Source organism: Hemicordylus capensis, chromosome 2 (assembly GCF_027244095.1).
Source record: "Hemicordylus capensis ecotype Gifberg chromosome 2, rHemCap1.1.pri, whole genome shotgun sequence".
Classification (NCBI taxonomy): domain Eukaryota; kingdom Metazoa; phylum Chordata; class Lepidosauria; order Squamata; family Cordylidae; genus Hemicordylus; species Hemicordylus capensis.
This window is the reverse complement of record NC_069658.1, coordinates 123,693,466-123,765,554: the sequence shown is the minus strand read 5'-3', so window position 1 is coordinate 123,765,554 and position 72,089 is coordinate 123,693,466.

Sequence of the window (72,089 nt, the reverse complement as noted above, 5' to 3'; positions counted from 1 at the left end):
GCATGTTACTGCCCCATGATCTGTACTCACCAGGTGGTTCCACATCCTCATTCTGTGCATTCGGGCGGGGCTCCTCTTCAGGTTCAGGTTTGGTGGGCGTGGGCACCATCCCATCATCAGGGTCTTCTAACACTGCCAAGTGTGCTTTCATGGCCTTCAACAAAGTAGACCTAGCTTTATACCTTGTCCCATGATCATGTTTCTTTGGGAGCCTTTTGCTTCTGCTTTTCCAATGCCTGAATCCTTGATTACATTGCAGCTAGTGCCAATTCACCACCATCCTCAGAAGAGGAAGACTCCACTGGGATAGGGGTTGTGCGGTGGGGCCTTTTAAGAGCAGATTCCTTGCCACACCTTTCTTAGATGGCATAATGGCCCAGTACTATACCCCACAACACCAGCAACTAGCCCTGTAAGGCCTGATCAGTTGTGGGGCAGGGGGCAAACAGCCAGCCACTGCCACACCAGGTAATACCCCCCCGTCAGTTTATACCAAAGACATGGGGGGGGACACCTATGAGCATAGCTGCCTCCCACCACCACTGAAAACGCTGCCCCAATCCCCACCAGGATCTCTCCCCCCACACACTGCCAGGATCTCTGCAGCAGCCGACACAGAGGCACCAAGCCTCCTCCAAACAGGGCCGAATGCAGCCCGACTGCCCACAACACTTCCAGCTGAACTCTGGACATGTTGTGAGGAGAGGGAAGGAGCTGGGCCGGCATGCATGTGACCATGCCTGGCTCCCCACCCAAAAAGGCCGAGGCAAGCAGGAAGAAATGTCTGTCCTGCCCTCCTTCAGCCCAGGCACAAACCCCACCCAACAGCTTCGCAGCACCTGGCAGAGTGGCATCCCATTCACTTCTAAAGGAAATCCGGGGACAGGCAAGTGGGGGCAAGCCTGTTCATCATCCCAGCACTGCTTGGCTCAGCCACCCAGAACCCAAAGTGGAGGGAGGCTACACTTACTGTGCACAGACACTAGGCAGGCCCTTTTTTTCTAAGTTTCTGAAAGGTAGAGAGTTGGTTTGAGAGCCCCTTCTTGATCTTGTCTTGATGTCATTTTTTTCTTTGTTGTGGGAAAAGTTAGATATGCATACAATCCTTTTTGAACCTATTTATTGACATCAGAATTTATTGACATTCGCAGAATTTCATAAACTAATCTAATTATCAAATACCAAGTTTACACATCAGGACAAATGATATTCAATGTATTGTAAAAGTTTTATATCTTCCTCTTCCTTCTTTTCTTAGCAGCAAATTCAGATGTGTGATAATCAAAAGCCATGTCTGTGAGAAGATCCCATCCTACAGAGAGAACAGATAATGATGACAGGCTTGGCTGCAGCATTGTTGACTGTGGTTTATTTTTAATCAAGAAAACTTTGGAGAAAGCTCTTTCTCCTTCACATTTTGAATGGACAGAGTTATATAAAGGAAGAAAGTTACAGTAACAGTTAGAAGAGTTACCGCCAACTCCTTATGGTAAATTGGCTTCGAAATATTATGTGCAGTCTTAGGTCAATCCTATCCATCTGTATTATTGAAGAAACAAATGAAACGCTTTAGTCTGGAGGAGAGGAGAAAAGTGAAGATCTCTGGGGTAGGCTCTTGCTAAAGCTTCTGCATCCCTTTCCAGAGTAGTCTGAGTTTCAGGAGCCTGGTCTAGTCTTGCCAACCACAAATTGGTTTTTTAAGTTTTATTTTAATAATTGCATGGCATAAGGACATTGCCACTCCATGGCAGAGTGAGTTTGGTGATTTCTTCCATTGTTTAATGATGTTTGAACATTAAGTCAACACGATTTTGAAGGGGGGGGAACCCACATTGAATACACTGCCCAGGCCCGACCTTATGGCGGGGCGACTGGGGTGATAGCCCTGGGCCCCACATTTTGAGGGGCCCTGCTGTGCCAGCAAGTGGTGGGCAGCCTTGCAGACTGCCCGCACATTCGGCTCCTGGCGATGGCATGCCCGCCACCACCATATGTGCTTGCCTGGGGGAGGTGGATAAGCAAGCCATGCATCCCTGTGCCTGACGCAGAGGGTGCGGCTTCACTCTGAAACGAGGCAGTGCTGTGTTCACAGTGTGGCTGTGAGCTGCTCTCCTGGCAGGATACGCAGTGCTGGCCGGCATTTGCTCTGAAACGGGGCATGAGACTCGTTTCAGAGCGAGGCCACACCCCCTGCTGCATCTGACATCAGGCGCTGCTGATGTCAGATGCAGGGGGCGGGCCCCTTTGCCACAAGCCCTGCACCCCCCAAGGGACGGCACTGACACTGTCTATCAGGAACTTGAGCTGAGCCAGTGAGTATTCCTTGATCCCATTGGCTAGGACCATTACCACATTCTCTAGCTAGGCTAGCAGCCAAGCTATTGATCTGCCTTGCGGTATGGGGGGTGAGGAAAGGACTCAATGGGCTGTAAGTTGGTTACATGTGCAGGTCAAACCATTAAGAACAGATTCCACCACTGGGGTCAGTTGTTCAATGAATGAAGTATGGGGAGGTCACAAATTATTGAAATCACTCTTGGTTCTGAGTTATGCTTTCTGACTAGTGTTAGTTTCTTGCAGAAATAATTTGAAACAGTAAAACACAGTTTGTCAATTAATTGTCCCCTTTGCTAAGCAGGGTCCACCCTGGTTTGCATTTGAATGGGAGACTACATGTGTGAGCACTGTAAAGTATTCCCTTTAGGAGATGGGTTCTCTCTGTGAAGAGCATCTGCATGCTTGCATGCAGAATGTTCCAAGTTCCTTCCCTGGCATCTCCAAGAGGTTGCAGGTTGAGAGAGACTCCTGCCTGCAACTTTGGAGAAGCTGCTGCCAGTCTGTGTAGACAGTCCTGAGCTAGATGAACCAATGGCTAGATGAACTAATCTAGCTAACTAATCAATGAGCTAGATGAACCAATGGTCTGACTCAGTATAAGACAGCTTCCTATGTTCCTGTGATGAGAGCCCACTATGTGTGAGCCCCAGAGCAATGGCTTCCCTTAAAATCCTGGCTCCAGTGGCCTCTGAAAATATATAGATTCATCCTGCCCAATATTGGCATTTTTTTAGATACTACCTTGACTCAGGCCCATCAAGTCACATTGTAAAATCAGAGGTGGTCTGATTTTCATGCCTCTTCTGGAAGGCATTTGGGTATTTTGGGCTCACCGATTTCTTACAATAAGCCAATCCACTTAGCATGATGACATCTTTTAATTATGCAGAGTACAGATGTTTAATAAAATACAATGTGTGTGGATGGTATTCAGTAAATAGCAACACAAAGCAGGACAAGTTTCACACAGTTTGATTTAATTCCAAAGTTTACAATGACTTGCTTTGAAAATCCTCGTCTTGATGGGATGTGCAGAGTAACAGTGTAGCGAGCAGTGATGCTTATGATAATGTGCAAATTGAAGCTACTTTGTAACTAGATCAAAAATCAGCTTTACTTCTGGCCAAAAAGTTCAGAAGATTTTCAGAATGCAAATTATATGGCACTCACAAGGCATATTTGATGAGCTCAGAATCTTAACCAGATGCTGGCTTTTGTTAATTAGGTGCCTTGATTTTATGCAAAGAGAACACCATTTCACACAGGCAGACAATGTAAGAGATGCATATGCCAGTTGAGAAGGTCCTGTCAAACTGAAAAGGAGTTCAATTCAGCTCATTCCAGCAGAACTAAATTCTGTGAATTTAAACTCCACTTCCAAATCTGTTCAGCAATTTCAATTGGCAGAATATACATGTCAATAAATAAATATGGATGTGTTATGACAGTTCATTAATTTGGGGTGGGGGAGGCCTGTGAAATTTCCCACTTTCACTTGCACAATAAAAAGCAACTGATAACAGCTGTGTTCCAAAGTCATGAGATGAAAGGTAACGAATTTGCAGAAATCATTTTTATTTAATGTTAGTTTCTGCTGTGAAATTAGGTTAATGTGCATGTGGGAATAAAGCAGAGCTGAAACAAACAGGTTATCTTCAGTTTGCAAATGTTCTGCTTTTTGGATAACTCTTTGGGTTTGTATTTAAGCTCATTGAGCATCTTGATTTCATTTTTGCTTGCTTTGATTGCTTTTCAGGATCAATTGAGAAGCATACCAGGTGTCCTAACCGTAGATTGATATCAATACCATAGTTATCCCTATCAGATTTCATATTCTGAATTAGAATATTAGAATTAATATTTTAGTGTGCTGATTTCTGTAGCTATTTGGTAAAAGCCACCGAGAAAAATTTGGAGATCAGAGTACTTTGGAATCAAGATTTACAGATTGTCTCCATCATGTTTTTATGTTCAGTGTTTTCTTCTGCTCTAGGTTAAAGGAAAGCAATTTGAGGGTTCTGTCTCTTGACTACAGGACTATGAAGAGATTACATGCAAACATAGGAAGCAACCTTATACTGAGTCAGACCATTGGTCTAACTAGCTAAGCACTGTCGACCCTGACTGGCTCTCCATGCTTCCAGGCAAGAGTCTTTCTCAGCCCTAGCTGGAGGGATTGAACCTGGGACCTTCTACATGCAAAGCTACTGTTCTACCACTGAGCTATGGAGACAATAGAGAGGAAGAGACTAGGAAGTGCCAGAAAGGAGGTTTCATGTGTGCCTAACTCTATTACCTTGAACTCTTGTCTAGTGTTGGCTGCCTTCCGAAAGCAAACTCTCTTGTGGCATGATGGCATTCACATTCCAGATCTTTCAGCCAAGTGGAGGGGTGGGGGGGGAAGGTTAATACTACCTACACTGAGAGATAGTGGAGTAAAAAATCATGCTATGGCTTTCTGTGTGTTGAGCAACAAACCAGTAGAACAGCAATATTTTCCTACTTACATACCCTACGATTATTTTCAAGTTTTACTACTGCTGGGCAAATCAAAACAGTTTCCCCTTTAGCCCTGTTTTTATTAATGAATTTAAAATTAAAAGCTGTTCATTCTGCACCCATCTGTGCCCATTTTTTTTTCATGGCAACATGTCCTCAAACCAAACTGCTCATTAGTGCATCAAGAGTGCACAGGTACATTGAGTTGAGTGTTGGTCCACCAAAGGATAATCCTGACCCATGAGAACAATTGTTAGATCTCATTTATCTCTAATAGCATCCCATTCATCCATTCCATTCAGACTATCTCCTCATTTTTAGCCTACTTTCCAGTAGGCTTATGAGATCACCCGGCTTTCTCTCTCTGTGTCCATGTATCCGTCCGTGTGTCCCCCACCCCCTATCAACTTCACAATGTCTGGACCAAATCGGATACAGTTGTAGGGACACATAGGGACACCTCAATGCCGTAGTTTGTGATGATGTCATCCACCCCAACCCAAGATGGTGTCAGCGTGAACTTTTGAGGCGCAAATGGGCTAACATGTGAACTGCTTAACCAATTTGAACCAAACTTACTACAGCTTTAGGGACACATACGGATGCCCTAATGGCATAGTGTATGATGATGTCATGCACTCCAATTCAAAATGGAGGTCATGTGAACATCTGAGGTTCAAGCGGGCTAATTTGTGGACTGCCTAACCCATTTAAACCAAATTGCATACAGTTGCAGTGAGTGACACACAGGGACACCTCAGTGCTGCAGCTGTAGGGACAAATAGGGACACTTCAATGGCATAGTTTGTGATGATGTCATCCACCACAATTCAAGATGGTGGTCACGTGAACATCTGAGGCACAAGCTGGCTAATTTGTGAACTGTCTAACCCATTTAAACCAAATTGGGCATAGTTGCAGTGAGTGATACACAGGGACACCTCAATGGTTTAGTTTGTTATGATGTCATCCACACCAATTCAAGATGGCAGAAGTGTAAACTTTGGAGGCACATGTGGGCTAACTTGTGAACTGCTTAACCAACTTGAACCAAATATCCTACAGCTGTAGGGACACATAGGGATACCTCAGCAGTGTAGATTGCAGACATGTAAACTTTTGAGGTGCAAGTGCACTAATTTGTGGACAGTGTAACTGATTTGAACCAACTTTTTTACAGCTGTGTGGACACATAGGGATTCCCCAATGGTGTAGTTTGTGATGATGTCATCCACCTTGATAAAGATGGTGGACATGTGAACTTTTGAGGCATAAAGTGCACTAACTTGAAGACTGCCTAACCGATTTGAACCAAATTTGATACAGTTGCAGTGAGTGACACAAAGGGACACCTCAGTGGTGTAGTTTCTAATGATGTCATCCACCCCGATCAAAGATGGTGGACACATGAACATTTGAGGTGCAAGAGATCTAACTTGTGGACCTAGTTTTGAACCAAATTTAGTCCAGTTGCAGAGACAGTGAAATGAAAGTAGGCTGATTAGTTCTTAGTAGAACAACTTATTTAATATGAATCAGTCCCTTAATATGTAACAATGAAAATAGGTTCTGTTCTCTTCAAAACTTTGATAATTCTTCACTTCAGAAAGGGTATGATCAAACTCTAAACGAATGCTTCAAAATCCTATATATAGAAGTTAATGGTAAATGAAACTTCAAGTGTAAGCCAACCCAACATTTTTTATGTAGAAGCAACACCAAGTAAAATTGCTGTGAAGGTGACTGAACATTGCATTTCCAGATTTGTCCTGTTTTGACTATCTATGGTAGCAAATTAAGCAGTGTTGTATTTGTTTCCCTGGGACATTAATTCTCACTTTTGCTATTCATACAAAGTACAGCTAATAGGACTGGTTCACTTTGAAGTTTGATAGGAAATATATGTGCCAGGTAAGAGATCTGAAATATTGAAACTGACAGGTTATTTACAGTTGACCTTGTGATAAGATATATCAGGATCTGCTATATATTTCCTTTTTCATGCTGATGATAATAGAATGTTTAAAGTTGTTTGAAGAGTGTTCTATTAGACTGGTACATGAAGGATCCTGTTCCTTCAGCTTTGTACAACCCTGCTGAAACGGAGAGACTTTTAGAGAAAGGACCAAAGGATTGCCAAGGCTACTCAACACCAGCTAACAGCCTTCATCAGAAGTGTAATGATAAGGTGGCGGTGGGGGGATAGAAAGAACTTGAGACAGTGAGGCGGTTCCCACGATCAGTGGGAGCCGCCTGGAAAGGGTTAGCGGGGAGAGTGGGCTTAGCCCACTCTTCCGTCAGATGACCCAGCAGTCTGCTCTGGGCAGCCAGTCGCTCACATGATTGCCAGCTCCGTAACGGAGCCGGTGGGTGCTGTGGGGAGCGGGGTCCGATTGGCCCCTGGAAGCTCCAGCATGCCCTGTGTGAGCGCACAAAGCATACTGGAGAGACCCCCAAGCTGGGAGGTGGCTTTTCGCCTCCCCTCCGGGGGACTCTTCGTGAGTTGCTGCGGCGTGGAGCTGTACCGTAGCAACTCACAATCAGAAAAACTGGGTTTGCTGGGTGCTCGCTCCGCAAACCCGGTTTAAGTGCTGGGCTACTTAAGCGGGTGACCCGCTTAAGAACCACCAGGCTCACAGCCGAGCCTGGTGGTTCTTATGATGGGAGGAAATTGGGCTAGCCTACGCTAGCCCGATTTTCTCCCATCGTGTAAATAGCCTCAGTATCTCATAAGGCTTTCCTGAAGGCCAGTCTTATGACACAAACTGACAAAAGGAGCAATTAATGGACCATGCACAATGGTTTTGTAATTCCTGGGGATAGGGTATGATGAACTGTGGGTAGCAGGTGCACAGTGAAGAATGGTAGTTTGGGTGCTTTATCTGAATATGTGTTAAACTTCTCATTGTAATTTTACATTTTATAAACTACAACAATATAACAAATAGAAAAATAAAAACAGCTCCATAGCTCATAAATTACAGAGATTAATTTACAGAGGAAGCTAAGGCACTAGAGAGAATATAACCACATTGTTGGGGAATCCAAATGCCCCTAAAGAACCTAGGAGGATTAATGGAATCAGAAACTGATGGCAAATACTCATACATCAAAGGATAAAGATGATGCTAATCTTTTCTGCCAAAGCTTGGAATAGGGAGGAGGAAGGAAGGAAGACAAAGAAATTCCAGAAACTGCAATCAAAATACTTAAACATAGGCATGGAACATGGAACAACATTCCATGATCACCCCCAGGGCAGAATGATAAAAGATCCTGAATCAATATCTGGAGATTCTCCGTGATTAGACCTTGGAATGAAAGAAAGGTTTCAAACTTAGGAAGTGGCAGTCGAGAGCCTCTCTCCACACAGTGTGGCTCATCAGATTTGTTGTACAGAAGGCATCAGAGTATATATTCTGTATCTATGTAGAGATCATAAGATTATCTCTCTCAAAATCTCTGCTTTCCTGTACATCAGAAGTCTCATTAAGATGACACATGGATGCCACCGTTGGTTCCTTCTGATGATGGCGTAGGAGCCACCACAGCAGGGCTGCTCAACTTTGGTCCTCCTACAGATGTTGGCCTACAACTCCCATAATCCTTGACTATAGGCCACTGTGGTTGTGGATTATGGGAGTTGTAGTCCAAAAACAGCTGGAGGGCCAAAATTGAGCAGCCCTGCGGTACAGCATTCTGTTCTGATAAAACTGCATGTTTTTGGCCATGAAAAGGGGAAGCCCTGACGCAGCACTGTCTCATGCCAGCACTACTTATCTGGAGAACTGGCTCATTGCTTATGTGGGAAGGAGTCGTGTTCTGAACTTGTCCCATGAAGCCTAAATCTAATCCAGCAGTGGCAGAGAAGAGATGCATGCTGATGTAGCTCCTGTATCCCAAAGGCTGTATGATAAGAGGTCATTATTAATGGCCAAGGTGTCTTTGCTCTTCCACCATTTAGCCAGGTATGCAATGAAGCCATCACATGACCAATTTATCATGAGAATTGGCCCTAACTTCTTTCTTATGAAGAAATGAATCATGTTGACAGAAAATACTATTACCCCATTTCTTAGGGAAAAACCTGACATTTTAACGAGAGCCTTCATTTCTGTTAATTGCCATTACTGTTTCTCCCCAGACTGTTCTCACACTCAGCCCACGTAGGAAGTCTGATGATTTTCAAATTAAATTATGATGGGTAGAAATTTAAGGCACTTAAAACGCAAAGGCAAAAAACAGAAATAATTTTCGACTGTTAGAAGTCTTGGCTGAAAATGTGTCAGAGGAACTAAGAGAGTATTGCATTTGGGGTCTGAAAAGCAGCTGGGGGATACTACCAAGACTCTATTAGATGAAGCATCTTTCTGTTCATAATTGCAGAGTAAGTGCAGAGCTGAGTGAAGTTCGTGACCTCACAATGGCATCTAAAAATCTATTAAGACCCATGTAATCCAACCTGAGGTCACCTTAAGTGGCGGAGTGGGGAAATGCTTGACTAATAAGCAGAAAGTTGCCAGTTTGAATCCCTGATGGTACTATATCGGGCAGCAGCGATATAGGAAGATGCTGAAAGACATCATCTCATACTACGCGGGAGGAGGCAATGGTAAACCCCTCCTGTATTCTACCAAAGAAAACCACAATGCTTTGTGGGCGCCAGGAGTCAAAATCAACTTGACGGCACACTTTACTTACTCAATCCAACCTAGTCAAAACCAATTGGCAGCATGTTCTTTTGCAGTTAGGAGATGATAACACCTTCTATTATTCAGTGGACATCCAGAACCTTAATCATGCCGTGTATGAAATTCTCCAGAGAAATATAACTACTATTTATTGCAACTCTTTTAGCTTCCCATAAAATTCATTTTGTCTGAGTGGGAACTTCAAATTTCCCTTCAGATTCGCTTTGGGTAAAATTACTTGACAAACTTAGGGATGCCCTCCACACCCATGAGAAAATTTTTCCTTTATAGAAATTTTTCTGACTTCATGTGTTGACCTGAAAAGAAGTAAAAGAAATGTACTTTGAATCTTGTTTTAAGTTAAATTTTGGGAACAATTACAAGTAGCGGAGTACTGAACTGGGAAACAGTATTAGGCACCTCAATCTTTAAGTGAAGATGCAATTGGCGGGGGTGGCATTAGAAGACCTCTTTCCCATATTGAAGATCTTGTTAGCAAACACAGACGAGCAATATAATTTTTGATTTGATCACCCAGTATTGAGATAACTTGCTTCTTTTCCCTTCTCATGTCCTATTCCACAAACACAAAATTCACTGCTTTGTACATCATTGAACTCCTATACCACTTTCTCCAGCTAAGCTCAAACATAAGAAAAACGTAATAATGGAACAGACTAAAGGTCCATTTAGCATCCCATGGTGGATGTCTTTTGAGAAGCTTCAAAACAGAACAAAAGGCAAAGTGTTGAGGATATTTTTAATCCACAACACTTGGTCCTCAGAAACACTGTGTGTGACCATGGAGGTTTCACCACAGCAGGGCCCAAAGTTGGTGGAAGTAAAGATATGAGGATTTAGTCAACAGCCCTGCTTACTTAAGCTGCTTGAAAAGTATATTTGTAGGTAGCAGTTGGTATAGCTGGTATAGCATCATGGTTAAAAATATAATCTATGGGCATAAATCTCTGTTTTAAACCTCAGCTTAGCCATGGAGAACTTTATTTGGGACACCATCCATCTCTCTGGCTGAATTCAGGTGTAATGTGAAACCAGAGTTAAATGGGCCAGAGGTTGGAACTCTATTAACAAATATGTATAAATAAACAAATAATCTTTGAAGCTGTTTGGTAGTTTTATGGGTATCTTAATTTGATATTTTAATATGTTTTAATTGTTAAAATTTCTTGGTTTTATTGTAGTAAACCACCTAGACACTTTAGTAGTGGGCAGTATGCAAATATGTTAAAATAAGTAAATAAATAAATAAATAAATAAATAGCATACAGATTCATGCAGCCGTCTTTTCAAGACAAAAGCAACCTGTGGTTTGCCTTGCCAAACTCCAACTTGAACCTTCAGTTTGCAGTAAGGTTCACTGTCAAAATTTGAGGTATGGTCGCCAAAGCGTTGCATGAGGACGCCACCATAACTGCAGTTCATGAACCACAATAATAGAGAGGGCAGCCCAGACCAGCCCAGGGACACAGTAGCTCTATGTACAATGCGGCTCTCTATGGCTACCTCTCAGCTGAAGTGCCATGCTCCAGCCATCCTCCTCTCTCTTCTCCATTTTGCCTGACAACAATGATGTGTTTGGAGAATTTAAAGACACAAAACTGTCTCATGTTTTGCCGGCTTTCTACAACTGTCAAGGGGAACTAGGTGTACACACACTCCCCAAAATATGCGGGTGGAGAGAGAAAGACATGGACAATGAACAATGGGGAAGTAGTCCCACCCACGGCTGCACATGACTCGCCATTCCAGTTAGACTGGTGGCCGTCTGTGCACAAACACAGGTGTGCACAACAGAGTGCAGCATTGCAACCCAGTAGGCCCCACTCTAATGGGTTGCAGCATTCCACAAAAACTCCTTTTTTTGTTTGTCCCTAACACAACAATGCCCTTGCAGGGCAACCCATGTCGCTGTCCCACCTACAACCAACATAGGCGGTCTGACACAGAAAAGCCTTTACCTCCTGCACAAGGATGCACAAACAGCAGTCCCCATTGACGGGGTCCTGGTCAGATGGAAGGTGGTGGGCATGTGGTGCCAATGCACCTACCCACAGCAAGGGCACTCATCTTCCGACGTTGATCAAAAGACTTTCTTGTTGCTAAAAGCTGGGGGCACAGCTGACCATGGCTGTGCTCTCCCTGCAGCATTTCCGTATTAGTTCTCTGCTGTCAAAGTGCTCCCTGGCCAATGTGCGGCAGTTGGATTCCAGTGGGCTGCCACCATTATTTTCAGTACAACATGCACCCCTCCCCCAGGTCCATTCAGCATTGGACTGTATCTGGGCGTGGGTGTTAAGACCAAGATGGGGGAGGAGGCCCTCTTCACCCAGCCACCACACCTCCCGTTGTCCTCCCCATGCATGTGCCTCACAGTTGTTAAGAAGGTTGCTTATTAACTTCTGAAGCAGTGGGGATGCTTGGATGAGGGGCTTGCTGCACAAGAGGAAACTTGTCCTGCTCCAAGAACAGGGCACAGATGTTGAGCCAGAGGCTGTCCAAAGCCATCTTTAGCCATGCTCGCACCCCTGCCTTGTTCTTCCCTACGAGCACTCAATGAATCTGTCACTGATGCCCACCCCAGATATCCTTGGTGATATCTACTTCACTGTAGCTGTCTCTTTGTTTGATGCACTCTACTGCCCTGTCAGGAAATGTCTGCAAGAGACGTTCTTGATGGGGCCTTGAGGACATGTGGGCAATGTCCCTGCACCTGGCCCTATCCTGCATTGAGCTAAGTAGTAGCCTGACCACACCCACACATGCCTAGTCCTGCATGAGCATCTACACAGATGGCCTATTGCTTACACATGCAGTCATGTAACTCGATTGCCAGTCACATGACCATAGTTTCATGGCCCCTGACCTCTACTTTTGGGCAGAAGCCAAGGTGCTACAAACAGCCATGCAGTCCCAGCAATTTTCTGCTCCCACAGCATCAACTGGTGGCAGTGGCACTGCCAGTGCCACTGGGAGCAGTCAAGCTGGGGATGCCTTGAGAAAGATTCAGGCAAGGCTCTGGACAGACAGGGAGACCAGGGTCTTTGTGGAACTGGACAACCAAGGGGGTGCAGGCCCAACTGCAGAACCAGTTGCAATGAGGCCACCTACAGCTGGATCTCCAGCCAGATGGCTCTCTGGAGGTACCGGCACACTACCAACCAGTGAAAGGAGAGGCTGCAGCACCTCAAGAAAAAATTCAAAGAGGTTGATAATGCACAACAAACTCTCCAGAGTGGAGTGCAGGACAATGGCCCACAACAAGATGCTGGCATCCAGCCTGCTGGAAAAGAGGGATGTCCCCCAGGGGCAACAACAGGTACTGAGCACCCTATGCCAGAGAGGAGGCCAAGGGCTAGCCAGATGTCTGCCCTTTCAACTGTGCAGGGGGCAAGAAGGGCCACTCAACAATTGGCCGCCATGACTATCACCCCAGCACCACCAGCTGCCACCTCCACTGCCCCTGCTCAGCACGAACTGAGGCCACATCCATGGTACCCAGTGCGGCCATGACCACTTTTCTCCCTCTTGTCACAGAGGTCCCTAGCTGAACCTGGGGCCAGGGGTGACACCACGCTGCCCGTTCTTTTGTGACTGCATCCTCTTCTGCCTGGTCTGGTAGTCTAATGACAGCAACTGCAGTGCCCTGCCAAACCCCCATGCCTGCTACACTCTCTGGGGAAATTGAGGTGTCTGCAAGCTCCATCATCCTGCACTTGCTGCTGCCCAACAGCAGACAGGTGTGCCAAGGGTTGGGGAAACCTCAAGGGATGCCAGGAGCCATCCCACCTTTATCCAGTTCATGGACCCTGTAGAGCATACCCTACAATCTGCCCTCTATGCCATCAAGTCTGCTGGTGATGACAACAAGACCCAGATAACGGACCTGCACCCACTGTCCCCAACCCACTTCTTTGAGGAGAACAGCCAGGCCTCACTGCTGGAGTGTGAGATCCTGGAGGGGGCAGGACTTGGCAGTGCACAGGACCAAGGCATTAGTGCTGACCTTTCTGAGGGGCTGTTTGCCCACACTCCACCTGATGTGGTGTCCAGTGCTGGGGCTGGCACAGGTACCTGGGGACTGCTGGCCCATGAGGTGGTGGCTGAAGGTGCTGGTTCCTGCCAGCACACCCATGTAAATCAAGGTTGCATGCTTCCGAATCAACCAGGTAAGTGAACAGGTGTCCTGAAATGGGTCATGCTGTGTTTGGGAGGTGGGGTGGTACCCATGGATAGTAGCAGGGTGGAATTGGTAGTTGGTGTTCTGGGGTAGGTGGGGCAGGTAGGTTTGTGTGCTACCTGTGTATGTTAGTGGGTTGGGTGTGCTAGTCCCAATTTTCTGGGGTTAGTAAGGGGGTGTAGTACAACACCAGAGTAAGGAAGAGAGGTGCACGTGTGGGGTGCATTTTCTGTCCTCCACCAAAGCGCATACCAATATGGGACGGATGGCAGAAGGGGTAGCAGGTGCAGAAGCTGAATGGAGGGCAGTGGGATGCTGGGGATGTGTGCTGCCAAGCAACGGTAGATGATCGAGGGGGGGCACAGGTGCCCATCTCTCCCCAAATGCAAGCCCACCCGCCAATGGGGTGTGACCCGAAGCTCCCATAGGCATCTGCCAATGCAGACCCAGAGAGAGGCACACACTCTCCCATCCCTACATTCTGTGTTTGTGCTGTCCTCGGGGGAGGAGTTGTCATATGGTGATAAGGCATGCCTGGGGGTGGTGGTGAGGGGTGGACAACTCCCTGGCCCGACAGAGCACCTAGGAAGGTAATGCCGAAGGATTTAATTTACCTAAATCTGTATGCTGTTCTCCCTCTTCATGCACCTGTGGGACACACCCAAGCCACTTCAGCCCCAGAAGCAGCTGACCGAAATGATCTTCCAGGCAGGGTTCAAAGAATGGAAGCCCCCTGCCTCCCTGGAACACAGCCCCTTTGTTTCAGCGGCTGTAGGCAAGCATTCCCATCAACCACTGCCCCCTGGATGCCACAAGTGGGTGGCATGCACAATTCAGCCCCCCTCAAGGGTGTGCACCATCACTCAGCCTCCCTAAATGAAAGAGAGGGAAAGCATTCGATGGTGAGTGCAGCACCCAGCATTGTAGTCCGCACCATGAAACAGATGGTCCTCAGCACCATGGAGGAGCAAGCAAGACACAGAGCCCAGCAAAGGAGCCACTTGCTGCAGGTACTGGGGCATTTGGGGTCCACGGGTGCAGCAGCTGCCTATGGGGAGGCTGCAAGTTTCTTCTCGGTCTCCATGAGATCCGAGGGGCTAATTGCATGCTCCAGGCCAACTGCTGAAACAGCCCAGAGACATGTGGTGGCCCTCTCTTCTTCTTTCCATGTCCTGCAGGAAGATTGGACAGGGGAAAGGAGGTGGGTGCTGCCAAAGTATGACAGCACCTGGAGATCAATGAGGGATGTGGACAAGTGGGATGATGAGTGCTTTCAGGGCAGCTTCAGGGTGTCTCAGCAGGTGACCTTTGACTTCCTGGCCAGTGAGATGCCCATGCTCCACAGTCAGGACACTCTGATGTGCCACATGGTGCCAGCACATAAGTGGCTCACCTTAACGATTACAAGCTGGCCTCCAACATGAACTACCTGTCCCTGAGCAACCTGTGCAGTTGGAAGATCCCCTGTCTGTAAGATAATCAAGGAAGATCAGTCTTCTCAAGACACGCCTGGGAGGATCTCCCTCCAGCCCACCACCAAGGCGAGTGGGTGAATGGCATCAGAAGGGCATGCCACCCTTTTAACCGGAAATGCTAGCACGGGGTCATCGCCCATACCTGTGGCAGCAGTGGGATCAGAGATTGCAAACACTTGTCCCCACTGTACTAATGAAAGGGCTGCTAGTATATTACTGTCAAATAAAATGGAAGCATTCTTTATCAAACCGTTGTGTTTCTTTCCAAATGCAAGTGCAAAGCTCCCCCCTCACACCTGGCAAGTGATGGGGAGGGCGATGAGCCATTTGGGGAGTTGGATGGGGTAGGGGAGGACATGGGATCCCGCACATCACCCCTAGACTTGCTGTGTACAGCAAGACTGTGCTTGGGGTACCTCATGCATGGAGGACTTCTTTATTCAAGCTAGAGATATATCAGCCCACGGGTCCCTAGGTCCAGAGAGCAAAGGGTGTGGAGGGAGGGAAAACCAAGTTATTTGGCAACTATGGAGGGAAAAATGGCAAGCAGCCCTCCTCTGGGCACCCCACCCCAACAACGCACACATCCAACAAATGCACAGAGGTTTTAATAATACAGCACCCCCACCCAGATGAGTGCCAACACTACACCACCCCATGAGGATGTGCCCCTCTGTTTCCAAGTAATTAGCGCATGATCCCATGTTCTGCTGCAGTATTATTGAGGTGACATAGCTTGGGGTACAGTTAAGAAGGGGTTAAACTGTCATCGGCCTAAGGAAGCTGGCTGGCAAAGCCAGAGCAAGCTGAGCACGATTGACATGCCCCTTTCGGAATCATGGCCAATGGCGGCCATCCGGACAACGTGCTGACTCGCTGTTCTCAGTCTGGCAATGCGAGCAGCGCGTGGCTGCCTGGGATACGGCCTCGTGGCCAAGAGCAGGGAGGGGCCACCCTGACCTGAAACCAGAGGCTGCCGGACCATGCTTGGATGGATATCTGTAATGCTATTCACGGTTTCAAATTGAAACAGCGGGTTCATCAGCCTCTGGTTTCACATGAAGTGCAAAGGCAGCCTCTTTCTCCCCTCCCTGCCTGCCTCTGAATTTGATATTCAGTTGGACATTCTAGTTTCTTTAACCCAATGATGGAATCGTTTTATTCATAGTAAATAACTAAATGAGAGCAGGTGTCATGTAGGGACTTTGAAATGAGCTGTGAACTTGTAGGTTCCTGATTGAAATTCCACTACTGTCATAATCACTAGGTGACCTATAGCAAGAAAACCATTCTCAGCCTCAACCCCAAGTCTCCATGACAGGAACAATATTGGTGTGCCTTCCTGGATTATTGTATGGATTACTGAGAGAACATATATGAAGAACTTTAAAGGTAACGTGTGCCATCAAGTTGATGGCAACTCCTGGCGAGCACAGAGCCCTGTGGTTGTCTTTGGTAGAATACAGGAGGGGTTTACCATTGCCTCCTCCCGTGCACTTTGGTCACTTCCTAAAGTGTCACACCTTCTAAAAGTGTGCCCCCCCCTTCCAAAATGTAAGAGAATAAGTTCAGAAGTTTTCCTTTACAAAGTTTTAAACTAAGAATTTGCTATCACACAATTTTTGGTGTCTGTACCCACAGTGTACATCAAAGTAATATGCTGAAGCTTTTTAAACAATTAAAAGTTCAGCTGCTAGAAAGTCATTATTATTTTTGGAGATTTGGGGCTCTCTTTCATTATATTTCTGATACAACTTCAACCATTTATACACTTCAGTACCTGAACAGCACTGTTTTTAATCGTCTCTGTACCCAAACTATCTTGTGGCTTGGTTTATTTTCTCTGGAGGAAAGCTGGTGAGGTAGGTGTGTGTGTGTGAGAGAGAGAGAGAGAGAGAGAGAGACATACAAAGTTTTGCAAATGACATATTATTTACTTGTTAATTTCTCATGAGCCCAAGTTGCAATGAAGAACACAGCTCCCCCCCACCCCGTGCTCCTGAGGAATTTGCAAGCAAATAATACACAACTGAAAGAAAAGACTCAGATTGTCTCATAGGTGGATTGCCATCTGTTTTCTCAAGAGAAGGAGGCGAAAAGAGGTAGGGTTTTTTAATTTAAATTTTGGATATTTGAATTTTTATCTCCCACACTGCAAATAATGGAAAGGTGACCTCACATCTTGAATGCTTCTTTTCCCTTCTCTCTCCCTATTCCACATACACAAAATCCTTGTACTCTGTATGTTGTTGAACTCCTGTGCCACTTTCTCTAAGCTCAAACATAAGCATTGCATTGCTAGAACAGAGTAAAGGTCCATTTGGTCTAGCATTCAATCTCCAGTAATACAGGTAGATAGATTCCAAGCAGAACAAAAGGCAAAAAGCTGAAGATATTTTATCATCAGACCCTCAGATAAACTGCCCTATGACCATAGAGGTTCCATTGTTTGCTGTTCTGGCTAATAACTATTGAGGGACCTATCCTCCATGAATGTGTTAATCCTTTGCACCTGCCCTAACAGTCATTTGGCTTGGGAGCAACATCCCTCATCCCTACCATGGAGCACAGTATGAGAGGATGGAGTGCATGTCACCAGTTCACGCTGAGCCACAGCAGTGGGGGATGTGACACTTGTATCTTTTAGGTACAAGAAGGATACAGAAGATATCCTGTAAATTATAGTCCTGGTTGTTGTACTAAGACGTGTCTCACATGATGAGGAATTCAAGCTTCATGGCTTAGGGAGCCAAGGTTGATTTTCTCTCCTTGTTGTTGGTGGTGGGGGGGTGTATTGCCAACTTGATAGCCTTCATGGCTTGGAGTGGCAATGCTTCCTGCTGATACCTTGACCTTATTTGGTCAGCTATGAGCAGTGATCATGCTGCTCAGGGTTGAGGCGTAATTGTCTGTCAAAATGCAGGCTAAGAATCCAGAGCTGGGCCATTCAGTTATGCTGGACCTTGCACTGCAGCGGGGTGGAGCGGCAATCCTGTTGCTGACTTGTTTAACTGACTATCAGGTTCAATAAAGTTGTTTCCCATTGGTTCCAAATTTTAACTCATGTCTTCATTAGTGGAGGAACAATTCTTATTTATTAAAACAAATTAGAAGATGAGCTGCTTTAATTTTAAACATGATTAGTTTTACACATCCTCTTAGGGACTAACTGCATGGAATATGCAAATATGTAAGAGAGTTCTGACTCTCCATCGTGTGCGCGCTCTCTCTTTCCTTTTAATTAAAAAGGGCAGCAGCTTTGGGGCTGGTGAATTCAGAGCAGGAAAATGGTGGTGGGGGTAAGGATTAAGCACTGATGTCCCTGCCGCTTCACTCCACATCTCCCCTTGAATTTGTTTTGAACATTTCCCAGTTTTTGCAAATAATTTTTGTTCCATGATTCCAGTGACCCTACAAGAAGAGAGCAAAGTGAAATGTATCTTCCATATGAAGCTGCATAAATATTTGATATCTCTTAAACAACAGGATATGATTTCTTCAAGGCAGGAGAGACGAGTGTGAGCGATCTATCGGAGAGAGAAATTTAATCATTTCACATTTCCCTCTTAGCTATGTTGGGCATGATGCATCGACTTGGAGGAATTGCCCTGATGCAACTGATAGGGGGGAATGTGGCGCTTTGTATTCAGGGGCGCAACAGACGGAGAATGAAATAAAAGAACTTGAATCGACATTGTACCCATTTTGAAAAGGTTTGCCTTTTATCAGGAAGCTGTGTGTGCTTTCATGACTGTTGGAATAGCTGGATCCTTATCTCCTTTTATTGGGCAAAATAAAGCCATTTTAATATTTGCAGGTGGCTGGTATTGTTCTGGGTAAACAAACCTCCTGGTTCTCTTGAAGAGAAGCCATGTTTCTTGATTTTTATCAGACTCGGTTTTCACAGTGAAAGAGGGATGCCTGTGGAATTAAACAATGCTTGGGAGGGTTTGCAGCTTGGTTGCACTGTTTGAGGTAAGCCCACGCCCACACCCGGTCACTGGAAAATACAATTCGGAAGCGAGGGCAATTTACTAGATATTGGCCTCTCCTGTCAATCGCCTCTCATATGCAATGTAAACCAAATGTGGCAATTTGCTACATTCCAAGTTCCATTGTGTGTGTTTGTTTTTATTTAATCAGAACTAAATGATATTACTTGAAGTTTCCTTTGCCCTCCTGAGGAATCTAGATTCAACACTTTTCTGAGTGGCTCAGTGCTGGAGACAGAAGAAAGTGTAACCATAGTGATGGAATGGAAATGATTTCCTTTGTTCCGAGGCTTCAATATCCAACAGACATTACAGTTTTCAAGGTCAAAAATATATTAAGAGATAAAAAAAATTTAAGAAGTGCTAGCTTAGCGACAAAAGCTAATTTAGTTTATGCATTATAAATTATGTTTAAAATGACTAAAATGGGATTTCTCAGCAAGAACTAAATGTGTGGTTTCGCAAAACTAATTTCCAAAGATGAATGTGATTACGGAATTTAGCTTTTAAAAGCTTTTTCGAGCCATCAGAGGAAACAGCAAAGCTATCAATTATACAACTTTAGTGGTGCCTCTTGTCAGAAATATCCTGGTATTTTTAGCATTCTCCTTGGCATTTACTAAATTAAGAATGTCTGCAAACAAATCAGCTAATTGGAATGTTATTTAATTAAATAAAACTTGATGTCAGTGAGCCTTAGCTGGGCTATAAACCACTGCAGTAAACCGCCCCCCCCGTGCAATAAAAGAGCAGTTCTGAGAGATCCCCGGATGGGTAAGAATGGTGTCATCCTTTCTCATTGAACCAAAAGCCTGTGGGAGAACCAAATCACTTACAATATATAGTAGTAGTTCTTTTATTGCAGCTGTAGGCCAAACAGGCTTACAATATATACAGGGTATCATTTACTATGTATGTAACCTCATGGTAAATGAGGTTGTCTGTACTGCCCTTTAATAAGGTCTTAGGAGCCCTGTGAAATCTCATTTTTCTAGGGGCCATCTTCCTGGACATACTGGAGTCCTCCCTAGCACTACTAAGTTTGAATGGGAAAGGAAACCAAGTCATTTTGAAGACATTTTTGAGCAGTGGTTCACAACATGGGGGCCTCCAAATGTTGCTGAATTGCAACTCTCATAACCCCCAGCCACAATAAATTGTAGCTGGGGCTGATGGGAGTTGTAGTTCAGCAACATCTGGAGGCCCCCAGGTTGGAAACCACTGACACAGAGGAATGATACCAGGGTGGGAATAGGGTAGGGTTGCCAGGTACAGATGGTGAAAAAAGTGGAAATCATTCACTTAAAAAGTGAAAATAGTTGGTGTTATTCACTCACAAAAAAATCTCCCAAAAGTCTCCACTTTGCATAAAAATCTGCATAAAACTTGCATATGTTAATTGGTATAATATATGCATGCTTTGCTTTTAAAAAAAAGGATAATTTGAGACTAAATGCAGCTCACCACTGTGAAGAAGGTGATGATCAAAGAGAGCTGCTCCTCACTCTGCAGTCTGGGTGCTAAGTTGTCAAGGCCCCTACTTCTTAACCTTAGATTTACCAGCAGCCTTTCATCCAACTGCTCTTGGAAGGGTACCGGTGTATAATTAAATAATCAGCACAGGAAGCATGTAGTGAACACGGTACTTTTATTTTGTTATCTTAGTTTAACTCAACATTTGACTTTTTTTGGCACAACAAACAAAATGTGGCCCTGTGTCTTTTCAAAAGGTTTCTTAAAGAAATAAATAATTTATTCTTAAATAAAGTAGATCAATCCCACCCCAAATATGGTGGGCAGATAGAAAAAGAGAAGCAAACTACACATCTGCTAAAATTCCTCCGCCTACATAGCTCGTGGAGGTACTAGCTATGTAGCAGAAGGATAGCTTCCACTTGGAACAGGGTAGGCAACATTCAGCTGTTGTTGAACTACAACTCCCATCATCCCCAGCCACAATGGATTACTTGTGATCCTGTGATGTGGTGCTATTTAGGAGATGATGATGTGTGTGCCTATTATTACCAGAATGGCTCAGAGCTGTTGGTTAGACATTTTGACTATGCTTTTGGCTTAAAGTGGGGAAATTAGCTTGGCTTGGGCATTTTCCAGACTACAGGATTTGCAAAAGTTAATGTGTTGCAAACTGTATCGGAATAGTGCAACGGTTTCGAAACAAGAGTAAAGGGTTGTCTGATGCTTTGTTATAAGCTACTGGACATTAATATTTTCCATCGCTGAAATGTATTTTCCAGGCAGGAGTGTCCATATTCTCATTGAAACACATTTATCTGACCCTCCTCCTACTCCATTTGGGCCAATGGAGTCGTGGAGTGTATGTGACATGACAAACACACACACACACACACACAAATTTCTCAGATGCCTTGTGCTAATCCGCCAGCAGGGGAAAGCACTGTTCCAAAACAAAACCTTTCATCATTGCATCCTTGTGCAAGTAATTCCAGGAATATTAGATAGATATAGATAGATAGATATTTAATGGAGGTGCAAAAGGGAATCCTGTGGTGAGCCTCGAAAGGGGGAAGAGAGGAACTGGCGTGCCTGGGTGGGTGCTCTCTTCTATGGTGGCAGTGGCCAGCAGTCCCTCAGTTCCCCTGCCGAGGCTGCTGGGGGCAGCTATAACAGCAGCGGCAGCTTCTGCCGCTCTTTTTTAGTCGGCGCCCCAGGCAGAGCCTCGCTAGGGCAGGGGAGACTTGCAGTGGCGGTGGGGTGCCTTTCTCCACTCCGCCGTCACCCTTACTGCCTTTCCCTCTTGCCGGGCCTTCTCCTGAGGAGGGAGGATGGCAGTGGTGCACATCCAGAGAAATCAATCAATCAATCAATCAATAGGAGCGAAGAGGTGAAGGGGAGTGCTCCTCCAATGCAGGCTGTGGAACTGCACTGATGTAAGTGAGTCATGATTCAGTTCAATGGGCTCCCTTTTAAGTAAGCGACTGTTCTCTCTCCCTGCCCTTTGCCTTGTAGTAAGCAAGTGGGATTGCACAGAAGTAAGGGTTGGATTCCGACATCTGCTCAGCTGCTCTCCCCTCCCCTTCTGTGTTAACAAGCTCAAGTTATATTGGAAGCAAGTGGAGGAGGAGGGAGGTATGTAATTTGGGATCTGTGGGAGGAAAGGAGGGGGAAGTTGAGATTTCTCCCTGCCTGTTTCTCTCCCCATGGCGAGGGGATGGAGGAAACAAGCATAGGCAGGTGGGGGCAAAGAACTGTCCATACTGCAAAACGCTACAACGCATAAAATGTGGAGAAAGGCATTTTACAATGAAGAAATACAGCTACTTTCCTGCAGCACATTTACAACGTTGTAGGGCAAAAATGCATCATTAAAATTTGAATCAAGGCATGAGAAATATGAACGGCACCCTGCTGACAATGCAGTGACATTGATGTGGAAACACAGGCAATACGGAGGGGCACTTAGCGGATACATTGCAAGTAGGTTGCAGCGTGTAATCAGGAAAACGCCTTGGGGAGCAGTTTGGCTTCAATATCAATTTAAGCAAGCTTGGTGTACTTGGAAAAACGAGGAGGTGTAGTTACAGTTTCAAAGCTTTGTTAAGGGTAAAAAATGAGAAGACAGAAAGCAAAAGAGAGTTTGGTGAGGCAAGGCAATATAAACACTTTAGCTTAAATTCTAAATGAAGGTCTTAGTAAAGGTTTGTAGCAATTTGGCTTGAGTTCCAGATCCGAGCCTGCTTAGAGGCTTACACTGCAGAAGTGCCCTGAGAGCAGGGAAGAGAAGCAAAAAGTGAAGTGATGGGATTGCTTAGAGGGAGTCGAGGAGTCAGTTATGACCTAAGTGCGTTTTGATGCGCATTGGCTGGGCAAACGTGCCTCTTTCTGGGGTGAAGTATGGGATAGAAGTGGGAAGAAACAGCAAGGTGGGCAGCAGCAACCATGGCTTGCTTGTGGGACCCAGTAAAGTCTAAGTCAAGTTACAGCAGCATCTTCCAGCATCCAGCAGCCCCGAATTCTGCTGAGGTATTTGTATCCAAAAACATGTCCTGAAGCGAATATTGACTCACTCTGGAGGCTTCTCCTGCCCTGGAACACAAGGAGGTCCTGTGCATAACAAAAGTGTCTATTGCTGGCTGGATGCAATCACTCTAATAGTATCTCACCCAACAAAGGCAAGAGTAAATGTGTAACTGTGGAGGTGAGCCTGGGAGGGGGGCTAGTGTTTGTTTACCTTTCTCGAACCGCTGGTGCCATCCTGGTGAAAATATATGCTCCTATAGTTGACTGGTGAAGACAAGGAAAGGTCAATCACTATCAAATTCATTAACATAGAACGTTTGGGAAATGTGCCGCATAGCTCGCTCTTGCTTGAGAGCTGTTCAGGTAATTCCTTATCTGAGTCCTCCCTTGATTGGATTACTTCCATTTCAGTGGGTCTGCATACCTTTGGCCATTCCTCTTTAGCGAGGTGCAGGCATGTGCGGCTTTGGACTGTCAACTGAACCTGGGGGCACGATACCAGCATAGCCTGTGCTAACGACCTGTTTGAACCCAAGTCCTCTTGACAAGGCAGGGTGAAAAGTTCATGAAGGATCAGGATTCAATAATCCAGTGCTGCTGAGGCATCTGATAGAGGGGTGCTTTGCAGCACGACCCCGAAACATAGCTTACTGGCAACACTATAAAGCATGTGATTTTTATACTGCTGGTGAAGAGAGCATAGGGTGACAAGAATCCAGATGAGATCACAGCTCTCTCTAACATAGTTAGTAGTCTTCTGAGGAAACAACCCATAGTTCAACACATAGATAAAGCATTGGGTGGTACTTTTAAAAGGTGCATCTTTGCTCACTTAGCAGAGGTTACATTTCCCCACTATCTGTCCTTGATTTCTCCCCAAACCATTTTTTCTTCCTAGGTTTTTTGCCTACTCTACCCATCCTACCCCTCCATCCCCAAATCCATCATGTTTGTGTGTGTACACACACACAAACAGAGAGAGAGAGAGAGAGAGAGAGAGAGAGAGAGAGAGAGAGACTCCCTCCCTTCCTCTCCACTAGATATGCTTTTTAATATCTATCCTTTCCAATCCCATCCCACAGCATAGACCCTCTCTCTAGGGATGAGCACAGAACTGGTTCTGTGCACTCCCGGGAGTGGGGGGGTTGCTTTAAGGCACAGGGAGGGTCTCCTTACCTCTCCCGCTGCGTCTCCCCCACAGGCACTGCTGTCAAAATCTCTGGCGTGGGGAGCACACGCACATGTGTCGACCATTTCTGGTATTATGCTGACTGGGGCAGCAAGAGGGTAGACAGCAGTGCCAGCAGGGGAAATGTGGTGAGGGAGGTAAAGACACCCTCTCTGTTCCTTAAAACAACCCCTTCTCTGCCTCTGAACCGGCTCCAATGCTGGTCTTTTGAACTGGTTCGGTGGACTGTGAATAGATCACTGAACCAGTTTGTGCACACCCCTATCTCTCTCCCCCTCTCTGTGCACACGCACAGAGTGTCTCACTTACAGCATCTCAGCTGCACCTTATCTCACTGCCTGCCTGTGTGCACCCCCCCCCTCCACACGGCCCAGGCTGGCTGCCTCTCCTTCTCTCTATTTCCTTACATGCACAGCTTCAAGCCTGGCCATGCCCAGAAATGAGAGCCCAGCAAGGTCCATGGTTTCTGCCACTCATGGTGTCTCTCTCTGAGAAATGTATCCACTTGTTCTCCTCTCTTCTTTGTCTTTCTCTCCTCTTTGTCGTCGGAGCCCCTGGTGGCGCAGTGGTAAAACTGCCGCCCTGTAACCAGAAGGTTACAAGTTCGATCCTGACCAAGGGGCTCAAGGTTGACTCAGCCTTCCATCCTTCCGTGGTCAGTAAAATGAGTACCCAGAATGTTGGGGGCAATATGCTAAATCATTGTAAACCGCTTAGAGAGCTCCAGATATAAAGCGGTATATAAATGTAAGTGCTATTGCTATTGCTATTGCTATCATTACCACTGCTGTCAGGCCTTGCCTGCTGAAGTACATGCTGGGTCTGTGCATCTGCTGGCTGGCAGCTGCTCACTACACTTCCAGCTCTAATTGGAGAGTAGCACCCAGTGGGCCATGTGACCTCAGCACAGTGTAGTTGCTTCCCATTGGACAATGGATGTTACTAGGAAGCCAGGAAAGGGGAGAAAGGGGCCCACCAAGCCGTTGCAGAAACAGGCTATATCCATACAGAGGCCAGATGCTTCCCAGAACTCCAGACACCCCTGCCCACAGGAAAAAAGTCCCAGACATCTCAAAATAGGGTTCCATCTGGGGAGAATCCAAACAGATGGGAACTGTAGAAGAGAGTCCAGTATGAGTTGGGCCTGCACTCCGGAGGCAGGTTGGGCTCTGCTCATAATGGGTTCAGGCATTCTAAATTGGGAGAGTTTGTTTCTGAATCCACCTTTACTCACTTGAGAAATCCAGTCATCACTATCGTGAAGTGCTCTGAACAACACTCTGGAGTGCTATGTGTAAGTGCTACAGTAATGGGCACAAAAACATTTGCTTTCAATGCTATTAATAACTTGGCAATCAGTCCTTGTCACCCTCTGATGTTCAATGTTGCAATTCTTCAGTATAGTCCATGTTTGTTTTACCACAAAAGAGGAATAGTCCAGCAGTGTGGAACTTCCATGTAATCATGATGCTGAAAAGGCCTTGCGTGAGAGGGATTGCTACATTAACCCAGTCGCTGATATTTGGGCCTAAAGGCCTGGGGTCAATTTGTTGTGTTGCAGTTGTAGTGTTATATAATGCTGAACAAACAGCACAATGTGATACCAAGCAACAACAACAACTATTTATATACCACTTTTCAACAAAAGTTTCCAAAGCGGTTTCCATACAGAGAGAGAGAGAGAGAGATAAATAAATAAATAAATAAATAAATAAGATGGACCCCTGTCCCCAAAGGACTCACAGTCTAAAAAAGGACAGGTGCCTAGCTTCATTCAGGCAATGTTTCTGGAGATTCCTGACAAAAAAGTGGCCTAGCAGTGAATTTGGCAGGATGACCGTGCACAGAAATGGATACATCTCTTTGAAATCTGAATATAAAAACCTGCTCAACATGATTCAACCAGTGAGTAACTGCAAAGCAAAATGGTGATTGCTGTGTTGATTCTGGAGGCTAAGATTGCAATCCTAAATATACTTAATCGGGGGCGGGGGGTGTTTGCGATTTGCAGTGGTGGATCTACCACAGAATAGCTAAGTGCCATAGACATGGGTTGCTGGGGACCCTGCCATAGTGGGAGGCTGCTGAGGGGAGCCATTGCTGTCCCTATCATTTGCTGGAGCCTCCAATTCTTCTTCACCTTTCAGAGAGAAAGGACCTTGTGTTTTTCTTGAAAAACTTCTCCACCCAACTAGCTCAGTGTTTGCTCTATTTCAAGTCTTGTAATACAAGACTACTAGCTGACCCTGCACAGAGCATCTGTGCGGTCGTGCACTGAGCCTGTGGCCTTCCCCACCACAACTCTCTTGCTCGCTCTTGCTGCCCCGCAACTCTCGCTCATCCTCCCCCAAAAACTTTCTCACCCGCTCTCTCTCCCTTCCACAACTCTCTTGCTCGCTCTCTCCCCATCCCACAACTCTCTCGCTTGCTCTCCCCACAGCTCCCTCTCTCTATCTCTGTCTCGCAGTCCTTGCTTCCTCCTGCCACTGCCAGGGACTGTCGCCTGCTCGCCTGACAGCCTCTGAGCTCCCTGCCGCTTTGCGGCACAGCTCAGCCAACCGTCTGCTGCCCGCAGCCCCCAGAGCCAGTTGTCCAGCTCCCAAAGCTGCTCAGGTTCGGACTGGCCCACAGGGCAACACGGCATATTCCTGGTGCGCCCCAGCTGCGCGGCACCCCTGTGCCCCAACTCCCACCCTTAATTACCTATTCTGCTAAAAACTTGGCGCCCTCCCCACATACATTCCACCACCCTCTCAGTGCCCCCAGTCCAGCCCTGAAGCTGCTCCAAGCCTCTGAGCTCCCTGCTGCTTCACGGTGCCCCTGAGCCAACTGTCAAACTGCTTTCCAGCCATCCTGCAAAACTCCCTGCTGCTCCAGAACTCTCTCCCCCTCTGTCAGCCACCTCCTCCCGCTCTGTCAGCCAGTCGCCTCCTTTCTGCCATGTCCCTACTCATGGCCCGTCTTGGAGAATTAATAATATAGATGCTCCTGAACTCTCTCCCGCTCTGTCAGCCAATCACCTCCTCACCCTCTGTCAGCCAATCGCCTCCTTTCTGCCATGTCCCCACTCATGGCTCATCTTGGAGAATTAATTGTATAAATTAATACAAGTAATATGCCAAAGGGGCGTGGTCTCTAGCTCCGGAGAGCCTGAGCCAGCTCTGCTGTGCCATTTCAGGCAGTGCTTGCTTCCTGGAAGCAGCTATTTCCTTTTCTCTCCCTTGATGAAGGGAGAGAAAGGGAAATAGAGGCTTTCAGGCCGCAAACACTGTCTGAAGTGAAAGGGCAGAGCTGGCTCGGGGCATGCCAGAGCCTGGGCGGTGGGTGGAGAGAGTTTGCTTGGGGCTCTTATGGAGCCCGAACCGTGCCCCGTGCACATTATGTCATACGACAGGATGTCACTTGAGGGGCTGTCGGGCAGGGCCAGACCAAAGCTGCTGTTTGGCTGGCTTCACACCTAGGTATAAAGCAGCTTCCTATGTTCCTGTGTACATAGAAAAAGAAATGGAGGGAAAGCTCATTGTCCCAAAGGGACTCTCAGTCTTAAGGAGACACAAGGGAGACACCAGCAACACTGCCTAGAGACTGCTATTTGAGGTGGTATAAAAATGTAACTGTAAAAAAAGTGAAACAGTCACTGGAAGAACATTAAGCTAGTCTAAATATGGACAATTGCTCTCCTCTTCCAAAATGTAAAAGAATCTTTAAAGGTGTATCTTTATCCAGTTAGCAAGGATATTTATTACTCTGACTTTTATAGTTGCCTAAAATCCTGATCTAAAACTGGGAAAGTCTGGCAAGAATAAGTATGTGTACTTGCATACATAAAGCTATTCTATTCTTTGGGCCATGGTATGCCAATCATTCAGCCATACCCAACACTATGGTTTCTAGTCATTCAGCACAGACCTACATTGTTAACACTAATTGGCAAACTGTTCTGCATACAATTAAGCTCAATTAAGTTAGTAGCATGAAGTGGAAATCAGCTCTTGTAATAGATGTTCCTCTCCACCTCCCAACCCTTCCACCACGTTTGAAATATCATCTCTGGGATGGACTTGAGCCGCATTAAGTATAAGAGATTTGGCCTGTATTTAAACTATGGTCATTCTTAATTTTAGCAGGTGTATCTGATATCCAGTAGCCTCATACATAATTTTTTCATTGCAGAGAATCTTGACTTAATTTCACATTAATCGCAAACCATGATTTCTTTCAACATTGATTGTGTTGTACATACTTGGAGCACATGATTATGCCTCCTGAGGCTCTATCCTTGGACCATCCTAAGCTGAATGCCTATTTCCCTGATCCAGCAGCTATGTGTGTGTATGAAACATCTGCATGAATGAGGGCTTCCCCATCTTTAGTATGGAGGATAGCTCTGCTCTGAATGTACAAAAGGAACTGTTCAACCACTGATTTTGCTCAAGCTGGAAAACATTCATATTAGGATGGGATCAAAATGTGATCTCCTTTTTTGGAAGTATTTCACCTCTGTAAAAGGGGCCTGGCTTTTGGCACATAGAGGGGCAGAGGTACAGGGGTGAAGAATACATCCCCATATTACTGAGGCTATGTGCTTCACCATGAGGGACAATGACACTACATTCATTCATTCATTCATTCATTCATTTTTATACCGCCCAAAACTTATGTTTCTGGGAGGTTTACAACAAAATAAAAACAGAAAGTAAAACTTCTTGGCAAAAGAAGGCATGGAATGTCCAGTTGCCTGGCAGCACAGCTGTCTATCTGTCCGTCCCCTCCCTGTGAAGGCAATGCTGCTTTGTTTGCTCTTAATGATTATGTATACAGTACAACCAAATCTGGTTTTGTAGCAGGGTGACATCTCACTCAACACGGAATCCCTGATTGGCTGTAATCATGCAGTGAAGGGGAAAGAAAAGGCACTGGAGAATCAGAGAAAGGGGACAAAGTTACTGTGAACTTCCATGACAAAGCCAATTAAGGTCCATTGGTGTCATTCAGAGGACACTCTTCACCCTCTGAAAAATCCCCTTCATTTTCCCCACAAACAAAAATTGAGTGCAAACTTAATTCATACATTAGAGCTTCCGTTTAGCTTTGACTCAGAGGCTATATGTTTAGCGTGCACGCACACGCACAAATCTATTGTAATTTGGTTAACAGCATTCAGGATGTCAATAAACAAGTGTGGGCTCAGCAGCACATTTTGAATTTTATATGGAAATGGTTTAACCTAAACAAAATAATCAAAGAAGTTGAATGGCTGCCTTTTTTCTTTTCTTCCCCTCCTCCTTTATTATATGTCATGATTCAATAAAATACATGGATTTTCTTTCCTGGAATGTTAAAAGCACTGAACCCTATACTCATATCCACTATGAAAGGTAGACGATTGATTCTGAAGGCTATTGATTTGCATTTTACTGAATCATCTAAAAAAAGTCATGAAAACAGAGCCTCTGTACTCAGGGCCTTCTTCCTCAAATGCCCCTTAGAAAATGTGTAGCTTCTACAAGGAGTGTTTATTAATAATTATAACAATAACTTTATTTTATTAGTAGTCTAGAGCCTTCTATTTTAGCCGTCTGATGTTGACTGGAAATGGAGGCAATGGAATACTTTCTGCTGGATTGTTGCTTCCATGTAGACATCCTTTGCTGATCTTTAAAGGCTGTTGTGGGCTGCTTCACTTTTAGATATCGTCTCAAACATGAAACAAAGTTGTGCCATCAGCACTTCTCAGCTTTATTTAAATCCAAATCACAGATTCATTTTTGAGGTGGCAACGTCTGTCCAGTGGGTCTTTACTACTTCATTTTCATGTAGGAAGCAACCAATGTGGGAAACTCAAAATTGCCACATTAGAAAAGAGTTTGGCAAAGTAGTGATAAAGGTAGTGTACGCCCTGATATGTTGACTTCTTGACCATGTCAAAAATAAGAGTTTAGAATGAAATTCATTCAACAGTATTTGTTTACCGCTCATGGAAATCAGGTTTGTTTGGGCACTATTCCCCACCCCCCTACAGTTTTAAACAGGGGTGTGCATTTTGGAATTTTCTTGTTTAGATTTGTATCCAAATCGAAACACCCCCGTTTTGTTTTGTACCCAAATTTTCTGAATCCGAATCAGCCCTGTTTTGTTTTGTAGCTGAATTTTCCAAATCCAAATCTGAATCGATTTGGATTTTTAAAAAGGGTCCCAGGGCAAAAAGAGTGGGTGGTGGTGGTAGTGTCCAGTGGGTGGAAGCTACCACCCAAATTTCAAAGGAATTAGGCAAAGGGCTGATTTTTTGTGAATTTTTTAAGTTTATACATCTTTAAGAATTTTCCCATAGTGGATAATGGGGATTCCAGCAAATGTATCACTTCAAATCAAGGGGAAAGGGATGACCCAGAGCGGAGTGTGGTGGGTGGTAGTGCCCAATGGGGGCAAGGAAACTTCCAGAATTATCTCAAAAGAATTAGGAACATAGGAAACTGCCATATACTGAGTCAGACCATTGGTCTATCTAGCTCAGTATTGTCTTCACAGACTGGCAGCAGCTTCTCCAAGGTTGTAGGCAGGAATCTCTCTCAGCCCTATCTTGGAGAAGCCAGGGAGGGAACTTGAAACCTTCTGCTCTTCCCAGAGCAGCTTCATCCCCTGAGGGGAATATCTTGCAGTGCTCACACATCAAGTCTCCCATTCATATGCAACCAGGGCAGATCCTGCTTAGCTATGGAGACAAGTCATGCTCAGCCACAAGACCAGTTCTCCTCTCCATTGGGCAAAGGGCTAATCTTTTGTGAATTGTTGAAGTTTACGTGCCTTTTAAGATTTCTCCCATAGGGAATAATGGAGGTTTCAGCAGCTCCATAATTCCACTTGGGGGGCACTGGGGTTGCCCAGAGCGAGGGGTTGTGTAGTGCACATAGGGTGCCAACCACTTCCATACCCACAAGCCCTTGGGGTACTGGGTTTTGTGTTTCTGAGGTGTTCATTGTAGATTCTCTGGTAGCATATGAGATTTTCAGTGAAAAACAAGAATCCACTCTCATATGCTACCAGAGAATCTACACTCAGAACACCACAGAAACAACAGAACCCAGCCCCCATGGGTTAGCAACCCTTCCCCTGGCCAATGTGGGGTCAGTAAAGAGTGGCAAGAAGCAAAAGAGCCAATGGGGAACAAGGAGGGAATTGTCAGCAGGTCAGCCCATTTATTTAGGTCACCGATCAGAAGGCTGGAAGGGTGGGAAATTCAAAGAGATGTCAAACACAAAATGGAGACTGACTCAGAGATCACCACAAAATGGAGGTCCGAAACAACAAAACATTTTGTAGCCGAAACAGGGACGTTTTGTTTTGTATAGAAAACTTTTGGATCTAGAAAATGGGTGTTTGTTTTGTCTACAAAACACCGGAAACAGGCTGTTTTGGGTACAAAACGTTTTGTATCCGAAACGTTTCACACACCCCTAGTTTTAAAGGAGAGGCGCTTCTGATGTGTATGACCACCATCTGTTTTCAAGATGGCAAATTGTAACAAAAAGATCCCCATCAAGATACTCTAGGACCCCATGTTATGTGCTGTAAATTTGAATTGGATTTCAGTGTTGAAAATGTGGAAAGTAGGTTCTGTTAGTTCTGGTTAGAATTGCATTTTAAAAAAAAAATGCAGGCTGGGTGACCAGTGCATGTGCTGATAACTCTTGAGCATGTGAACTGCCACCATGGACCAGAGCTATTTGATGGCTGTGTCTGTCTAATGGCTGTTTCACACATGCATTTGAATATTATATGCCTCCATGACTTAAGGAACAGAATTACTCTGGAGGTTTGGTATTTTAATTCAAATAAGTACCAAGTGACTATCAATTGTCATCTTTTAAAATGCATCTGCTGTTTAATGTTTGAGCATCTGCATCTAAACATTTACTTAGATTTTACTTGTAAGCTAAGATTCAGGAAAAGAGAATATAATTAAAAACTGCCAATACTACATTAATAATCTAAACCTACTAAAGTAACCAGGAAAAGAAGCCCATGCTCTTCCATGGTTGCTGCATTCATATCCACATAATCTTATACCACTTCTAGAAGATGCTTAGGTAATCCCATAGCTGGGGCATGATCTCTTTGCGTACCTTGAATTTCAGATTTGCTTCACCGAGGACACCACTGATTGCTTGTCCTAAGGTGAAGTTGAGATTGTGACTGAACCTACAGAATGAAATTGTCTTACAGTTGTAAGCAGAGAAAATGTAGGATTTTCCTGCTTCCTAGGCAAGAAAATCAAAATGTTCAAAAATAACACAAAATAGTTGGGCCAGTCAGTATCTTCCAGATTAATTTACCATATAAGGTTGTTATGAGAGAAAAATAAGGGAAGACTGCCCTGAGCTCCTTGGAGGAAGAACACATATAAATGTCATATTTATTATAGTGGTTCCCTAATTTAGCATACCTAAACAGTATATAGATATTCAGTACTTTCAACAATTTGGGACTCTTATAAGACAAGTCAGGTAATCAAATGTGAATCTCAATATCAGTCATTATTTAATAGGCAACTGCCCCTTGCCCCCCCCACACACATGCACTTAACAACAACAAGGTGACCATAAACAGTATTTTCACTTCAGAAGCAAACTAGGCTAACATCATCCTTGGATTTCACCATAATCACTGTGTGTATCTAACCTCTGTGTTTATTTCAAGCCACAAGTGAGGGTATTTACTCCATGAATTTGTGAATATCGGAATTAAAGTTTATGTGTGTTTGTTTCAAGGTGCTGAGCTAAAGGGCTTCTAATTCATGTTTGGCTTTGTCATGTTAACTGCCAGTAGTTTACTAGATAAGATGTGAGATAATATAGTGGCTTTTAGTGCACTCTAAACACAGCTTGTAAAAATCTCCCTCTTTTGCTCAATGAGAGAGATTGAGAATGCAAGCACATAATCCTTCCATGATTTAATTAAAGTAGCTCTCCTACATTCAAATCATTTACCACTGTTGTTATCTATTAAACCTGGGATAGATGCAAAAATGGGAGGGGAGAGAGACAAGAGAATTCAATTCAATTCAAGCCCCAATAGTTACATGAACCAAGACTCTAGTTCCTCTTGCACTCCTATTCTTTACCTTGGTGCAACAGCTCACAAACAGTGGCACAGTTCAGAGGTAACACCAAACTGGAGTTAGATGTGGCAGAGGTTGGAACTCCAGTACATCTGAACTCCTGAAATGGCAGTTTCATAACAAAAGCAACCTTTGGTCAGAGGCACTCTTACCCCTGGTCTTCCAGGCTGAAGTTCAGGTCCTCCACAGCCCCAGGGAACCCCAAAATCCTCCTTAGACTGTCCCGGATTGTGTGGTCTGAGCATGATGATGTTTAATTTGCAGGGGAGGGGGGTCCTCCAAAGGCCTCTAGGTCCAGGCTCCAAAATTACCTAGGTGCCTCTGGTTTGCCTCACCAAACTCCAAATTGAACTTTCGGTATGCACAAAGGTTCACTGTCGAGACCTCCAGTTTGGCCACCAAAGTGTTACTTCCAACTCAGGACTCATAACTGTGGTTTCATGCCAGTTTTAAAACCACAATTCTAGAGGTGGGGTAGGCCTGCTCAAGGAAGTGGCATCTGTACACGAGTGGCACTTCTCGCTGGCCTCCTCTCGGAGAACCAGCCGCCCTCTGTCACCTATGTAATGGCTCTGGGTGGACATTGTCCATGGCACTGGGTCTTTAGACACCAGGCATTCTAGCTGTTCCCACTTCCTTCCTGCTGTCCGGTGGGTTCCTGTCTCTTCAGTGGTTTCCAGGCTCCAGCTCTTTGTTGATTTTGGGAAAAAGATGAGCAAGAACTACTAGCTGTGGTTGAGCAACTTCCTAAGACTTTCAAGACACTCAAGTAGGAGTAGATTATCTTTGGGCAAAGTAGGTGGTGCTCACCTTAAATTTCTCATTCAGCCACGTTCTCCCTGCCTCCATTTTGTGTGCCTACTGCCTCCCTCTGTTGTTCCCTGCTGCTCTTGCCTGCAGAATGCTGCTGCTTTAAGAGTTGTGAGGGTGCGTAGTAAAAATGAAAAGCCCCAGATCTTTTAAAATATAAATATTAATAAGCAGGAGCCTTATTCACATTTGTTTTTGAAAAGTGTTAACATTTGTTTTTGAAAAGTGTGCAGTCCTAGGACTTACTCTATAAACCAATCCGAGAGGGACTAGGCTGATTGACTCCTCAGGCAGCCAATCAGAGTGCCCAGAGGGTTGGGAAGTCTTCTTTATTTAGCTACTCAGAATAATTATATCACCATTTTGGTTAGAGAGCAGGTAGGCTGGCTGGCTGTTGGTAAATCTGATGATGATGATGATGATGATGATGATGATGATGATGATCTTCTTTGTGTTTGTTTGGAGAGGAGGAATGCAACCTCTTCTCTCTCTCCCTTGCTCTCAGATCTGATCTGTATGCAAAACATTATGACCCATTCCAAAAATGGCATGTCTTAAATATTGGAAGGACCAGACTGGACTAAATAGATTAGAAACTAGCATAAGGAGCCATAAAGTTCTTTTATGGCATATGCATGGATTTCCTGAGTCCATACTGCTTTTCAAAAAATTACAGAAGTGGCTTTCCATGTGGGTGTGGTGTGTGTAGAGAAGAAATTGATTCTGTTGGAAGGGAAATAATTTAAGAAACCCACTTGCTATGCAGAGAGCTAACCAGGTTTTTCTCTGGATTGTGGCCAGTATCTGTAACATTAATATGTCCACTCGGGGTTATGGTTCATTGGGCAAGGATTAAGGAAATGATCTCTATTAAAAAAACTTTTGTTGTTTGCTAGGATGGAAACCCAGGCTAATAGTGGGCACCCAAAGCAGGCAGAGTGTGGCATCCAGCTATTCAGGAGGCATGGTGGATGGAGAGGGTGTCCCCATGCATCTTTCCCCTCCACATGGTGTCCTCTACATTACAGAAGATGGTTCATAGCTGCAGCAAGCAGCATTTAAAAAATACCCCTGCCATTTTTCTATGTATGTATGCATGCATGTATGTATGTTTGAAATAGGCATTCAGGGCTGCCCTTGTGACTTCAGAATGCATTTACTTTCCACAGAAGCAGTCTTTTGAAGCTGGTCTGTGCTTTATTTGTGGCTTGCATAGTTCTTTTTCTGTGTCTGTGCACTTGTGTTTTGATCCTGCTGTGTTAGATACAAATCTACACACTACTGTAATCCTGTTAAGCACTATAAAGCAACTGATGTTTTCCACATTTCTCTGTATTTCTGCTGATGAGCAACTGAGATTTGTGTGCTTGGGCACCCATCTAGTCCTGGCTCCACCTCCACAGTTGTCCACAGTTGGCTCTACCTCTCACTACCTGTGGCTCCACCCATATCACCTGCCCTGCCTAGTGCCCCCCCCCCAGTCCCAGGAACCACCAGCCACCACTACACCCAGGTTGGTTTTTTTTGCAGTCAAATGGCTTGGATCAGTCCTGTTATAGAGGATCAACAGCCAGCACTGTCAATAAGAAAAATATCAGTTAAGATGTAGAATATCTATGAAAAAGCCTTGATCTTAACGATAACAGTGCTTCATTTTGATAGAGTGGAAAATGGAAAGAGAGTCAAGAATCACTGGTAATGGCTATTTAAAATAAAGTGTGCCGTCAAGTCGATTTTGATACCTGGTGACCACAAAGCCATGTGGTTGTCTTTGATAGAATACAGGAGAGGTTTACCATTGCCTCCACCCATGCAGTATGAGATGATGCCTTTCAGCATCTTCCTATATCACTGCTGCCCAATATAGATGTCTGGGAAACATACCTGCGGGGATTTGAACTGGCAACCTTCTGCTTGTTAGTCAAGCGTTTCCCCGCTGCACCATTAGGTGGCTGGGTAAGGACTATTTAGGCGGCCTGGATTTTTTATTTAAAGTAGTGACATGAGATTGGAAGAACCTAGTTAAGAGTTTTTGCTGGCTAGGCAGTAAAAAAGCCTCTGAATTTTAGAGACAAGTTCTATTTTAGTAGAAAAGCTTTAGGAACACAGGAAGATGTAGTAGTTGGAGGACAGAGAGAGATGAATTGAGCTGATAGACATCTAGTGTTAATCACATGTCATACAGCTATACATTATTTTTGTCTACAATCTAGGCAAATCTGGAGAAGTGTTCCACTTAAAGTTCTTTAAAGAGAATGATACTTCAGTTGTGCGTCTGACAAAAATGCATAGGAATTAAATATGACTTGTTTTATGAAGAGACACACAGACAATGACATTTTTTTTAAATGGATCTTTTCAATCAAGTATGTTCCATTGTCAGAATTACTGTGTATTTTCCACCTTAAAAACTGACAGCATCTTCTCACTGATTTTACAAAACAGTCTCAACTCTCACTTCTTGGGACAAGGGGTGAGACTTTACTAAAGAAGGAATAGATGAGGCTGCTTCTGGCATGACCTTTTATGGTGAGGATGCCTCTGTAGTATATGCTGCTCTGGTAATGTTGGGAGATACGGGTCATGTGGAAGGAGCTAGGTTGTGTCCCCTTCCCACCCCAGCATTGCCCTTCCCAAAAACAAAAACAATGAGAGCATGAGAAGGATTTATAGTACTGTGAGGGCAACTCCCATGTGACACATATCTTTCAGTGTTACCAGCAAGTTAAGAGGAACACATCCTGGAGTAGTGTTCATTCCACTGAAGATAATGTGAATGGAGTCCTTGACAGAAAAGACACCAGTATGTACATTCTACATTGGAGTAGTCAGTGTAGTCTGGTATAGTGAATGCTGAATGTGAACACTGAAATCCAAGCTGGTCCATGACATTCCTTGATCTTAGGACACTGCCTCACTTTCCTTTAGTGAAGTGGGAGACCCTGCAGTGGGGCTTATTCCCTCACTACCTGGGCAACATCGGAAGCTCTGGAGAATCCACCCTCTGATTCCTTAAAATGCTCAGGAGGCTGGAGTACCTTCTTTATAAGGAAAGGCTACAACATTTGGAGGTCTTTACTTTACAGAAAGGCAATTGAGCTTTAAAACATTATGCATGCTATGGAGAAGCTGGGTAGGGTAGCCCCCTGTTGGAGCACAAGGACTGATGGGGTTTTGTTGTTGTTGTTGTTTTTAGTTTGGTTTTGGACCTTTGGGGATACCCTAGTGTGGATCTGAGGAGCTGGTTTTTCTGAGGGAAGTGCTGGACTGAGGAATGAACAGGGAATAAGATGGTAGCAGTTAAAGCCTGGAATGAGAGGATCAGAGTGAGAGCGACAAGACAAGCAGGGAGACGACATAACTTCTCTTCAGAAGAAGAGTGGAGCTAGGGACAGGTCTGACTCAATGAAATGATTGGGCTCTGAGGGTTCTCCACTGTGTGTTTGGGTAAGGGATTTATTGTAAACAATCTATGTGCTGGAATCATTTTTAGCCTACTTTCAAGTAGGCTTATGAGAACACCCAGCTTTCTCTGTGTGTGTCCGTGTGTCTGTGCATGTGTCCTGCCCCCATCAACTTTGCAACACCTGGACCAATATGAACCAAATCAGGTACAGATGTAGGGACACACAGGGACACCTCAACAGTGTAGTTTGTGATGATGTCATCCATCCTGATTCAAGATGGTGGTCACATGAACATTTGAGGTACAAAAGAGCTAACTTGTGGACCTTGGGGTTCCACATGGTATGGAGAAGGTAGATAGGGAGAAGGGTTTCTCCCTCTCTCACAGTACTAGAACCCAGAGTCATCCAATGATGTTGATTCAGGACAGAGGCAAGGAGATACTTGTTCACACAGCATATAATTAAGTTATAGAATGAGTAAGCACAAAATGTGATGATGGCCACTAGCTTAGAAGGTTTCAAAAGGGGATTCAGCAAATTCTACCAGTCCTAATAGCTATATACTATCTCCAGGTTTAGATGCAGTTGCCAGGGAGCAGAAGCAGGAGAATGGGTCTCCCTTTTTCTCCTGCCTGTGAGTTTCCCAGAGCCATTTGGTTGGCCATTATGGAAAGTAGGATGTTGGACTTGATGGGCCTCCAGCAGGTCTGCTTAAATGTTATGTTCCTACCTCACAATTTTTGTCCCAATGTCTAGGGCGGGTAATGGTAGCAAGGGCAGAAACCAGAGCATGAGCGCTTCCCACATGGCCTGGGACTTCTGTCATTACCTGAACATTGCAGCAGGAAAGCATTGTAGCACCACCCACACCAGAAAGATAAAATGAGAAGGGATTATTAGGCGATGTTTGTCTCTCTTTGGTTTATAATCTGTAAAAGAAATAAAACTAGTGATTCATTTGAAGGAATGTGGTGAAGTGAATGAGATAGAGGTGATGGTTGGTTATCCCCTGAGCCATACTGACACGGAGGATTAGAAATCAAGATATAGAAATTCTGGTTGCTGCCTAACAGGATATTATTAACAGGACTTGATCTGAATGTAACACATAGAAGTTTAGAATGCAAAAAAGTTGAAAATCGAATCTGAAAAGACACACATCTCACATTGCATGGAAAAACTTTTCCTAGATGTTTCATAAGTGGATCCTATTTGGGAATGCTTCTCTGTGGAAAAACAATCTCTGCACACAGCAAACTAGCATATCAGGAGGAAGACTAGGCTGGAGCCCTAATCTGGCATCTGGGTTTGTATGTGTAGCAAGTTTTTTAATATGGTACAGGTGTTTTTGGTGAAGGTCCTGGATAATGCAATGGCTACTGGAAAAAATGAAAACAGGCAAGGCATGGATGTTATCAGATTAACACAGGGTATCACCATTGTGCCTGCTTGAGAACATCTTGGTGACCTGCTATTGTTAGACAGAATTGTCTACTATTCTTCAGACAATAGTGTACTGGAGTGGAGGGGAATGAATATTTTAAATAAATAAATAATAAATTATGGGAGAGAGTGGACACTGGCATGTTATGGCAAGTCGAATGTTCTCCTGAATAGCACATGTGGAACAACAATACATAAAAGTGGAAAATGTAGCAGAGTCCAGCATGGAGAATATCTCTGAAGATGTGTTCCCAGGGCAAGAGCTCATTCCTCAGTACTTACTTTAAACTGGAATTGAATTGTACCAGTGTGTGTAGAGATTAGAGTGTCAGGGCCAAACTATATGCCCTGGTGTGTTTAGTTTCCCTGAACTAATGAGCAGCTGTGGGATTCTGATCCAGATCAGGACCAGAGGGCACCATGGCCTTGCCACAGTCCCCAATCTGAATTGGGCCTATCCCCATGGCTGCTGTTTGCCCCAAGAGGGGAAAAAAATCCCATTAGTGATAGTTTCCTCATTGTGCAAACAGCACCTGAGAAGGTCTCCTGACTGGATTGGGTCCATGGTGGAGGCAAGGGGTTAAAGCCTTTCCCTTCATGCCATGACCCCAGTCCAGATTCCTCACAATGGCAGTTCAGAAAAACTAAACCAATCAGAGATAATGATGCATTAAACAACCCCTGGAGTTTGGCCCACAGATTAGGAACTGTGAAAACCAGGTTCAAATCCCCAGTCATCAATGAAGCACACAGGGATGCTATTCTCACGATGGGGGAAAACCAGACTAAGGGACCCCAGCCCTGTTTTCCCCCATCATGAGAATCATTGGGCTTGGAAGTGAGCCCGGTGGTTCAATGGCAGCTAGCCCACAAAAGTAGCTCTTCCCTTAAATGAGTTTAGTGGAGCAAATACTCCGCTAACCCCGTTTGCAATATTGTGAGACTCCGTACTGTGGTGAGTAGAGCCCCGACCAGGAGGCTACAACAAGCCTCCTGGCCTCAGGGGTCTCCCCAGAATGCCCCGTGCACTTGCACGGGGCATCCTGGGACCTCTGGGGGTCAGGCAGCCCCCAATCTCCCCTGCCCCTATCGGCTCCATGATGGAGCCGGTAATCATGTGGGTGGCCGATGTGGCCACCAGGACTGAGTGCTCGTGTGCAGGGAGAGCTGGCTAAGCCCACTCTGCCCGCAGCCCAGTTGGGTTCTACACACGGATCGTGTTTAGAGTCTCAGGGATTCATGGACTTGTTACTATCTCTCAGCCTTACCTACTTAGCAGAGTTGTTACGGAGATAAAAGAGGGATGAGAGCCATGTATGCCATACTGAGCTCTTTGGAGGAAAGATGGAACTTAAAATATAATTTCATAATAACAGCATGGTCTACTCAAGGGCACAATCCAGTCAAAGTTAAGCACTTTAAAATCTTTTAATGAGAGAGATTTAGGCACATCTTTAATTCTCTCATTGAAATCAATGGGACTTGAACAAGCTTGATTTGGGCTGGATGCTGCCCTAAGCCATTTTATTGCTTCTTACAATAGTTTACACCAAATGTCAGTGATTTGCCCTATATTTCTTTTTGAGGTGGAACCCATTATCTTTTAAAGTAATTTGCTCATTTCCCCTCTAGCTGCAATCTGGATGGATTACAAGCGAACATAACTCTGATTCTTTGGGATAAATGCTGAGCGGATTTCACAAATGAGGTCTCACTTTTCTTTCCCAAGATAGACATGAAAGGACATACAAGATAATAGCTAGGGTATGAATCTATGGAAAGAACTTGGGGTCAGACCTCAACCTTTAGTAAAATGGTTTAACCCTGTAAGTACTCCCTGCTAGCTGACAGATCCACTGCTAGTCCTTTAAGGATCATGTTAAATGACATTTTAATTTCTTCCATGGGAACCTGCCAGGTATGCTTGGCAGTTTAGGAGATATAGCTCCCAGATGTGTCTTGTGTACATTTGCAAGTGAAATTATGTATTAACTTTATTTATTTATTTCCCCCCACTAGATTCATAAACCTGATTGGCTCACTCTGGTGGCTGATTTACATGAGCGTTCCAGGGATTGTGTTACTGAATAATTAATTTCTGCAGCAGGGTGGCTAACTTCCACTTGGATGAGTCTAGGATACTGCTCACGTGATAACAGCTGAAATATATATTCAGATCAGTGATGCAATGAGCCAATATCACATGGAGAGTTAATTATATTGTCACTTGTGGGGATCATCATTGATCATGGGGCTAGGCTGATAAGTAGAGGATGAAATGAATTTTTTTCCTTTTTTGCCTTTTTAAAAAAGGAACTTGGGGTCTACTGTAATGATCAGAGGCTTACCTGATGATAGCTAAACATCTGTGATAATCCAGAGACTCTCTCTACCCAAATGATGCTGTGTGCATTCTCTTGTTTGCATTTGTAGCCAGGAAGTTAGGAGTTCAATCCTTATTTGGCTATATATGAGCCCCTGGTGGCGCAGTGGTAAAACTGCCGCCCTGTAACCAGAAGGTTACAAGTTTGATCCTGACCAGGGGCTCAAGGTTGACTCAGCCTTCCATCCTTCCGAGGTTGGTAAAATGAGTACCCAGAATGTTGGGGGCAATATGCTAAATCATTGTAAACCGCTTAGAGAGCTCCGGCTATAGAGCGGTATATAAATGTAAGTGCTAGTGCTATATTTGATTATATCATTTTCTTGTTCCTAACAGAACAGACTGGCTAGCACTCCATGCAGTGTTATGCTGGCATCAAGAATCCACCGGGGCTGCTGCACGGCTGTTTCCAGTGGAAGGAGCACCGTGCAACTGTGTGGGGGCTGCTTTAAGTCATTGCACAACTAACCACTTGTGCCGCACCACTGGGCTACCTTTTCACACCATTACACCAGCGTACTACTGTGCAGAATGCATTATGTTCTTTCCTTCATCTTTCTGTACTGTAATCAAGTTTATCTATCTATGCAGAATGGTGGTCAATGTCTTTCTTTCAACTTTACTTGTTTAATGGGCAAGCAAATCAATAATGGATTTTAATTGGCCACTTTGTATATTTTATTCATCAGCTTAAGGTAGGTGTGTGTGTGTGTGTGTGTGTGTGTGTGAAGGTGCTTTCTAATAAGGATCGCTGACTGGCTTTTGAAATCATTTCTCAGTCTCTGTTGTACCCAGCAATAGAGGGGGACTAACAGTTTTAATAAGGATATTTATTTTGGTCATATTTTGTCATATTTTGAACCATCTGCCACGAATTCAGTGATACACCCTTTAGTTCCTCAGCTTCAGTGTTCTCCATTCAGTAATTGGTGATCATGATGATGAGTTCCCCCACACCCCACAAGAACAAGATGATGTTTCTGAGAATTCACTATCATGGACTCACCGGCTGGTCAGGACTAGTCCAGCTCTCATACTCTTTATTCTCCAATGGAAAAATTAAAATAGGATAAATGTTTTCTAGTGTCTCTGCAGGCTTAATTCCCAAGTAACATGCTAAATATGTGTGTGACCTGAGCGGTGGTTTGGCTATGTTGCTTGAATGGTATTTTCTTCACGCATTTTTAACTGCTGTCATCTGTTTGTGGCATGGTTAAGTTTGCGTTGGGCTGATATTATTTCCTGTGAGGGCTGTACTGTTCCTAGCAGCAGATTGGCAAGAACTACGGAGACTGTGTAACACAGGGCATTTTCTGTTGGTTCTGTGCCCCAAACTCACAATAAAATTCTTCAGTTGCAACAGGGCCCTCCCCAGATGCCCTTAGACAAGGCTGGCTCCAGGTTTCACAGGCCCTTAGCAAACTGGTTTCCATTGGTGGCCTTCTATTTGGGCAGGCCCTGAGTTGCTCTGCAACCACCACATGAAAGCTATGGGCACAGAGGTGGTCTCCGAGATCAACAATGGAACCTTCTGCGGGTGGGTCTTGGGATTTTGGCAGTGCCAATGCCTGATGTTGACTCTCTGCCCGGACACCAGAGTATTTGAATTCCAAAGGTGGCAAAAACTATCTACATAGGTTGTGTAGGAAGCTGCCTTATACAGAGTCAGGCCATTGGTCCATCCAGCTTAGTATTGTCTACACTGACTAGCAGTGACTCTTCAGGATATCAAATGGGCATTTCCCCTGCAGTACCTAGAGATGCCAGTGATTGAACCTGGGACCCTCTGCATACGAAGCAGATGCTCTTTTACTGATATCTCTCTCAAGAGCAGGGAGGGGCAATTCATGGAAACACATATATATTAGAACTGCCCATTGAGAAGTGCTGACACTGAACTTTTAAAGAAGCAGGGCAGGGTAATGTGTGGATGGCAAAGAGTCTCCAAATCATTACTGTTAAAAATAATGTGGCAGTCTTAACCTTAGCTGAAATCTCTAGAGAGGAACAAGTGGAGAGAGGGGAACATTGTTTGGAGGCTCAGGGCCAAGATAAATTATTAAATTATGAATTATTTAAAAATATTTATATACTGCCTTTCAACAACAACAAAAGTTCTCAGTCTGGTTTCTATAATGAAAGTATGGAAGAGGCACAGAGCTGCCACTGCTCCACGTTTCTTCTCTCTCATTACCTAACAGTGCCTAACACAAGCAATGCATGACTTTACATCACATCATTGTATGGGATGCCTTCTCACCCTTGCCAGTTAATGATGAGGAGCGGGGGGTGGGGACATAGCACGATGATGCCATGTCAAGTCAGCATTGCTTGAGTTGGATATTACAAGCGGTGGTGGTGGTGGGGACACATGGAGATGAAATTCTCTAAGGAACTATAAGAAAACCAGGCTGGTCTTCTCTCTTTGTTTTGTGGAGGATGGTTAAGACCAGGAAGAAGAAAGGTCTTAAGACCTTCCTTTTCTAGCTAGAATATTGGTAGACACTGCTTCTTAAACGACTTTGAATTTCTGGTTTTATGCTGTTGTCGTTACTGGTTAATTTAATTTAAATTGATTGGCATTAGAAATACCATTGAATTCCGTAGTTTCCAGACTCAGATTATGAATTCCGGCAGCTCAGAATACTTGCCTTCAATAGGAGTGTGAGCATTATGACTGCTATGTTTTTCTCTAGCTCAGATTGTAATCCGAGCCACACAAAAACTCAAATGCTTCCCCTTCCCTTTTATTCAATCTCTCAACTGGTTTAATTGATTTCTGCTATTCTAGTGGAGAGGATGGAAAGGAGGCTGGTTTCTCTCCCCATGACCTTTCCCCTCTCCAGAAGCTGGAGTTCTTCTGTGTCAGCAACTAGTAGCCCTGGGAAATGTAGCTTTCCCCAGGGATGTTAACATTAATATATCAGGGGAAATTATATTTTCCAGTGCTACTGATTCTTTGGTTCACTTTTGCATAGCGCTACAGGTCCTGGAGTCAGGGGAGAAGAATCACCAGAACAGTAGCCAGGGAAGAGGTGAGGAAGAGGTTTGGAGGCTGAGCAGGGAGGGGTTTCAGGGTTGGGACAGGAATTGGATCTCAACATACACCCAGTGGTTTGCGGTGTGGGGGGAACATGGCAGGGTTTGATTTGACTTGGCTCAGAATGAGCTTATGTATTTCCTGATTTGAAAGAGAAATAGTTTTATATGTCAAGCCCAGTTACTTATCAAATGGGGGGTGGGGGAGATTTTCAACATCAAGAATTACAGTACAAATAAGATTTTACTCTCTCTTCTGGCTGCATACATTTATGATTGTAAGTCACTTGCGGGGGGATATTTTGGCTGACAAGTGGGATATAAATGCTAGTTGCAAATAAGAAATGGAAGTGGCAATCATTCTTGCAGGCTGCAAATTGTCCCAAAATTAAGAGGACAATTTTTCCATATTCAGATTACTCTCTAGTTGTCAGAGGCCAGATCACACATGCTCCCCTCCACCCTCCCCTGCATGCCTTGCGCTCATTAGCATTGAAGCCCAGCTCTTTCATTTAGATGGGCAAGCAATTCTGGCCTAGATTAGGGCCATTCCTTTTCAGAACTGTTAAAAGGCAGCATCAAACCAAATTGGTGCCTGGCACTTTGACATGACGAGGTGCCAGCACATGGCCCCTAATAAAAGAAAAAATTTACATAGATTTTAGTTACAGCTAGCTTAAACCAGGGGAAATGAGATGGTACTGAAAAATGAACTGCAATGCGTACAGCATGCCCAAGGCGACTTGAGCCTGATGGATAAAGTGACAGATAAATCTTCTCCTCATTTCCATTCCATGCTCTGCCTGTGCTGCCAACACTATAATCATTTTCAAAGTGAAGAGTGACCTTTTGGAGGCCCTTCTATAGATCATCTTTCCTTATTTCCACCCTCTCTCCTTTTTCTTTCTGCCTCCTCCCTGCCATCAGACAGATCAGGCTATGGCATCCCCATTTCTACCGGCACTTGCTGGGTGGTTCTTTGGCAGACTTCAGAGCTGTCTCTACATCTCACATCAAGATGACCTAGAAAGAAAAGAAAAGCCCAGTCAGCCCAGGTCATCAAGAGAGCTCTTACCCTCCCTGAGATCTCCTGTCTCCCTGAGGTTGTCCTAAATATACATTTCCATTTCTCAAGCAAAGTGCATCCAGCTTTCTTTTCATCTTGTTTTGTCAAGAGGGATTATTGCAAACCTTGTTCACTGCACTGCTATATGATTCATTGTGGTCATGGAGCCAATAAAGTACAAGAGAGAAATCAAAACAGTTACTATTACTGTATTTACCTGAATCCAAAACTAGATTCCCCCTGGCCCCAAGTTCTTTGGTGTTTGAAATGGGGTGTGTGCTAAATTCAGATTCCTCTTCCTTTAAGGTAACCTTTACTTTTTAAGAGGGCCATCCGAAATTCAGAGTCTTATTCTATTCAAGTAAATAAGTCATTAATCATGATAACTTAGGGGTATGATCCCTCTGCACTTGGAGGAGGTGATTTCCATAAGGCACCAACTGAGTTAATGAGAGGCCCATCCATGCTTCCACAGCGCACGCGCATGTGCGCACATGCGCACACAGAGCGTACACTCATGCTATGTGAGAGTAGATTGTGTGCTTGGGTCCTGGGAAGGAGCACTTCCAGTTAAAGGATCTCTGCTAAGGTTCTGACTTGTGGTTTTAAAATCGCCTCATCTCTAAGTAGAGCCAGTCAAAGGCTGATCAAAATCAACGATTGGGGTCCAAGTGGGAGCTAGTAGGTTTTGATAGATCAGGGACAGAGCCAGGGAGATATTGGTGGGTCATGCTGTTGGGTAAATGCAGGGAGGAAATATAGCTCTCATTCAAAATATTTGGTTTAGTCAATAAAATATGTGATATTGAACATTGAGGACAACTTCCCAGAGTTTGGCAATCCTACATGTAGTAACACCACCATTAAAGAGATAGAACCTTCTGTTATTGACTAGCATTTGACTCCACCCTTGGACTTTGTTCTTGTTCTTTTCAATTTCTAAGTTTGTGTGTGTTCTGTCCAGCAATAAAGATGGATGATTATCTTACTCCAGGTAAAGGTGAGGAAGCGTTTAATTCTTCTCAAGCCTACAAAGCTTACAGGGACTAGGAGCATAAAATAACTTAGTCTGAGGCCTTGGAGAAGGAGATAAGACCAATAGTTGGACCTGGTATAAGGCAATTTATTGCTTAGTATATGTTCACCCATCAAGGCTGCTGTAATGAAGCCAAGTAACATTTAGTGCTTAAACCAGTTCAGTGCAGAACCAGTTCTATTCCAACCCAGTTTGAATAGAACTGGGCAGGTTCAACCAGTTCGAATTTGAACCAGCCTGGCCCTGCAAAAGGAGTACCAGTCTGAATTTGAACCAAACCATCCCCAGTTGAAACTGAACCGGTTTGTAACTGGTTTGGTGGTTTGAGGGGTATGCTTATAAAAGGGAGATTCCTTTTTACAAGCAAAGGGAGAACCATCTGTGGTGCTAGTGGCGATTCCTCTAAAGTCCAGGCTGGGCCTGGCACTCCAGTGCAGCCTGGTTCTGGCCTCCGTACATCCGCAAAGGCCAGAAGTGGGGTGTGCTGGAGCACCAGACCCAGTCTGGACTTTAGAGGAGCCACCAGCGCTGCCACCAGTGATAAGGTGCCCTCTCATTGACCCACTAGGCTGCCATTAGAAGTCCCCCCTTTGCTCGTAAAGAGGAGTCCTCACCAGATTTCCGTTTACAATAATGCTGTTCATACCAGATACCGCTCAAATCAGTTCTGAACCGGATAAGCTTCGTTTGACCTTCGAACTGAATTGGGGGCCAGTTCAACTCAAACCAGTTCATGGACTGGTGGTCCAGTTTGAATTCTGTTCAAATTCAAACCAAACCATTGGAGTCAGTTCCATGCACAGCCCTATAAAAGGGGACCTGTACATCTTTTTTTTGTAACCTTGTTTAAACAAACTTCTTTAGGCCATACCAGGCCTGGCCACATCATAATAGTTCTGTATGCTCATTTCCAAAAGCTTTATCAGCCAAATTCCATTTGCTGTTTTAGCAAAAGTGAGAGGTACAAAAACTCAAAATGAAGTTGTTGTGCTGATCACCTTTAGGCAATTTGAATAATGAATTAGGATCCTGTGATTCACGAAGTAATTATAATAAGCAAATGAAGTATGACCAGAAAAAAAAATTAGCAGTATAAACTCTTTGAGGCAGTTAGAATATTGGTGTACAATGGTTTTCTTGAATGCTTTATTTAATATTGCATGAAAGAAACATCTACAGATTATTGCAAAACAATTTAGACAGGGAAAATGCTTGCTGTGTGTGTGTGTGTGACTGTCTGTCTGTCTGTTCTTCAGCATATGAAATTGTATGGTCAACTGTGAATTAATTTCCGATTTAATTTTTTTTTTTAGTTAGATCTGCTTTTGGTGTTGGAGTCCCATACCTTCCATACTGGTTCAATTTGAGAGCAGTTCATCTCAAAACCTAGGGAACTTTATTTGGGAAACATTTGAGAAAATGATTTGAGTAACATTAAGCAAAACACACACATTTGGAAGGCAATTATTATGTCATAATGAATGTTGACACTATGAATATACTGTTTTATTTTGGAGAACTTGGATCAAGGCATAGAAATAATCTACATATGGATTTTCTAAATATAGAGTATTTCCCTTATTTAATGCTGGGTCACTTTTCAAAGCTTCATCTGGACAAAAATCTGGTGGCAATTTGCTGTCTGGTGACAACTATGGCTATTGCTTTAAAGTGGGACGTTCTTGTGCAGTGATTCTTTGTGTATAGTATGCCATGCACAATAATCCAAATATGACAGAACACAGATTCCTAAATCCCATGGGTGCTCTGATATTCACACTACACTCCTATGCAAGTTTACGTTCCCCATTCAGTGAAGCAGGATGTTCTTAGGGCACATTTTCATTCTCTGCATCAGCGTGGAGCTAACACAGGATGGCTGTCAAAACCAGTCTGCCTGTAATGTTTTGGCAAACTAGCCCCTGTCTTTTTCTCACCCACCCCAGTAGCAGTCAATGCAGTGGGGGCAGGAAAACTCAGACTTTGATGACAGCACGGCCCAGCAAGTCAGCATAAATGTTAAGAAGAGAGGTGATGGGGGAAACCCAGCCCAGTGCTGCCATTCTCAGGGGCAGCCCTGTGTTGAATGGCAAGTCTACTACTTCTGCCTAACATGTAGGTGAGTTTGCATATTTGAATTAACTTATTTTCCATGCAAGGTTAGGCAGTGTATTTGATTTTACTCTTGGCTGCATAGAAATCTGAATGCCAGTTGATGAGAATGTTCACTTCATTTGAATGTGCTTTTGTGGCTGAAGACATCCGCATCAAACACTGAATTGGATCGCACAAGCTGCTATATGAACATGCAGTCATGCATGTGCCTGGCATCCATCCATGTTCTTCCTGTGAAGAATAACGGTTCCTCTGCAAACGCAAAGGCTATGTAGAATAAATATATAAATAATTCCATAGAATTCATCATCACTTGTGTAAATACATCATTAAACATGTGTTTGAAATGCACACGAGCTCCACCTCAGAGGATAAATGGTGCCTTCAAAGTTGAATACGCAAATCTTTAATCAGTACTTACTAATAGTTACTGCTAATCTAAAGAATTACTCTTCTATGCTGTAATTGTATTGTGACCCTTCTAAGCCTTTAACTTAATCGTTATCCTTCACATTGCGCTCTGTCGTGACTTAGCATGATTTCCAGCATGATGAAGCTATTGCCTTATGATTGCCACCTGACCCATTGGTGTCGCATATGAGCACAAAAGCTCATCCCCCAGCCAAGACAGGGCTGTACTCTCCCGGCCACAGATATACAATATTTCCCCCAGCAACAGTCAAGCTCCATTGTCAGAGAATGAGCTAGGCTGAGGGGTTGTTGTTTTTTACCTCAGAGGGCAGAATGATGAATTGGGAGAGATTAAGGACATTCTCACAACCAACCCTGCGTGTGTAGGAGAGCTGTAGCCCAGATAGAGCTGGTTGTGAGGACCACTAGGAACAGTCCCAATCCTGGTGATCCTTTAATGGGTAGCCTGGTTTTTAAACCTGGGTTAAAAGTGGGGACATGTGCATACATCATAGGGACATGGGATGCTGCCGTATACTGAGTCAGACCATTGGTCCATCTAGCTCAGTATTGTCTACACAGACTGGCAGCAGCTTCTCCAAGGTTGCAGGCAGGAATCTCTCTCAGCTCTATCTTGGAGATGCCAAGGAGGGAGCTTGGAACTTAGATGCTCTTCCCAGAGCGACTCCGTTCCCTAAGGCAGGCATCCCCAAACTGCGGCCCTCCAGATGTTGCTGAACTACAACTTCCAGCATACCCAGCCACAAAAAATTGTGTCTAGGGATGCTGGGAGTTGAGGTTCAGCAACATCTGGAGGGCCGCAGTTTGGGGATGCCTGCCCTAAGGGGAATATCTTACAGTGCTCATATGTAGTCCCCTACCAAACTCACATGTAGTCATCCTAACCACACTCGTGATCATGTGAATGCTTGGACTGCCTACCAGGTGGCTAGAATGTCTAGGGAAATCCCTCAGTATCCCATAATGCATTGTGGCACAGTGTGTGGTGCATTCTTGGATGCCGGAAGGCTTCCTCCTCCAGCTCCTGGCTCTGCTGATTGCTGTCACAGTACTTGCGTGGGCATGCAATTGGCAGAGAGAAGAACAGCTGCTGGTCCTCTGAGAGGGAGCAGGTAAGAGCCTGCCTCCCCCACCTGCCTCTCCACAAACCTCACTGTTTGGTCATTGCACAACCTCATTGTCTCTCCAACAATCTAGGAGAAATCATGGGATTCATCAGTTTGGGGATTCATCCTTGGGGAAGTAAATTCAATCTTAAGGTCATCGGTTTGTCTGGCAACTCTTTGCACTTGATGGCTTCTTCTGCTGCACAGGACTAGTTGATACATCTCTGCCTGAGGCAACTACCACACAAATAACTTGCATATGCAGCACCAACAGGTCTCCAAGTAAGTATAGCTCAGGCACCGTGGGTTGCTCTGGCCACATAGTTGCTTCTTATTAGCCAAAGAAACAAGACTTGTTGAAGGAGAAAACACTGCAGAAGTGTTTCAGTTTCTACCCCACCCCCTGCCCAGCCCCTCTACAAATATAGAAAAACTGGGTATCTTGATCCTCCTACTTTTCTGGACATTCACATTTTTAGCATCACCCCTTTACTTATTTGGCCATGCTATCAGCCTCAACCCATGTTTTGGATTTTTGACTTTCAAAGGCTTTCAACCCTGTGACATCACTAAGTCCCACCACCTGAGTCTTGGACTTTGCGATGCTGGAGATTTGGCAACTCTGAAGAGGTTTATGAGCACAGGTGGTTATACTGAATGTGTTGAAAGCACAAGAATGAAGAGGAGGTTAATTGAAAAGCTTTTTAAAAGTACTTTTAATCAAATTCCAGTCTATTGGATTTCTATTATTTTCAGTGCCTTTACTACATTTAGCTCATGTTCAAAAGAATTCCTGAAAACAGTTGCCCTGCGATCCATCTGTGTGAATGATAAAGGAAAGATTCCACATTCTATTAAGTTCTGCTAGACTCAAAAGGAAGTTGAAATGCTGCTCTTGTTTTGTGTTAGATGCTCAGTCTGGAGGTGGAACAAACAAGAGAGCCATTCTAGCTGAGTCATCAAGAAGTCATTTTGATTTAGAGATGAGTGACTGATCATCTGAACTGCCAGCTGTTTATGCTGGTGGTTTGCTGTTGGACTCTTGTTTGTTTCAAACTAAAAAAAGAGAGCTGCTGTTAGATCATAGGTTGCACTATTTAGAGTTTGCTCCTTGGGTTATCCTCACAACAACCCTGTGAGGTGTGCCAGGCTGAGAGAGATAGTGACTTGTCCAAGTTCACCGGATGGACTTCATGGCTCAGAAGCATGCAAAGATTTTGCTTCGAGGAGCGGACGATGACGAGTCATGTGCACATTGCCCCTACCCCATTCAGAGCCGTCTGCTCACACTCTCTGTGCAGAGTGGTTTTGTGCACAACACAAAAGAGGGCCCTTGCAAGCAAGCAGAGCTACAGGAAGCCCCAGTGACATCCTGGAACGTGCATGGAGAGTGCTGTGAAATGTAGTCCTTCTTAGTGCTTTCTTCATAGAGCTCTATGCATACATGCATCTTGAGTTACATGGGGAGTCATTTCTAGCATAGGTTTGTGAACCAATTAATCTAACAAAATAGAATTGGCTTGAGTTGCTCCCCACCCCTCCAAAACATGTAGGTCTCTACAGCTAAGTGGAACATAGGAGGCTGCCATATACTGAGTCAGCCCATAGGTACATCTAGCTCAGTATTGTCTACACAGACTGACAGTGGCTTGTTCCAAGGTGGCAGGCAGGAATCTTTCTCAGCCCTGTCTTGGAAATGCAAGGGAAGGAACTTGGAACCTAGATGCTCTTCCCAGATAGGCTCCATCCCCTAAGGGGAATATCTTACAGTGCTCGCACATCAAGTCTCCCATTCATATGTGACCAGGGTGGACCCTGAATAGCAAAGGGGACAAGTCATGCTTGCTATCAAAAGACCAGCTCTCTTCCTGCTATTCATTTGCAAAATGCAAGTGCATTTTCAGTTTGTGTATTCCACCCAGGGGCGTAGCTAGGAGAGAGGGGGTCCGTGTTTATCCCTCTCTCTGGTGGCCCCTCACAGTGAGGGAGATAATGAAGAAAATAGGGATGGAAGGAGCTGGAGGCCTCTCAGGAGATGGGGCCCCGTGTTCTTTGAACCCTTTCGCTCAATTATAGCTACGCCACTGATTCCACCCTAAAAGAAGAGCCAGCAAAGCATTATTGAGAGCAATATGAATGGATTTCTAAAAATTAAATGTAGAAGACAATTGGCATAAAGAAAAACTTGTTAAAAACTACCTTTTATGTTTGTTACATAAAATTTACGTTTGTTACATAAACTAAAGAATTATCATTCATGTAGTTTTTTCAGGCTTTTTTTGGCCAAAGTACCTTTGTTGCAAGTTACATTGACTACAAAATGTGTAATGTAAATGGAGACTATATTTCTGGGCTGAATGGCACAAATTCTTGGGCCTTCATTTTCCTCTTTATTTTACACAAACTTTTAATAACCTTCCTGCCCCTCCCCCTGTCTCTGTTCTCAAACCAGTCTCCAAACCATATTAAAACAACAAAATATGCAATAAAAACCAAACTGCTTCAAATTATTCTAAACAATCCTATCTGAAGAAGATGAGGCTCATACACTTGAAAATTTGACGATCACATGACCTTGTTTTCTTCCACTATGAAATCTGCCCATTGATCCCAAGTGATTGGCTTAAGTGCCAGCTCTGAATAGCATAGAAAACCCAAAAAGTAAACAATGGAGTATATGCTTGTAGAAGCTGCTGGCTTACCTTTTGTAACTCCAAAGTTTCATAATGTCAGAGTGACCGTGTACAACTCATACTAGCAGATGTTTGTATGAGATTATCCAAAATGAAGGGAAATGTTGTGAGGTTTCTGAATAATTAAATTGAAATGAACAGAACAGCCTGCCTGCAATGCTTTTGACAAGCAGACTGGCGAGTCAATTTTCCAGTGTGTCATAAGGCAGAAACATGTTATTTAGCATCATAAATGTGCATGTACACAACAGCTGGTTTGTGCTAAACTTTGGCAGTGTTTTCAGTCTTTTCCACTGTCAAAGCAGTCACTCACTTCACAAGAATGTACAATTCCTCTGTGGAAAGGGGCCTATATTTATGTATTAAAAAGTTTTCTAACCTGCCCTTAAGGCTATACAGCTTCACAGAGCTGCTTACAAACAGTTTAAGATAGTTTTAGAAACACCAAAAAACACCAACAGCAAAAAGATAAAAGCCAAGAAAAGAAAGCAGCTAAGAACATCCTTAAAAACACAGGAAAAGAATTAAAAGCAGCAAGAGCCACTTCCTGCAAAGTGAGGCTTTAGCACTTTGTATGAAGTTTGCCAAAGAAGGGACCTGGCATGATTCCATGAGGAGGGCATTCCATAACTGTGGTACCATTGCAAAAAAGACCCTGACCCTGGTCAATGCCAACAGGATCTGAGGCACTGCAGGCCAAAGAGCAAGGCCTGTAAGGCTAATCACAAAGGGCGGTTCACTTGGGCATAGATAGTCCTTAAGATATCCTGGTTAGTAGGCCTGTACAACACCAAAAATGTTGAATCAATTCTGATCCAGTAAAAGAAAAAAACATCAGGAGGCTAACATGGCCTTCCCAGCACCATTGGAAATGGGTCAGAATTGACCTGATATTTTCCAATATGCCTATTGGCAAACACACACAAACCTTTGCCTTAAATTTAGTCTCCTCTGCAGTTTTTAAGGAATGCATCTCTGAAATTGGAGGGGAGGCAAAGGTAAGCCTCTATGAAAGAACCACTGACCCACCACTATTCTTTGGAGTGCTTCCAAAGTGATGGAATAGTATTGTTGTAGAATAACTCTCTGTTGGACTAAGTGAGGACAGTTTGGGATAGGAAGGATAATTAGCAATTATTAATTCATTACCACTTTAAAATAAACTAGTGATCATTTCAGAACAAATTAGCAAAAGGGTGTTTAACCAGAATAACATTTACCATGTTGATACTATTCCATCAATGTAGTTCGCTGTATTCTATGTTTATTCAGAAGTAGTAGTCCATAATAATCATGGAGTCAAACTGAACATAAACCCAAAGCCAGGGTCAAAAATATTTTTTCACTGAACCTATACCAAACCTGAACCTAAAATGTCTTCGTTGCCTTAAATCTGGACCAGAACTGAATCCCTACACACGGAAACACATTAGTAGTAGTAGTACACACACAATGAGGCACTCAGGATATTCTTTGAGGAGTTGTAAAAGCTTCTCAGTGTTCCAGCTGCATTCAGTTCAAGCTGCATTCAGAGAAACTATTTCTCATGGAGCCATTTGCAAAGAAAGGGAGGAAAGGCAAGAGAAATGGAATGGCAGGATCTAGAACTTGTAGTCCTCATGGGCTCAAATAGAGGCTTACCCACCCACAGGCTGTTATCCAGCAACAAGGACTCAGTGAGGAGGGTTCTTGAACTAAAGCTGGAAAGATCTTGTGTTTCCATGACACTTCACTCCCTCCTTCCTGCCCTTCTACCATTCATCCTAACGGTATTGTTTTATTGCTGCTTCGCTCGTAAATACAAAACAATCTTACATTTGCTTAACTAAGATTTTATTCCAGAAACAACTCCATTCCCCCCGCCCACTTCTTTCCCCCCTCTCTTATCTTTCTGATTCCACATTCTCTACGCTGGGACAAAGTAATCAACAAAACATAAAGGACTACTGGACAGAAATCAACACATCCCTCCTCTTTATAACAAACAGAATTGAATTGATTAAAATTTGGTGACAAAGTGTTGAAATCTTTTAGGTAGTCTCCTGTCATGCACACGTCTCCTAATTCTTGAGGAATCTGGCACAGGAGCTGTTAGTGATTTTTTTTCTGGTACAGAGGATTGTCCATCACTTTTTATTCAGCCTACCCATGAGGTCAAAACTGCAGGAAAGATCAAATTCTAGGGATGAGCAAACAGGATCGATGTCAAATGGGTTCGATGTTGAACCAGTCCAATTCGACAGTTTGGGTCGAACAAAACCACCCTGTTCGGTCTTACCCCAGACTAAACACACACACCCAGCCATTCGTGGGGTTTGCGAGCCAATTTCCCAAATATTTTTTAGTACTCATCCCCTCTGGGGGACTTCTCCAAGGCTGCGGGGAGGGGTTCATACTAGCAGATGTTTAGGAGGTTCATACTAGCAGATGTTTAGGATAGGAGTTCCCCATCCCCCTCGCCGGCCTTCCTTGTGGCAAAACCCACCTGGTTCAGGCATTCTTCACCCCTTTCTGGGCCTTTCCTCTGTCACAGTGGCCATTTTGGAGGCCACCATGCATGTGCAACGGGCCCCTGTGTGGCCAGGTCAGACCTGCCACCGTCCCCTTTTCTTCAATCTTGCTTAAGTGTTTTTTCCTCACTTCAGTGGATCAGAAACAAAAGCCCACCATGGCATAAGGTGCAGCACATGTGCTTTAATGGGCACTCCCATGGCTCTGTTTTGTGCTTTGAGTCTGACTTGTGGCATGCTCATTGAAAGGGTTGACCAACTGACTTAGATCAGCATGTACTTTTCACAAGCAAGTGTTGAATCTGGTATGTTGTATTGAAAATGCAGCTTTGGCTTGAAGCAAGGCTTTATTTAGAAGTCAGCGTGGTGTAGTGGTTACAGTGCTGGACTAGGACCAGAGAAACCCAAGTTCAAATCCCCATTCAGCCATGATACTTGCTGGGTGACTTTGGGCCAGTCACGTCTCTCTCAGCCTAACATACTTCACAGGGTTGTTGTGAGGAGAAACTTTGGGCTCTGGGCTCCCTGGAGTAGTGATGTGCGGTTCGGTCCGGATCCGGATCGGTTCGTCCCGAACCGGTCCGGATCCGGCGGTTCGATCCCGGACCGAATCGGGCCCTTCTGGGACCGATCCGGACCGAATCCGAGTCGGTTCGGCTCCGAACCGGCTCGGGTTTCCCGAACCGGTTCGGGAGTTCAATTGAGTCTCTGGAGTGTCCCTTTAAAGTTTGAAGTGTGTCCTCCATTTTGTGGCTCATTCCTGAAACTTTTGCTCCTAGCATCCATTTTGTGATGCTATTTTCAGGCATTGTATTGGCTGCGCTATTGATCCTTTGATTGGCCAGAATGAGTCCTTTGGTCTGGTAGGCTGCTTGGCTGTTGCACTGTTGAGAGCTGGCACCCTGTTGGCCGTGGGGGAGTGCAAAGGTGGGGGCTCCCAAAGGAGGGAATTTCAAACCTATATAAACCCAAGCCTCTTCTCTGGAAACTTCTCTTGGCTGCAGTTGTGGGATCATCTCTGAGACCTTGCTTGCTCTTTTGCTGCTGGTGTCTGCTGTGAGTCCCTGCTGACTGTGTGTCACATTAGTGTGTGTCTGTCTCTCTGCTCTCTGTGTGTGTTGTTGTGTGCCACCTTGTCCATCTGCCCTCTGTCTGTCTCTGTCCAAACCTCTTTAATACTTTCCCCTCAACTTTTTCCAACTTTTCCTGTTGTGTGTTTTCTGTTCTCTTCACCCTTTCTCTCTCAACCCTTCTTCCAAAGTTTTGGCTTTCCCTCCTTCCCCCCCCCCCACCCCCCTCTTCTGCATTGCTTTCCTGTTTTTGTGCCTTGCCTGACTTTTGTTCCACTTTTTGAGTTGCATTCAATTATTGCTTCTGTGTAAATTTATATATTTGCTGATTTTGGTTTTTAATTAATAGCTATTGTTATTGCTGGCTGCCTGTCTGAGTTGTGTTTCTGAGGATTTAGTTTATATTATTGCTGCAATTTGATTCCTTGTGTTCTGATTTTGATTGTTAATTTGTTCCCCTCTGGCCCTGCTCCTAGCTTCCCCCCTCCCTCCCTCCCTCCCACCCAGATAAGATTGTTTCCCTCCTGTGCTGCTGCCTGTTGAGCCTTGCATTCTTTGGATTTCTTTGTGGAATTAGGTTCTGGTTTTGGTTTTGCTCCCTGTGTGTGTCACCCACTCCCCCAGTCCCTCCCCCTGGTAGTTGTAAACCCCCCCCCCCGCCCTGAGACTTTCTGGCTGCCCTTTGGTTTCCTTTTTTTTACTTTGTGTATAGATTGTTTGGATTCAAATTTGATTGTTCCCCTGTGGTCCTGCTCCTAGCTTCCCCCCTCCCTCCCCTCCAGAAACCCACTCCCCCCACTGCCACCTCCTCCTCCACTCCTGCCCTGCCTGCCCCCTCCCACCCAGACTGAGTGTTGTTCCCCATCCTCCCTGGTGCTGCTGCTGCTGCCTGTTGAGTCCTGTCTTAGTTACTTTGGTTTTTTGTGTGAAATCAATTAGCTTCTTTTGGTTCTGGTTTTGCTGTGTGTGTGTCCCATTCCTCCCTGCTGGTTGTTGTTGGTTCCTCTCCCCCCCCCCCCAGACTTTCTGCCCATTGTTCCCAGGTGTTGTTTTTTTTTTTTACCCCAGGCCCCCTGCCACAGACTAGCCCCCAACCACACACACCCTCTCTGCTCCCCCCACCCCACCTCTTTTCCTCCTTGCCCCCGACTCTCTCCACTCACCCCAGGCCCCCTGCCACACACTAGCCCCAACCACACACACCCTCTCTGCTCCCCCACCCCACCTCTTTTCCTCCTTGCCCCCGACTCTCTCCACTTACCCCAGGCCCCCTGCCACACACTAGCCCCCAACCACACACACCCTCTCTGCTCCCCCCACCCCACCTCTTTTCCTCCTTGCCCCCGACTCTCTCCACTCACCCCAGGCCCCCCTGCCACACACTAGCCCCAACTACACACACCCTCTCTGCTCCCCCACCCCACCTCTTTTCCTCCTTGCCCCCGACTCTCTCCACTTACCCCAGGCCCCCTGCCACACACTAGCCCCCAACCACACACACCCTCTCTGCTCCCCCCACCCCACCTCTTTTCCTCCTTGCCCCCGACTCTCTCCACTTACCCCAGGCCCCCTGCCACACACTAGCCCCAACCACACACACCCTCTCTGCTCCCCCCACCCCACCTCTTTTCCTCCTTGCCCCCGACTCTCTCCACTTACCCCAGGCCCCCTGCCACACACTAGCCCCAACCACACACACCCTCTCTGCTCCCCCCACCTCTTTGGACCGCTGCTACTGCTGTGTCCTCCCCCCACACCTGAATCCCCCCTCCCTGCTGCGCTGCGCTTCTCCTCTCTCCTCTTTCTCTCTATCATCTCTCTTTCTCCTCTCTCTCTCTTTCTTTTCTCTCTCTCTCCTCTCTTTCTCTTTGTCCCTGCCCCCCCTCTCTTTTCTCTCTCTCTTAGTCTTTTCTCTCTCTGCTCCCCTTCACTTTCCACCTCCTCTCCCACAGCTGCAGCCACACACAGTAGCCTACCCACCTGGCGGCTGCCATCGGTTTTTTTTTCTTTTTATAGTTTTTGGTTGATTTTGTCTCTGCTTGGGGGTGAGTTGAGCGACACAAACAGTGTTGTCTCCTCACTTCTGCCCCTCCATCGTTGTTGAACTACCCCGGTTGCCTGTGTGCCTCGTGCGGCCGCCCTGCTGTGTCTCAGCCCAGGGTGGCTGGCTGGCGGCGGCGAATCCGTGACCAGCAGTGAGCGGCAGGAGAAGGACCGGAAGAAGAGGGGTTAGTGCGTGTGCGATTGTGCACCTTTTGTTGCCCCTTTCTCTCCCTAGCTGGCGGTTTTAAATAGGGACACCCCTATTCTGAAATGCATTTGGGTGTGGGGAGGAGGGAGGGAACCTTGGAGAGGAGATGTACTGTTGTAAAACTTGTGTCTTCATGCCCATGCCCAGTAAAGAAATTGCTGCTGTGTGTTGCGTTGCATTGCATGCGTCTTGCAGGTGGTTTTTGAACAGGTGCCTTCCAGAGTGCTTCCTTGCCTCTGGGGCAGTCTGAGTGGGGTCCAGGGTTCTGATGCGATGCTGCCACTGCTGGGCCCATGCCATGCCAGAGTGCTTCCTTGCCTCTGGGGCAGTCTGAGTGGGGTCCAGGGTTCTGATGCGATGCTGCCACTGCTGGGCCCATGCCATGCCAGAGTGCTTCCTTGCCTCTGGGGCAGTCTGAGTGGGGTCCTGGCTGGTCTCTGATGCTGCCACTACATGCTGGGCCCATGCCATGCCAGAGTGCTTCCTTGCCTCTGGGGCAGTCTGAGTGGGGTCCTGGCTGGGCTCTGATGCTGCCACTACATGCTGGGCCCATGCCATGCCAGAGTGCTTCCTTGCCTCTGGGGCAGTCTGAGTGGGGTCCTGGCTGGGCTCTGATGCTGCCACTACATGCTGGGCCAATACACACGCATGATGATGATCATGATGTTCAATCCATGAGGCTGCCATCAAGTGTTTGCTGCTGCTTGCTTGCCATGGCATTGGGCAGGCAGAGTCACAGAGTGGGTGGGTTCAACCTCTGTGTTGGTGTGACTGGGTTCTGGTTTTGGTTGTGTGCAATTTAGAGTCACTAAATAGGCTGCATTGAGTTTGAACCACCCCCCAGAACCCACACTTTGTGTTCCAGTTCACTAAATAAGGGTTTCCTCCTTTGATCTGCAGGTTCCCAAGCGTTGACTGCATCCCTCCCCCACCCCCGGTAGGTGCTGTGCCCTCCCCCCATCCACTCCCCCCCCAAAAAAAGCTAAAAACTTGCCACCCACACCACAACTACTCCACCCAACTGCCCGTGCCACCCTCCCACACCGGGGTTCCACCCTTTAACCCCCTATTTTTCTAAAAAAAAACCCTCCCAGACCCATCTCCCCAATTGGCTTGGTGGTTGACTCCCAAATTCAAAAAGGACACCCTCCCCCTCACTTCGATTGGCTTCCCCCCCCATATCAAAAAGTCTTCCTTTCCCCCCCATTGGCTTCCTTTTTTCAAAACAAACTTCCCCCCCGCCGCCTCCAAATCAGCTGCCTTTTTTTTGGCCCCTAAGCCCCTCCAAATTATTTTTTTGACCCTGTCTGGCCTTCCTCCTAAAGTCTCCCTCCTTCTGACCTAGCAGCATGTCTGAGCGCCGTGTGGCGGGCAGGGCTCGCTCAAGGCTGGCAGGCAGAGGTGGGAGAGGCCAGGTGCGGGGTGCGCCTGCGGCACGGGGAGGGAGAGGACGCGGGGAGCCTGAGGACACCCCAGTTCTCCCCATTGGAGAATTCTTTGCTCCGGCCCCATCTTTGGTGCGCAGGATTCAGTTCCCCACGCCTGCTGCCGCCAATCGCGGCAGAGGCAGAGGCACTGTTAGGGCTGTGGCGGGTCCCTCCTCGCCGGCGGCACCAGGTGCTGCTGAGCTACCGCCAGTTGTTGAGGTGGAGGAGACTGTGGAGTTGGAAGAGCAGGTAGAGGGCGGTGAGGACCGTGCGGCTGGCAGCGATGCAGCCAGGTTCTCCCTCCCTCTGGGGCCCCTTCCCCCTATCCTTTCGCCGCTCAGTGGGGCCCCCCCTCGTGAAGCCCGACACTCTGGTGGGGAGCGGTCTGGCGAGGTGGTGGAGGAGAGGCCTGCCTCTCCGATGCCAGTTCAGCCGGGCCCTTCCTCCGCTGTGGAGGGCGGAAGGGGCGGGTTGGGTGGCAGCAGTGGGCAGGCAGCGGCGGCCGCCCCCCCCCCCTAGGACTGCAGCCACCCTGCGAGAAACGGCCTAGGACGGCGCCCAGGGCGCAGGAGGCCAAGGGCAGTGGTGCATGGGTGCATTTTGAGGTTCCTCAAGATGACCCATTCCACGCCCGCTGTGTCCACTGCAGGATGCTTGTCAGCCGTGGAAGGGACCCTGCGCACCTGGGTACGACGCCTATGTGGAGACACCTAGAGCGTCACCACCCAGGTCTCAGGGGACAGGCTGGCAGCGCTAGTGCGCCTTGTGCATCTGCCACTAGGGCGGGCAGCGGCAGTGTGCCAGCCAGCAGGCAGGCTACACTGCCCGTCCAGCGGTGGACGCAGTCCTCGGGCAGCCAGCGTATTGTTCGCGTGGACCATCATCACCTCACCCGCCTCATAGGGGAGATGATTTCCACCGATGACCAGCCGTTTCAGGTGGTCGAGAACAACGGCTTCCGCCGTATTCTCCAATACCTGGCTCCCGAATACGTCATCCCCTCAAGGACGACGTTCAGCCGGAACGTGGTCCCCTCCCTGTACCGCCGGTGCAGGGAGCTCGTGTCGGCCGAGCTGCATGCAGCTCCGGCCGGGACAAGCGTGCATTTCACGACTGACCTCTGGACCAGTGTCAGTGGGATGCACGCTTCTTTCCTGGCCCTCACTGCCCACTGGTGGGGACCGGAGAGTGAGGGGACCTCCGCGGGCGATGCTTCCGGGTCCGGCGCGGCTCCCGATGCACTACGGCACAGGTGGGCCGTCCTGCACGTGGAGACGATGGACACGAGGCACACCGCGGAGGAGGTGGCGGCCGTACTCGACCGCCAGATAGAGGAGTGGATTGGCGGGTGTCCACACCTCTCCCGCGGCTTCATTGTCACCGACAATGGAGCCAACGTTACCGCCGCTGTCGAGACAGTCATGGACTGTGTGAACATACGGTGTATGGCACACACGCTCCATCTGACCGTCAGGGACGCCCTTGGCCTTAAGGAGCTGAGGGCGTCCCAGGAGAAGGGGGCCCGCCCCATCGCAGGTGCTGTTGCTGCCACGGCCACGCTTGTGGATAAGTCCCGCAAGCTGGCCGCCCACTTCCACCGCAGCGAGAAGTCCAGGAGACTGCTTCGCCAGAAGCAGGATGACCTTGGCCTTCCTCGCCATCTCATCCCTACGGATGTGGAGACGCGGTGGAACTCCACCTTCCTCCTGTTCCAGCGCCTGTTGGAGCAGGAGAGAGCCCTTGTCGCCCTGGCGAGGGACGAGTCCTTGGATGTCTGCGACTTCTCGAACGCAGAGTGGAAGCAGATGTCCGAGGCGGTGTCGGCACTCGAGCCCTTCCAGCTTGCCACGAAGGGCTTGTGTGGCGACACCACTCCCTTGAGCCAGGCGCTGCCCACAGCTGTTGGTCTCGAGAAGCTGATGGGTGGACTCCATATCTCTCTGACCACGCCAGAGGGTCGTGCTCTGGCTGGGAGGCTGAGGTCTGGGGTTGACAAGCGGCTCGTTGATGTGCTGGGAGACAGGGAGGAGTATGTCCTCGCTTGTCTCTGTCACCCAGCCCTCAAGGGCAATGCCGTGAGTGCCGACGACTTGCCCAGGTGGAAGGGCATCCTGGTCGAGAAGGTTAGGGAGGAGGAGGCCGCTAGGGCCCGCAGAGACCAGGGTGTTGGTAGTGGTGCGGGGGCAGCCCTCGCGGCCCAACCCGCACCCAGCAGCAGCATGGGCGGCCAGCCGGCGTCAGCTTCCCCTTCCCCTCCCTCTTCCCAGTCCAGCAGCGCGGCATCCCAGGCGGCGCCATCGCAGCAGCCATTTGCTACCGACTCGAGATCCGCCCAGTGGTTTCAGCGGTTCTGCTATGGCGCCATGCCTGGTATGCGGGAGGCTCGACCTGCCAGGCCCCCCTCCAGTGCTGAGCAATGCGTTGCGCAGTACTTGGAGGAGCCTGTGGAGGGAGACGGCGTGGACTGCGCACAGTTCTGGGCGAGCCGCCGCCAAGTCTGGCCGGACCTGGCGGTGGTGGCTGTGCGCCTCCTCTCCTGCCCCCCAACCAGTGTCCAGAGCGAGCGGGTGTTTTCACGTGCCGGGGACGTGGTGACACCCTCTCGCTCCCGCTTGGACCCTGGTCTGGTGGAGCAGCTGGTCTTCCTTAAGGTGAACCTCCCCTTGTTGGGCTACCCCAAGCTTGAGTTTGAGACGGGCGAGTGATTACCGTGGGTTGCCCCATGGTTGGTCACCTGCCTGGCTCGACCTCTGCTTATCCCTACCCTCCCCCCTTCCACCTCTAGCTGAGCTGACGTGACAGATGCTGAGCCGTGCCAGCCAGTCGCAGCGTGTAGTGTGCCCACACAGAGATGCAGTTGTAGTAGTAGTTGTAGTGCTGCGACTGGCCAGATGTTTACAATGCCCACGCCCACCTAAAAAGAAACCCAATGCTGACCAGCACAGGCCCTTTATCTATCCACCTGTCAGCATTTGGGGACCTGGCGTGGGCACGGCACACCCCCCCAAAGTAGCACAGCCCACGGAGTACTAGACTTAGCGGCAGCGGCGGGTATACGTTCTAAAATGCAGTGTAGATATGTAAATACTGTATGTAAATAAACATGTAAATAATTTTTTCTTTAAAAACCCCATGTCAAAATCAAGCCTCAAAATTATGCAAAAGAAAGAAAAAAAGGTGACAAAGGGAGAACAAAATGATGAATGCCAAATGAATTGATTTTATTGAAAATGTCACCAGAAATCATGTGTGGGGGGCTTGGTTTACATGGAGAAAATGATTGGGTGATTTTTTGAAATGAAACGAATGAATTATTATCATCTTATGTTCATCTTGATTGTGGTCACTGTTGATGTTGGCTGATGGCAAAAAACCCAAAACCATCAGAATAGCAATGAACTGGCTGCCAACACAACATATTGATTGATAACTGTGCAGGGGGGGAATTGGGTCTGTGTGTGTGTGTGTGTGTGGTGCAGGCTCAGTCTGTCTCTTCCTGTTGTGTGTCTGTCTGTCTGTCTGTCTGTGTGAATGGATGCCTAGCACTGTCTCTGTGTGTGGATGCTTTCTGTGTGTAGTGTGGTGTGTGTCTGTCTACATGTTTTTTTCCTCCCCCCTCCAACTCCCTCCATCCTTCCCCTCTCATCCTCTCCCCTTCCTCTTCACCACCTTCCATCCTCCCTCCCTTCCAGCCCACCACCGCCTCAACTGCCCCCAACCCCGGTCTGGCAGATGATGAGAGTCTGGTCTCTCCCACCGAAGCACACACGTGAGCACGTGTGTGCACAAATATGTGGCTGACCAACTCTGAGCCGGACCCTCCCCCCTTCAATCCCCTCTACATCCCTCTCCCCCTCCCCTTTCCTCCCCCCTGCCTCCCAGCCTCCCTCCCTGCCTCCCTCCCCCCTCCTAGCTAGCAGCGCACACATACACACACAAAACACCTGTGGTGGCAAACACCACCAGCACACATGCACTCACACTGGTGCCACCACCTCTGCCTTGGGCCTCTGTGTCCTTGAGCAGATATGTGGTGGTGGACCAGAGAAGCATTTCTTTCCAGCAAGGCAAAAGGCATGCACTCACTGCACACACACACACACGAAGAGGTGAAGACGAGAAGAGGCAACTTCTAGAACCAGCAGCAGCAGGTGAGTGTCGTGTAATTGTGTTGCTTCCCAAGGCCACTGCCCATGCTCAATGCTCAGTCTGCTGAAACTAAAGAACTAGCTACAGTCACCCTTCCTCACATGCAGCTCAGCTCAGCTCAGCTCAGCTGCACAGCACACTGACTAACTAGACACTACAGCTGGTGGTAGAAAAAACAGAAGTCTAGATTCTAGAAGATGTCCTGGTGGATTTTAAACTTTCAAATCTGTGCTAGGATTGCCTCGCCCGCCTCCTCCTCCTCCTCCTCCTCCTCCTGCCTGTAATTGTGCCCTCTCCCCTTGCAGTTGCGCCGTCGTGATGGGTTGGTGATGTGCGTGCGCCGTCTACTTGTTAGCTCTCTCCTCCTCATGTTGGCTGGGCTTGCCAGGCACTGGCTGGCAGCAGCTGTTGGCTGTGTGCTAGGCTCAGGCTGTGGCGCGCGTGACTGGACTGGGAATGTTATTGTAGCGGCAACACTGGCTGTGGTGGTAGCAGTAGTAGCTGTTGTTGTTGCTGGGCTGGTGGCTGCTGGCCTGTGCTGACTCTGCGCACTTGGTCTGGTCTGGTCTGGTCATTGGGATGCAGATGTAGGGTGTGTGTGCATCATCCATGGGGAGCATCAGAGCAGAGCAGAGCAGGTTGGCTGGCTTCTGTCTGTCGGGCCTAGTCAGTGGCAGGCACTGAGTGAGGCGGTGGTTTCTTTGGGCATCACGTCACCCATCATGCGGAGCAGCAGGTCTGCTGCTCTGCTGCTCCGCCTCCTGCTTCTTCTCTGTGTGTGCTGCTCTTGTGCTTAGTGTGCTGCTCCGCTGCTGCTGCTGTGCTGGCAGGCAGCACAGCTGTGGCCTTTTTGTTAGATCAGAGAGTGGGTGTTGTCTCTCTGAGTGTCCTCCTCTTACTTGCTTGGATAGGAGTGGTGGTAGTAGGTAGGCATTAAGATGGACTGACTAGGTGTTACGTGTTAGGGCGCCCAGAGAGAGGCGCCAAAAAGATGGGGTGGCAATTGTTGGGTTGCTCCTAGTATTATTGGTGAATTTCTGAAGAAAAATTTTTTTTCCATTGGCTAGAATGGGGGTTCGGGGCTGCCCCAGACCCGCCTCTGTGGGGTGGCAGCACCCCCAAAGTGGGTCCGGGGCCATGGCAAAAATGCCCTCAGTCCCTCCCAGCAATCCCCGTAGAGATAGGAGTGATGGTTCTGTTGTTTTTCTGAGGTGTTCTGAGTGAGTGTGGATTCTGTGATAGCAAATGAGAGTGGATTCATGGTGTCTCATTGGAAATCTCATAAGCTATCATAGAATCTACACTCAGAATACCTCAGAAAAACAACAGAACCATCACTCCTATCTCTACGGGGATTGCTGGGAGGGACTGAGGGCATTTTTGCCATGGCCCCGGACCCACTTTGGGGGTGCTGCCACCCCACAGAGGTGGGTCTGGGGCAGACCCGAACCCCCATTCTAGCCAATGGAAAAAAAATTTTTCTTCAGAAATTCACCAATAATACTAGGAGCCACCAATTGCCTTGGGATTTTTGGGGTGGAGGACACCCATGGGTGGCTACCACCCACCCCAGCTTTTTTGCCCCTAAGGGCTCCACATTGTGAGTTATGGGCAAAAATTTATTTTTTGAAAAAAATTTGTAAAAAATCAGAGGAAGGTCCAATCGACTTGAAATTTGGGTGGCAGGTAGAACACAATGTCCCCTTCAAAACCAGCCACTTTTTGTGATCCGAACCGGTTCGGTTCGGATCCGAACCGGTTCGAAACCGAACCGGACCGGGGGGGTGGTCTGGCAAAACCAAAACCGAACCACCCCGGTCCGGTCCGGACCCGGTTCGGACCCGAACCGAACCGGGAGAACCGGTTTTATGCACATCCCTACCCTGGAGGAAGAGCGGGATATAAAATGTAAAAGTACGTGACATAAGTAAAAATGTAAGTTATGTCCATTTAAATGGCAATGCTAGCTTAGGCTGCCACTCAATAGTGTACATTCCATACCCTTTCCTAGTCAAAATGTAGGCCCGCTTAATTGAATCTTATGAGACAAGGTTATCACTTGCTTCTCATTGCATCTCTTTCACATCATCTTATCCCCTTGCTTGTGCTTTTCTTTCTCTGCCTTCATACATTTAGTCTACAAAACTAATCTTTCAAAGAGAAATTCTGTGCCTATGAGGTGTCGAAATATTATAACTCCCTTCTTAACATTTCTTCTCTCTGTTCATCTCTTCTGTTTTGTAGGATCAATTACAGAAAGTGTAATAAAATGTTATTTTAATGAAATGCTAAGTAGACTAAAGAGGTCATTAGTTCAAAGAACCTGAGGTATGTTCTGGTAATCTTCCCCACCTCGTTTTTAATGGTAGATGAAGCCTTTGAAGTGAAGTGTGATAACTTTAGCCTTTTGTAGAAAAGCTCCACTTTGTCTCCTCACAGATTTACTTCCCTTTTATAGCTGAGTTATGGATTTCTTATGATTAGCTCAAGCTTGCAAGCGTATTAGGATTATGATAATTTAGATAGCATTTTTCATGGGCAAAGTTCACCCTTGCAACCAAACAAGAAAAATTGTGAAAAACATGCATTTGTGAACATGTATACCATGTGGATGCAGTAACCAGGTAGCCACTCCATTTCCCATTGAATGCATGCTCAGGGACAAACTAGGGGTTGGTTGGTTTGTTTCTGCTTTTCAGCAGGAACAGCTGTGTCAATTCAGCTGTGTCAATTCTTTAACAAGTGTGCTCCTTCTATTGCAAACCTTCAGCTCAGGAAGCCTACCGAGATTGTGTGTGTGTGTGTGCACGCACTGCACATGCACACACACAGAGAAACATTTACATGCTACAGTTATGGGACCAGTTACTCCAATAACTGATGTCCATCCAGACTAATTACTCATGATATCCCCATTGAAATTCATAGGATAAGTAATCTTGTCCCATTAATTTCAGAAATACTGCTTATGAGGAACTTAATCTAGAGGTAAGCCAGTGACCAACGTAGGCCATCTCAGAACTGTAACATCTGAGAGAGAGCGAGAGAGAGTCAGTGTTTGCATTGAGAAACCCCTAAACTGCCCTCCATCTCCCACTGCCCATCACACAGGCTGAGCTAATCAGTTGAGCCTGTCCTGCCTCACAGATACCAAGCCAAAATGTGAGTGATGCCTGCCTTCAAGCCAGCACCATAAGCCTTCCCACCCATTTGCAAAAGGTGGATACCATCTTTCCCAAAAAGCTCATGTCCGGGAATGTGAAACTCGGGTTGGCTCATGAAAACTCCCCTGTACCAGGAAAGTAGCTTTGCTACCACTTAATTTATCTACTTTCTGGCCCAGTTTGGGGCACTCAGGTCCCTGACCCCCGGCCAACAAAGGCATGGCAACATTCCAACAGTGAAGCAGAACGTGGACTTGGGTCACAGAGGCATAACCCTATTTAAGTCACTGGGCAGCCTGGATAAAAAACTCCAAACTGGGCATTTGGGCCAGATCGTTCTCACCCAAGTGCATGATCAAAATCTTGGGTGGCTGTTTCCAAGAGACCAAGACTTTGAGGCTGGGCACTGTAGAACTCAGAGGAAAGCATTGTAGCACACAAGGATTATATTCCACAGGCAGTGGAATATAATGAAGAATGTTAATAGTTGAATGAAATAAGTCTTATTTTCAAAAAGGCAATTGCAGACTGCTTTCTGTTCTCTGCTTGTGGTTTGTCTGAACCACTTCCAGTCTAGGACTGGACTAACTGTAACTAAAGCACCAATCAAGAGCTGGCCTGGATCAAGAAATGGATTAACCAGAAACACCACATGCACAAACTTGTCCCAATGCATCCCCCACCTGCATGCCCAATAGATGTCCACTCGAGACCAGAAGTCAAGATGAGAATCCTGACAGCACTGGAAGGCCAAGAAGAGAATGCTGTGCCCAGTTATCCAAAATGGCACCTGCTCCCACAGAATAGAAGAGATATTAGGAACCCAATGTTGCCAATCATTAACAGATGCCCTTCCTAATGTATAACTTGAAAGCCCTAGAGGACCACCTTCCAAGCTGCTTTATGGCCTCATCATTTGCAGCTGCACTGAGGCCGCCCCAAAATGAAAGGAATGTGTATGCAAAACAAGCAGGCAGAAGGCCCACAATTAACAGAGACTGCTTGAAGACAGATAAGAACTGAAACTGAGTCAGAGGAGTACCATTCTGGTGGAGCGGGAGTGAGCAACCCGCTTTGGCCTAAGTGCTAGTGCTTCAACTCAAGAGCTGGACAAAGGTCTGACTCTTCACCACCTTTCAGCTGAATAAATGATCCTTTATCCACCTGAGCCGTTTTGGAAAATCTAATATGTAAACCCAAACTAGAGCCCTACAAAAAACATCCTTGCACAAACGTATGTTGGACATGTCAAACTTGGGACTGGGAAGGAGCTTGCTCAAATGAAAGGCCCCAAAGGTGGTGCTGGTCCTGCTCCACCTATTGGCCTATAGCCTATGGGGTGCCGCAGGGATCTATTCTGTCCCCTGTGCTATTTAACATCTACATGAAACCTCTGGGAGAGGTAATCTATGGGTGTGGGATGCGGTGCCATCAATAAGTGAATGACACCCAGCACCACCTGTGCCTCCAAGGACAGAACTGGGACACTCAGCTTTACCTATCTTTTCAGTCAGCAGACACCAGGGAGGCAGTAGATGCTCTGACCTTGGGTTTGGATGCTGTTCTGGATTGGAAGTGGGCTAACAAGCTGAAACTTAATCCAGATAAGACGGAAGTGCTCTGGGTTGGTAAAACTGATCATCCACATTGTGAGGTAATTCTGGTCATGGATGGGGTCACACTCCACCTGAAAGACAGTCCGCAGCTTGGGAGTGCTTCTGGACCTGACACTCTCCTTGGAGGCACAGGTGGCAGAGGTGTGCAGAGGTGCTTTTTAACAGCTATGGCTGGTATGCCAGCTGCGACCCTACTTGGAGAATTCATGCCTCACCTCAGTCATTCATGTTGTGGTAACATCCAGATTGAATTACTGCAACGTGCTCAATGTGGGGCTGCCCTTGAAGATGGTTCGGAAGCTTCAGCTGGTCCTGATGCTGCAAGGATGTTTGTGGGCGCAAGTTGCTTCATGAGTGTTACAGTCATCCTGCAGCAGCTTTGTTGGTTACTGGTCCGCTTCTGGACTAGATTCAAGGTGCTGATCTTGACCTTTAAAGCTCTACATGGCTTGTGGCCAGGTTACCTGTCAGACTGTGTTCACCTGTATGACCTGCCAGGACTCTCTGCTTGGCATCTCAGGCCCAGCTCATGGCCCTGACACTAATGGAGATCTGGTTGGCAAGGACTAGAGAAAGGGCCTTTTTGATTGTGGCCCCTCAGCTTTGTAAAGCCCTCCCCAAAGAGCTTTGCCATGCTCCTTCCCTCAGTGTTTTTTAAAAAAAATTAAATGTTTTTAATTGTTTTTTAAAGAAACACTGAGGGAACAGTGCCCCATGGTATGAATTTGTGCTGCTATATCCAGGCAATTAAGGATCATAAGAGTTCGCATTTGGAGGGTCCACTGGAGAAGCTGGTGTCACAGAGGAGGATCTGAGTTTCTCTGGAACCATGTCATAGAGGAAGCTGGCCAGGCTGCAAAAGGATCTTAAAAACCTATGTGTGCTGATGCACACACCTTCCTCTGAAGCCTGTCAGACTGAGGAAGGGGTATGTGGAGCTTCAGCTCATAGCCAGTCAATCAGGAGCAGAGGAGAAGGATTCTCACCCTTCTCCCTCTCCTTCTGCAGCAGACACCTTGCTGAGAACACATTGGCTTCAAGCTGACAATTCTCAGATGAGGAACTCAAATCAAATCTTTATTTTTACGGTCATTCGACCAGCAAAGATGAGGAACTAGTAATACAGCTGTAGTGTGGGGAGGCAGGAGGGCTCAGATTGTCCCCTGGGGGTACTAGTAGCCCTGTACGGAACTCCGGCGTTAATTGATCCAGACTACTAGTCCTTTCCCCCAAGTGTAAGAACTTAGAACACGACTTGCTTCTCTTTCTAGTTCCTCAATAGATTAAGGGTAGATTGTGTATTGATCTGTCTTGCACCATTTGAGAGCAACATTTCTCCCAAATGCACACAGTTGAATTAATAAATTGAGTACCCTGGCATGTCATGAGAGAGGTGGTGTTTCATGCTGAAATTGAGCCTTGCTTAGCAAATTCGGTCTCCTTATTTATTTATTTATTTGATTTCTATACCGCCCTTCCAAAAATGGCTCAGGGCAGTTTACACAGAGAAATAAGATAGATAGATAGATAGATAAATAAATAAATAGAAAATAAACAAATAAAATTATTTGCATTTCTAGACAAACCCATCCAAAGGCTCTGGGCGGTGCACAACAAGTTGAAGAAACATAAAAACAAAAACACCATTTAAAACACACTGCTTTAAAATAATATTAAAACAATTTTAAGACAGTTCAGAATCATTTAAAACCAATTGAAAATACTTTAAAACAATTTAAAAACCTTGGAAGCCAAGGCCAAACAAGTAAGTTTTTAGGGCTTTCTTAAAGGCCAATGAGCCTAAATTCTAGATATCTGCTGCAAGTGCATTCCATAGGCCAAGAGCAGCTACAGAGAAGGCCTGGCTCAGAGTCGCCACCAAACGTACCAGTGGTAACTGGAAACAGACCTCTCCAGATGACATCAACATGTGATGGGGATCATACAGAAGAAGGCGCTCTCTAAGATAGTCTGGACCCAAGCTTTATTAAGAATTCTAAATGCATTACCTTTCTTCCTGCATTACATATCTGCTGCTACATAATTTATTAATTTGGGCTATACAACCAAAGTTAGGCCTTTAAAGAAAAAGGCCTGTTGATTTCAATGGGAGAGTACAGTGGAAACATAAAGCTTTTCCACTGAAAGCAATAGGATGTAAAACTGCTTTGGGGATGGGTCTGTAGCTCAGTGGTAGAACATCTGCTTTACATGCAGAAGGTCCCAGGTTCAGTTCCTCCAGGAATCTCCAGGTAGGGCTGGGAAAGATTCCTGCCCGAAACCTTGGAGAGCTACTGCCAGTCAGTGTTGAGAACACAGAGTTAAATGGGCCAGCTGTCTAACTCAGTGGTCACATTTGCACGTAACGCAGAACCAGAGTTTTAGGGGGCAGAGGTTATCTCACCGTGTCATCTCAATGTGTTTAACTCCGGTTCTGCAAGATGACCCACCTGAGGTATGGATTTTGAAAATACAATTTGAACCCTTGGGTTGTAGTGAGTTTAATTGCCACAGCCCGAGGTTCCATCCAGCTTGCATGTTGTCCGTATTCAGAATTGAAGGCTACATTCAGTGTGACTAGCATTGTGGGAGGCAGCTCCTCCCTCCCTTTGGTTGTGCAGGCTGTCCTTCATGCCAGAAGGAAGCCTGCACAGCCAGTTCCCCCTCCTCTCTGCAGTCTCACTGACAGAGAGAGTGATGTCCAAATTCGGACAGGAGAGTGGGAGCAGGGGGGAGCAGTGCCACAGGTCCATTGAAACCATGGTTCTGCATTGTGTGTGAAATCGGCCAGTTAGTATAATGCAGCTTCCTGTGTTCGTTTTGGCTGGCTCATGGATGTAGTTTGTGTTTCTATATTTTTATGTTTACATTTAT